We start from the raw sequence: 65,280 nt of genomic DNA, 5'->3' as shown, positions 1-65,280 counted from the left end.
CGACATCTGTCACCGGGGATTACATTGGGCTCTTGTTAACACGCTGTTTCCTTTAAATAAATCATTGTGTCTCCCCCTAAACGAGCCTTCAATTATTAAAGCAAACACTGGCACAGGAGGGCGGAGTCTCAGAGGGACTCGAGGGAGTGGCAGGAGCATCCCCAGGGAGACTCGACCCCATCCTCAACCCCTCCACAGGGGGAAATCTGGTTGTCCCACTGCATCCCAGTCTCTCATTCGACCTCCAGCTCTCACATGGGAGTTTTCCTCGTTCCTGCCTCCTCTCCCACCCCAAAATTCACTGATTGAAGTGCTGCTGTTGTAGGCTGAGCCTCCTGATGGGGAAGTACTTCCCCAGCCCAGCCCATCACCTCACGAGCTCGAGTTGTGCTTAATGTATTATTTTAATTGCTCCCAGAACAATCACAGAAGCCCAGAACTGTTGAGGCTGGGAAAAAAAACCTCCTTTAAGCTCATCAAGGCAAAGCATTCCCACAGCACTGCCCAACCCAGCGCTGACCCACAGCACTCAGCACCTCAGCACCTCAGCACTACGGCTTTGGGATCCCTCCAGGGCTGGGAACTCGCCCAGCTCCCTGGGCAGCCTGGCACAGGGGCTCACAACCCTGTCTTCTGCAGGTACAGCACAGCAACACCTTCCCTGCTCTGTGTGAAAGTTTGCACAAAAATCTTAGAATCACAGAATCATTTGGGTTGGAAAAGAGCTTGAAGGGCATCAAATCCAAGCCTCACCCTGCCAAGCCCAGCACCTCAGCTATGTGTCTCAATATCTGCAGGGCTGGGCACTCCCCCAGCTCCCTGGGCAGCCTGGCACAGGGGCTCACACCCCTCTCAGGGAAACAGTTCTGCCTCAGCTCCAACCTCAACCTCCCCTGAGGCAACTGGAGCCCCTTTCCTCTTGTCCCATCACTTGGGAGCAGAGATTTACTCCCCTCCAGCCACAGGCTCCTGTCAGAGAGTGTCAGAGAGTGCTGCTGTCTCCCCTCAGCCTCCTCTTCTCCAGGCTCAACACCCCCATTCCCTCAGCCCCTCCCCAGCCCCTTGTGCTCCAGCCCCTTCCCCAGCTCTGTGCCCATCTCTGGCCATGCTGCAGCCCCTCAGTGTCCCTGTGGCAGTGAGTGAGGGGCCCAGCACTGACACAGCCCTGGAGCTGCAGCCTCCCCAGGGCTCAGCACAGGGGACAATCCCTGCCCTGCTCCTGCTGCCACGCTGCTGCTGAGCCCAGCCAGGATGCCCTTGGCCTTCTTGCTTCCCTGGGCACACTGCTGGCTCCTGCTCAGCCACTCTCCATCAACACTTCTCAAGTAGCACTTTAATTACACCCAGGACCTGGTAGAAATATGGTCCTTGGTGCTCTGGAGACATGGAGAGCAAGCCTAGGCTGCTACCAGGGAGGATTTAGGTTCGCTGGGGGAAATGGCAACGTGTGCTCACTGGGTGATGAGTGTAATGGCAATAAAACACAGGGCCAGCGCAGTGTGCTGGAGCCTGCAGGTAATAAAGCACAGGGAAAGAGTCCAGGGCTGCTGTGACATGCTGGAGCGGATCTAAAGCTCTAGGGGAACACCGGTGGATTGGGGAGAGCTCCTCAGATACCCCCCTGCAGTGGGGAATAGTGAAGAGGGGATGGGAGAGGGTGCTGACTCCAGGATCGCTGGTGGGCAACAAACTAAATATGAGCATCAATGTGGTCTCATGGGCAAGAAGCCAATGACAGCCTGGGGGCAGCAAGAGAGTGCCCTGCCCTGGGGAGGCCTCAGCTGGAGTCCTGTGGCCAGGGCTGGGCTCCCCAGCTGCAGAGAGACAGGGCAGTGCTGGAGAGAGGCCAGTGCAGGGACACCAAGATGCTGAGGGGCTGCAACATGTGTGTGAGGAGGAAAGGCTGCAGCCCTGGGGCTGTTGAGCCTGGGGAACAGAAGCTTGAGCTCAGGGGAGGTCTTATTGATCAACCCCTAAAGGGTGGGTGTCAGGGGGATGGGGTGACACTTTCTTCTGTGGATACCAGTGACAGGACAAGGGGTGATGGACACAAGTTAGAACACAAAAGGTTCCTTTTAAACCCAAGGAGCAAGTCCTTTGGTGCTGAGGTGAGGGACCCCTGGCCCAGGCTGCCCAGGGAGGGTGTGGAAGCTCCTTCTCAGGAGCTTTCCCAACCCCCCTGGACACGTTCCTGTGCCCCTGAGCCAGGGGAACCTACTTTAGCAGGGGTTGGGCTGGTTGATCCCTAGAGCTCCCTTCCCACGCCCACCATCCTGATCCTGGTAGCAGGATCCATCCCTCCTGGTACCCAGAGGCTGTTGGATGGGGCAGCACCAGGGATGCTCTTGGGATGAAACGTCACAGTGAAGCAAAAACCTTGGGTGTCCTGGCAGGGTTTCTCCTTCCTAATCATCCTTATTTGCCCAGACCTCATTCATAAATCAGCAGGCAGGAGTAATTTCCCCAGGAGAGCATTTAGAAGGGAGATTGAATGAGTAATTTACTGGGAACATTAAGACAGCACCAGATAACTTATTTATGAGAACTTTTTGACAGATCTGCCACTCAATAATTGATGCCACACAGCATTTAGTCAGGGTCACCAGTAAATAATTCACTTCTTATAAACTAGAGAAGGTTTTAGGAGATGTTGAGTTATGATCTCACACCAGCTTCAGAGCTGGAAATAGGAATCTGGGGGTGTCCTGGTATTGAAGGTGTCCCTGGGTTAAATGTGATGAGAACTGATGCTGAGGTGGTTGCAGGGGCTGTGTTGGAATTTGTTTCAGTCCCACTAGGTGCTGAGAGGCTGCTGAGCCTGGGGTTGGGGTTGCCTCTGGGAGGAAGAGATGGTGCCATGTTTTGGGGCAGCTGCTTCACAGGATCCCAGGATGGATGTGGGGTGGGAAGGGAGCTCAACGGATTACATAGCCCCAGCCCCTGCTAAAGCAGGTTCCCCTCACTCAGGGAGCACAGGAATGTGTCCAGATGGATTTGGGAAGCTCCTGAGAAGTAGCCTCCACACCCTCCCTGGGCAGCCTGGGCCAGGGCTCTCTCACCTCAGCACCAAAGGAGTTTCTCCTTGAGTTTAAATAGAACTGTTTGTGTTCCAGCTGATGTCCATCAGCCCTTGTCCTGGCACTGAGCACCACAGAAGAAAGTTTCACCCCATCCTCCTGACACCCACCCCTTAGGGATTGATCAACATAGTCCCCCTGAGCTCAGGCTTCTCTTCCCCAGGCTGAACAGCCCCAGGGCCCGCAGCCCTGTTGCCCACACATGTTGCAGCCCCTCAGCATCTTGGCAGCCCTTTGCAGCCCAAGCCCTCTGTGGCCCAAGCCCTTTGTGGCTCAGGCAGATGTAACCATCTGCTTGTGCAACAGATGAGGAAACTGGGTTTCACTTTGCATCTTTCAGGCACTTTTATTAGAGCAATCTTGGCTTTCCCAGGCTGGGTAAACTGAGGCAAGGGAACCACTGCTCCCAGAGACCTGAATCTGGGCTTATTGCTGCTATGGGGATGGTCTCTGTGGGGTGCTGATCCTGGGGAGCTCAGCCTCCAATCTCAGTCCCACTGACACCTCATTCTGTGTCTCTCTGCCTTTGTCCCGGGTCACCAGCTGAACAGCAACCACCAGCACCAGCAACGGCCCAAAGACAGCAGCCACGAGACACCCCCTCAGCACACAGTAATTGTCCCACAGCCCACATCCCCCCTGCCCCCCACTGTGCCCAGGGGACTCTCCCCTCCTTGTGTCCTCTGTCCCAGTGTCCCTGGCAGGAGGCTCTGTCACTCCTGGAGGTCCCACGGTGCTCACTTTGTGTCCTGCATCTCTGATCCCTCCTGACGGCTTCTCTGTGGGTGGGGGGCACAGTGTGAACCAGCAGCTCATTTGGAGATGGGAGATTCACCCTTACTTTGGAGAGGGGAGGGGGGTTGGGTGCCAGCAGGACTGGGTGCAGTGAGTGCAGCTGGTGAGCACAGACACCACAAGAGGAAGAGGAATTTCTCCAGTGCCCACATGCTCATGCACAAGGTCAGGGAGGGCATGCAATGGGTGGGATTTGGGGCTGTGAGCTCATGCAGTAGCATCCCCACCCAAGCCTGGTGCCATCAGCCTTGGACTCACCATTAACCATCAGCAAGTAGGAAAATCTCTTTGGGTTGGTGGGTGCAGACCTGGTGTCCACAACCACCTCATAGATCCCACTGTCTGACCTCTTCAGTGGTCTGATCCCCAGCGAGAGGTGGATGGGGTGGATGAACAGGCGGCCACGGAAGTAAGGCAGGTAGCCAGTGGTGAACATCATCTCCCTGGGCTTGGCCTCAGCTATGTGGGTATTTTCTGTGCTCCAAGTGACCCTCACAATGTCCATAGCCACAGAGTCCAAGGTTGGGAAGATCAGAGACTCTCCCTCCACCCCTGTCAGGATCTGGAAGCTGCAGCAGAGGCACAGATCTGCGAGGAGACACTTGGAATGATCATCTCCATCTCCTCCACTTCCTCCCCCCCAAAACTCCCACTCTGGAGCATCCCTTGGGATGGATGCTGGTGCAGTCAAGAGGTTGAACCCACTTGCCTTTGCATCCCAGTCCTGCATATGGCAAACTGCCCTCCCCAAGCGCCAGCAGCATCCTTACCCCTGGCAGCCACCAGCAACATGCAGTGGAGAAACGTGCTCCAAGCTCTGGCCATGTCCCCTCCTTGTGTGGGGTTGGTTAAGGGGCTGAGTAGATGATCCAGTCTCTGACCTGTTGTGCTGAGCTCCAAAGGGGAAGGAAACTCCTCTGGGGGTGGTTGGTAACACTTATCAGAGACAGATTGCATACAACTCACTGCAGGGAAGGACACAGATGTTCGTGGGTAACTTACTTGGTGGGTGGGATGGGCTTGGTGGAGGAAGAGGTGGCAGCTGGTGTTTGTCAGGATATGACAGGGCTTGACTCTGCCCCCAGGATGAGCAGGATGAAGAGGAAGCTCCCACTTCACCCAGTATCTTGTGGGAATGACAAAGGCAATGGGATAATGGCAGAATGGCAGATAATGGGATGGATGGCAGAAAGGAAACGGGTTTAAGGTCCCAGGGATGCTTCCCAGGTGCATTCCGTCTCTTTCCCCAACGGATTCAGCTGGGAATGGGGACATGGCTGCAGGTGTTGCCCCCTCAGCACAGGGGAATTTCAACCCAGGGGCTCAGACATGGGATAAGATCATTCCCTCTGGCTGCTTGTGACCCATCCTCCTTCCCAGACCCGCTCCAAAGCGAAGCTTCCCACCCGGTTATCCCTTCCCCGAGTGGTTTATAGTCAGTATCCAGAGCCGGAGCTGGGTTCCTGAGGGATGGATGCTGAGGGAAGGTATTCGGGGGAGGTCCAGCCGAGGCCAACCCCGGCTCCGAGGGGACGAGCCCAGCGCGGCTGCCCCGGAGCGCGGTCCCGTGCTGCCACCTCCCGGGCAGAGCCACGGCCCGGCACGGCGTTTCCCTTCCAAAAACACAACGAAAGTGGCTTTTCCTCCCTCCACGGATGAAAAGGAGGGAGCAAGTGGAATGCTGTGAGGCCATCCAACCAGGAATGCCTTTTGAAAAGCTTTCTGTCTGAGTGGGACTGTGAAGGTGCCCAGCGGCAGCATCCACGGGTGGGACACCCACCAGCATCCTCCTCCCAGCCTGCAGTATCAGCAGCCCCACGCAGCTGCTTCGGCCTCAGCAAACGAACCTAAACACGGCGGAGATGGAGCAGAGAGGAAACCAACCACACACCGGCGCTGGTGAGGCTGCAGCTCCAGGGTTGTGCTCAGAGGGACACTGAGGGGCTGGAGCTGGAGAAGGGGCTGGAGCACAAGGGTGCCTGGGAGGGGCTGAGGGAATGGGGGTGTTGAGCCTGGAGAAGAGGAGGCTGAGGGGAAACAGCAGCACTCTCTGACACTCCCTGACAGGAGGCTGTGACTGGAGAGGAGTAAATCTTTGCTCCCAAGTGATGGAACAAGAGGAAAGGGGCTGGAGTTGGCCCAGGGGAGGTTGAGGCTGGAACTGAGGCAGAATTGTTTCCCTGAGAGGGGTGTGAGCCCCTGTGCCAGGCTTCCCAGGGAGCTGGGGGAGTGCCCAGCCCTGGAGGGATCCCAAAGCCGTGAAGCTGAGGTGCTGAGGGCTGTGGGTCAGTGCCGGGCTGGGACTCCAGCAGCTTTAAGGGCTTTTCCAAGCCAAACAACTCCCTGATCCCTGAACCATCACAGCTGCGCGAGCAGCTCCAAATCTCTCCTCTCCCTCTCCCTCTCCCTCTCCCTCTCCCTCTCCCTCTCCCGGGCCAAATTTAGCTGGAAGGGAACTGAGAACCAGCGGCTGATGCGCTGAATGAGAACAGCCTCTGCAATGCGGCTCTTCCAGGACGCAGCATCTTGCCGCGCTCCCTGAAACGTGCTAAACGTTTCCTTTTCATTCCCTTCCCGTTTGCTTTCCTCCTCCCCACCCCCTTTTTTTTTTGTACACTCCCTGGGCAAAGCTCCTCCAGCCCGTGGAAGGTTTTCCCTTGATGTAAATCGTTCCCTACATGTTGAATGGAGATGCAGACAAAAGCTCTAATGAATCGGCTCAGCCCCTTCTCTGCAGCCGAGGTTTTCAACCTCTGCAAACGTCGGGTTTCCCTTTGTAGGGTTTTAATTAGGGTTGGGGTTGCTTTGCTTCTCTGCCTGTGAGGGGGAGGAAAGGGCCGTGGGAGCCGGTGTAAAGGGGAGGGAAAGCAGCCAGAGCTTCTCCAGCCAGCTCTGTCTGGGCTTGTGGGACCAGGTGGTGCCTCAGTTTCCCTTCATTTTGCAGGGTTGAAGCTGTGGTGGGTGATGGAGCAGGAACCCATCAGCTTGTGCAGCCTTAGGCGGAAACCAGCTCAGGTTACTGGTGAGGCTGAGCTTATCCCATCTCTCTCTGCTCCCTGTGCCACAGCCTTTTCCCAAGAGTTTTGCTGGGAACAGGGAGCTGCCGAGATGCTGAGAGGCTGCAACATGTGTGTGAGGAGGAAAGGCTGCAGGACCTGGGGCTGTTCAGCCTGGGGAAGAGAAGCCTGAGCTCAGGGGCGCCTTATTGACCAATCCCTAAAGGGTGGGTGTCAGGAGGATGGGGTGACACTTTCTTCTGTAGAGCCCAAGGACAGGACAAGGGGTGATGGACACAAGCAGTGACCCTGGCCCAGGAGGAGAAAGTCCTTTGGTGCTGAGGTGAGGGAGCCCTGGCCCAGGCTGCCCAGGGAGGGTGTGGAGGCTCCTTCTCAGGAGCTTCCCAAATCCATCTGGACACATTCCTGTGCTCCCTGAGCGAGGGGAATCTGCTTCAGCAGGGGCTGGGGCTGCAGCAGCTCTGCACAATCCTTCCCACCCCCACCATTCTATGATCCCCACCATGGGTAGCACCCACAGTCCTTCTCCCACAGCCTGATTGAAGGGAACTTGGGGCTTGAGTTGAATGATCCCTGGAGCTCCCTTCCCACCCCACCATTCTATGAATCTGCCCCTTTCCCACCCATCTGCCCCATTTCCAGGAGAACCAACCCACAGCCCCTGCTCATTCTTAGCCCCCAACTCCCTCCCCTGCAACCCTCCAGTTCCCAGGCAAGGTGGTTTCCTTGCTGGCAGGGCTGGAGAAGGGCTCAGGGCTGCCATGGAGGCAATGAGCTTAGCATAAGGTGATTAGCAGTGGATCAGAGGGCAGAAGCAGACGGTGGAGGGATTGGATTAGGGGCTCTTGCTCTCTTGCAGCAGCATCGTGGCTGCCACAGACCCAGCAGCCCTGGATGGTGCTGCCAGGCAGGGGATGGCATGGGCAAGGGGGGATGCCCAGCCTCAGAGGGGCTGTGCTGGGCTTGGGTATCCCTGATATGCCAGGAAAAGCTGAGAGTGCTGCTGGATTGGAATAAACTCACTCTTAGGACAAGCTCATTAATACCTACCAGTGATTTAACGAGGTGGTATCTGCCAGACAGGGGTAGATAAGGCACCAAGAAACTGCTGCTGTGTCCAGATAACACTTTACTCCTTCCACATGGCCCTCATATCCTCAGTTGATGTAGCTAGGGCAGATCTGGAGTTAAAATGGTTGGGAGAGGGACTAAATCTGTGGCAATGAGGGGGTGACACAGAGTTGCTGCAGTAAAGGATGGAGAGGAGAGTTAAGGCTGGGGTGATGCTCCTCAGTCCCCACAGCCTGATGCCATCAGGATGGCTCCAACCCAGAGCAAGGGCAAGATACCAGGCAGGGAAATGTGTCCTTGTTTACTCAAAACCTGAGCAAGAAGCTCATCCTGAGAGAGAGCTCTCCTGGGGTGAGGGGAAGCTTTGCTCTGGGCTGTTGGAAGGGAGTGACAGCAGCTGAATATGATCCCAGGGGGGCAAGAAGGCAAAGGACATCCTGGCTGGGCTCAGCAGCAGCATGGCAGCAGGAGCAGGGCAGGGATTGTCCCCTGTGCTGGGCCCTGGGGAGGCTGCAGCTCCAGGGCTGTGTCAGTGCTGGGCCCCTCACTCACTGCCACAGGGACACTGAGGGGCTGCAGCGTGGCCAGAGCCGGGCACAGAGCTGGGGAAGGGGCTGGAGCACAAGTGTCTCTGCTCCCAAGGGCCGGGACAAGAGGAAACAGCCTCAAGTTGCCTCAGGGGAGATTGAGGTTGGAGCTGAGGCAGAACTGTTTCCCTGAGAGGGGTGTCAGCCCCTGTGCCAGGCTGCCCAAGGAGCTGGGGGAGTGCCCAGCCCTTTAAGGATCCCAAAACCCTGGAGCTGAGCTGCTCATTTCCTCCTCTTTCATCCTCCACCTCCACTTACCTTGAGAAAACAGAGAACTTCCAACCATGACCCATGGGGGTTATTTGCTCCCAATATAACTTTCTTACCTAAGGCTAATAGAAAGGGAATCCCATTTTCCAAAGGCAGGGGAAGCTCTGCCAGAGCTCTCACTCCCTGTCTTCCCCTGTGCCTCCTCCAGCAAGTTAAACCCTCACAACCAGACTATTTTCCTCTTAGTCGAGCAGCCTTTTCCTTAAAAAAAAAGGACAATTCTTCACAATAACTCCTTCTAATGACCCAATTTAAGTGACACCTCCACTGCTGAGGCATTTCTGACCCTCCAAATAAGTGCCTCTTGCTCTCAGCTTCAGTTTGTGGCTTGATTTTCTCACCCTGAGCCTGCTGCCATCTCACACTGAGCTGTTTGCTTGCTAAGAGGAGAGAAAATACAACCCCCAACCTCCATCCCAGCTCTGGTTGTGCTCATAAAAGTAGTTTCCCAAGGAACTCACCAGCCCCAGGTGAGTACCTGGAGCAGAGGCTGCACACAGCTCATTGCAGCTCGTGAGGCAGAGCTGACCTGCAACCCACCCCGGGCTGGGCAGAGGAAGAAGAGGAGGAGGAAGATGATTGTAAAGCTGTCCCAGGGAAAGATAAGAACTGGGGTGGGAGATCAGGGCAGGTGTGGAGGAGAAGATCAGCTCTGTGTGTGAATCTTCTGCCCACCTACATCTCCTGGGAGCTCCCTTCGCAGCTCCCTGACCCCAAGGCACAGAGGGAGGTGTTGGAGCTCGTTGCTGCTTTCCCATGAGCGAAATCCTGCTGCTCAGGGTGCTGGATACATCTCCACAGTACAAACCACTGCTGGGCAGCACCTGAAAACGGGCTGCAAAGGGAAAGCAACACCCTCCATCCCCTCTTATCCCCATCCCTCCCCCCTAAAACTCAACCACCCCACGCTTGTGCTCATTACAATGAAGTTTCCTCTGAGGTTTGCAGCTCGCCCAGCCCCGAGTGGCTCCTTCCTCACCGCACTCTACCTCACAGGGACCTGAATTCGGGCAGGGTAGGAGGGAGGACACACAAAAGGGAAAAGCCCAGCCCCTCCCGGCGAGGGGGAGAGTGAAGAGACTGCAGACGGGAGAGGAAATCGCTGCCAGACGGTCGCTGCTGCCGAGGGGTTTCACATCTCCCTGGCTGCAGGGAGCTCGTCCAGCTGCCCTCCCGGGGATGCTCTGCTCCAGGGCTCCCCGGTGCCCCCTGGCACGGTTGGTGCTGCTGTGCCAGGCGCTGCTGGCAGTGGTGAGCAGCCGAGGTGAGGAAGGGATGAGCTGGAGGGTTTTAAGCGGGGGGAAGATGCTGTGGGAGGGATGAAGGAAGGAGGGGAAAGGCTGATGGGGTATCCCCGGGTGCTCTGTAGGTCTCTGGGGAGATGGAACAGGGCTGGAGGCACTTTTTGGGGGCTTTGCTCTAGCTCTTCGTGTGGGCTCCTGGCTGGATTTGGTGCAGAGACACTTCCTCTTTGCAGCACAAGGGATTTGTCCTTTTGAAAGGAGTCACTTCCCTTACCAGAGCTGCACCAACGCCCTGAGCCCTGTCCTGACCTTGCCTGCACCCAGAAATGTGGCTTTGCAAGGCCAGGGCTCTCTGCTGAGCAAACACAGCACCTTTCCCCCTTGATTTCAGTGGAGCTGGGGATAGCTGAGGGGCTTCTTCCTAAAACCAGCAAGTTCTGGGCAACAGGAGTGGAGAAGTGCCCAGGGTTGGGGTCACCTCAGTGCCTGGAGCATCCTGACAGGAGGCTCTGCTCCATCTCTGCTCCCAAGTGATGGGACAAGAGGGAACAGACGCAAGTTGTGCCAGCAGAGGTTGAGGTTGGAGCTGAGGCAGAACTATTTCCCTGAGAGGGTTGTTAGCCCCTGTGCCAGGCTGCCCAGGGAGCTGGGGGAGTGCCCAGCACTGGAGGGATCCCAAAGCCCTGGATCTGAGGTGCTGAGGGTTAGTGCTGGGCTGGGCAAGGGGAGGTTCATGGTTGGACTCCATGAGCTCTAAGGGCTTTAACAACCACTCAATCCTCTGATTCTATGCTCTCCCAGCCCCATATCTGTACCCCCACCCTACCACCCCTCCCTGCTGTCAGGGTGACCAGGCAGCATCACCTTCACCTTCTCTCTCTTGCCACCCTGAGACTCATCTCCTGGCCCCATTGCTCACCCCAACAGCAGAGGGATGGGGGGGGGGGGGGGGGGGGCAGGCCTTTACTCCTCAGGGGTGCAGAAGCTGGGGACGTTGTTTGCTTGAAGCAGCAGAGCCTGCAGCAAGCCTGGCCTCAGCTGAGCTGCAAAACCTCCCTGCAGGTGCCGGTGTGGTGAAGCTGTGAGGGCTAGAGGTGTTGGGTTACCATCACAGCTCCAGGCTGGGGAGAGGTGAACTCTGCACACTCACCTTCTCTCTGGGGCAGCTCCAGGAGGCAGGGATGAGTGAGTTCAGGTGCTGTAACATATTTCTTGCAGCATGAGCTGCCTCCAGTGCAGTAGTTAAACTGGAAACTTCCTGTTTCTTACAGGCCAGGAAGGGTGGGAAAAGCCCCATTTATAATAAGCTGCAGGTCCCAGGATGTGGCATCAGGGGTGGGAATGGATAAATGGTACCTGCTCCCTCCCTTTATCTCAGGGGAGGTTGCTCCTAGTCCTAGAGTTGCTGGCTGGAGGGATGTTCCCCTCTGCATTCCAGGGCCTGGTTAAGGGTGAGCATCCTTTGCAAAGGTTGGAGCTGGATGGCAAAGCCTGTGGGCTCTGCAGTTGGTCCCCAACAATGTCTTGGTGCCATTGCAAAGTGGCAAAAGCCACTTAGGAGCTGTGAGATGGGTGAACTAAAGCTAAGCTGAGCTCCTGGGAGCTGCTGCTTGCCCTGATGGCTTTGCTGAGAGCTACAAGACTGAGAAGAGTCCACCCACAGCTCCAGCAGCCCCCTCAGTGCTGCCCTGACCACAAAGAGCCAGGAGGAAGCCACAAGACTGTGTGCTCAGCCCCAGCAACCATCTTTCTTCTTAGGGGCATTGTTATCTCACCTCTGCCAGAGCCCTCGGCATCCGGGGCTGCACTGAAAGGAGCGAAGCGAGCCCAGAAACTCAAAAGGGTCCAGTGGGCAAAACTCCTACTGTTTGTTTGGGTTGGGTGGGTGAGGGAGGAGCTGGGGCACAAATGAGCAAGCAGATGCTGTGATCATCCTTCCTCAGGGCAGGGCACAGGATATTGCATGAGCATCTTCCCCCCTCAAAGCATTGGAACAGGCTGCTCAGGGAGGTGGTAGAGTCCCCAACCCTGGAGATAATGAAAAGCTGAGGTGCTGAGGGCCATGGGTTGGTGGTGGGCTTGGCAGGGTGAGGGGGGGGAGTTGGATTCCAGGAGCTAAAAGCTCTTTTCCAACCAAAATGATTCTGGGATCTGCAGCCAAAGCAGCTGGTGTGGGCAGAGACACAACCATGGGATGATGCAGGGAGAAGGGGACCCCCAAAATGAAGATGGCCATGGGGAACCAGGCTGGGTTTGCTGTTGATCAGGTGAGCTCATGGAGCATCTCCCAGGGCCTTGGTGCCTCACTGACCTCTCTCTACTTTAGGAACCCTCAAGTGCCAGGAACAATCTGTTTCTGTCAATGGGACGCTGTGGCTGCAGCCAGAGGAACCCCCCAAGGAGTGGGTGAGGGTTGAGTGGAGGGTGATGCTGGATTCAAGACCCCAACGTATCCTGACAGCTGAGAATGGCATAGTCAAGAGCCCAAATAATTCCTTCCATCAACGAGTCTCATTTGAGGAGAAGACCCTCTCCTTGCAGATCAGCCCAGTTGGCACCAATGACAGTGGGGTCTACAAGGCAGAATTTGAGAACAGAGAGGGTGTTTTTACAGCCCTGTGCTTCAATGTGTGGGTGTGGGGTGAGTATCACACAATCCCAGCATGGTGGGGATGGGCAGGGCCCTGCAGAGCTCATCCAACCCAACCCCTTTGCTCAGGCAGGTTCCCCTTGCTCAGGGGGCACAGGAACGTGTCCAGGGGGTTTGGGAAGCTCCTGAAAAGGAGCCTCCACACCCTCCCTGGGCAGCCTGGGCCAGGGCTCCCTCACCTCAGCACCAAAGCACTTTCTCCTCCTGTGTCCATCACCCTTTGTCCTGTCACTAGCCACCATACAGCAAACACTGGCCCCATCCTCCTGACACCCATTGCTGAGGTGCCCCTGAGCTCAGGCTTCTCTTCCCCTGGCTGAACAGCCCCAGGGCCCACAGACTTTCCTCCTCACACACACGTTGCAGCCCCTCAGCATCTTGGCAGCCCTGCACTGGCCTCTCTCCAGCACTTCCCTGTCTCTCCTGAGCTGGGCAGCCCAGCCCTGGCCACAGGGCTCCAGCTGAGGCCTCCCCAGGGCAGAGCAGAGGGGCAGCACCTCCCTGGCCCTGCTGCCCACACTCTCCTCATGCCCCCAGGCTGCCATTGGCTCTCTTGGGCACGTTGCTGCTCATGGTCAGTTTGTTCTCCCCCAGCACTGCCAGGTCTCTCTCCTGGAGCTGCTCTCCAGCAGCTCACCCCCAGCCTGGGCTGGTGCTGGGCTTGTTATCTCCCCAGTTGCAGGACTCTGCCCTTGGTGCCCCTCAGCAGATTCCTCTCTGCCCAGCTTTCAAGCTGGTCAAGACCTCACTGACTGGCAGCACAGAGTAGCTGAGTCCCCATTCCCTTGGCCCTTCTCACCCCTCTCTCCATGCAGCTCCTGTCCAACCTCCACACCTGGAGAAACAAATCCTGCTCCAGGACCAGGGCTGGTGCAACCTCTCCCTGATCTGCTCTGTGCTTGGTGCTGGTAACATCTCCTACAACTGGTCCTGCCCTGGGGATGTCCCAGAGCCTCATCCTCAGCTGTTCCTGAGGGTCCATAAGGATTCTGAACCCTCCATCTGTGGCTGCAATGCCAGCAACCCAGTGAGCTGGAGCATGGCCAGCACCGATGTCGTGGCCGAATGCCGTGCTGCAGCCTCAGGTAATTCCCCTTCAACTTCATCCAAGTGATATTTAAGGGGTTGTACAACCCAAATCCCTTCCAGTCCTTTGTTGGGGCTCTTCACATCTCTGCCTAGACCAGTGAAACTGCAGAGGACATCACACTGATGCCAATATACTTCCCCTCCTGGGAAAGGCAACCGTGGCTGAGGTGTCCTTGGCAGCTCTGTCCTCTGCAGGTTGTGCTGGAGACTTATAGCTCAAGGGTTTGCTCTGCCTCATAGGTTTCCCTGTTTCTTCTTCCTCCCCAGGGCTTTCCAGTATCATTACATGGTGGGCAGTAGCTGTGTCCTTGGGGTTGGCACTTGCCATCTCCACAGCCCTCGTTGTCACCTGCTACTGCAGAAGGACACAAAGACAGGACTCCCCAGGTTTGTCCCTGGGGTTGGGGCAATGGCTTTTGGGATGGGCAGCTGTGGGGTTTTGGCTCTGCAGCTCCTGCCTTCTTCCTGACTGCTGTCATGCTCCTGGTGCTCTCTGTGCTTGCCCTGGCCTTCCTTCTCCTCCTCCTCCTGGGGTTCATGTGGGATAAGCCACTGGACACTGTCAAGCCTTTGCCCATCCAGGTTGATGAGCTGAAAGAAGCATCCCAGCAGCCCAAGACTGAAGGACTCATGCCGTGGGATCCTGAGGACTGTTTGGGTTTGGATATTGACTTGATGCTGAGCTGGAGAATCCTTCCCCAGCTCCTGCCAGCTGCAAAGCAAAACCTCCCAGTTGCCAAGGAACCTCTTTCTCCCTCTGCTTTGCTTTGCTTGAAGGCTGAGCCCCCACCCCAACCAGTCTGGGAGCTCTGACACATCACCTGTGTGACACAGACCCTTCAAACCCCCCCAGGACACGTTGAGCAGACACTGACTGTCTACGAGGAAGTTGGCAAAGCTCAACCCACCCAAGACCCTGTGAGTGCTGGGGATGTCCCCTCGACGTGCTGTCAGAAGGGATGGGACATCTGTTTGGTACCTCTGGCTTGTTGAGAAAGACACTGAGGTGCTGGAGGGTGTCCAGAGATGGACAACAGAGCTGAGGAAGGGGCTGGAGCACAAGGGTGCTGGGGAGGGGCTGAGGGAATGGGGATGTTGAGCCTGGAGAAGAGGAGGCTGGGGGGAGACAGGAGCCCTCTCTGACATTCCCTGACAGGAGGCTGAAGCTGGGGTTCATTCTCTACTTGAGACAAGAGGAAATGGGCTGGAGTTAGTCCAGGGGAGGTTGAGGTTGGAGCTGAGGCAGAACTGTTTCCCTGTGAGGGGTGTCAGCCCCTGTGCCAGGCTGCCCAGGGAGCTGGGGGAGTGCCCATCCCTGGAGAGATCTCAAAGCCCTGGAGCTGAGGTACTGAGGGCTGTGGGTCAGTGCTGGACTTGGACTCAATGAGTTTGAAGCTCTTATCCAACCAAACAATTCTATGAAAGCCCCATCACCCCAGGTGCATCCTGTAACCATCTTGGGGTTGCTTTCTCCTCCAGAATGGGACCAGTGATGTCAACATGGGAGGAAACACCATCTATGCTGTTGTGTGCAACAGAGCACAGGTAAGGGCAGCCCAGTGCTGGCAGGGGGGTCTGGAGCTGCTCCATGGGCTTGGCTGTGCAGCCCCTGGGCTTGATGAATCCACAGCAGCTGCCAGGACTCCCCCTTGTACACAAATTGTCTTGGTTCATCTCCATCTTTTTCCCCCCAGCAGAGACCCAGACCACCTCAGGAGCCCCAGAGCTGCACCATCTACTCCACAGTTCAGGTCACCAGGAAGGTGAGGTTGCCCTGTTGTCACCCCATCCCCTCTGCAGGAGCACAACAGGTTCCCCTCAGGTCATCAGCTGGGTGCTGGGTTCACCCTCCTGCTGCTTCTTTGCCTGATGCAGCTTCTCCTCTGCTCCACAGTCTCCTTCTCTCAAGAGGAAGAGGTTGGACCCAGCTTTGGTTTCTACTGCCTATGTAGAGGTAACAGCCACGGAAGCAGTGGGGAAATGAGCTCTGGAGATCTCCAAAGCTCATCAGCTTTTGAAGGCTGTGAGGTGCTAAATCCCATCTGTTTCCTTACAGGATACCAGGGCTTCCAGACTCTGGTGCCCACCGTTTCAGACCACAGCCCCATCTCCTGCCAGCCTCTGCTAGTGCCTTGGCAAGACAGAATCACACACAATCCCAGGATGGCGGAGGTTGGAAGGGATCTGTAGGGATCACCCAGCCCAAGCCCCTGCTAAAGCAGGTTCCCCTGGCTCAGGGGGCTCAGGAACGTGTCCAGGTGGGTTTGGGAAGCTCCTGAGAAGGAGCCTCCACACCCTGCCTGGGCAGCCTGGGCCAGGGCTCCCTCACCTCAGCACCAAAGCACTTTCTCGTTCCTGTGTTCCAGCTGATGTCCATCACCCCTTGTCCTGTCCCTGGCCACCACACACCAAACACTGGCCCCATCCTCTTGCCACCCACCCTTTAAGGACTGAGCAGCATTGCTGAGCTGCCCCTGAGCTCAGGCTTCTCTTCCCCAGGCTGAGCAGCCCCAGGGCTGCAGCCTTTCCTCCTCACACACATGTTGCAGCCCCTCAGCATCTTGGCAGCCCTGCACTGGCCTCTCTGCAGCACTTCCCTGTCTCTCCTGAGCTGGGCAGCCCAGCACTGATCACAGGACTCCAGCTGAGGCCTCCCCAGGGCAGAGCAGAGGGGGCAGCTCAACCTCCCTCAACTTTTTGCCGACGCTTCTTGAATTTCCCTTCCTCCTGGAGCACCCAGAGCCCTCCAGCACCTTCTCCAGCAAAGCCAGAGGCTCGTTTGGGATGGAAATGGCCAGACACAGGATTTTACACAACTCCCAGCTGTGCCTTGGAGGCTTCCTGTGAGGCAAGGAGGAAAGGCTCAGCCATGGAAACCTGTCTGTGCAGGAGAAGTGTGTGAAATTGGACAGTTTGGGGGTTCTGGGGGCAAGAGGACACGTGTGATGTGCCCATGTTCAGTGCCAGCCTGGGGTCTTGGGGGAGTTTCTTGAAGTCCTGATGGGTTTGATACACCTCAAGTGTCATTTCAGGTGTGAATGTAAGCTGAACAGCATGAGGCAATTGTGGTGCTTGTTTAATTAGCTTAATTGGCTATTTATAGGCTGAAATGTACCTGTGGCAGAGGGAGGGATGGGGAGTTGCCTCCTTTGTGGCTCAGGAGCCTCTGGAGTGATTGAGGTCTGGTGCAGAGATGCACTTTTCAGAGTTTTAGCCATATGTGGTGGGTATGGGGACAGAGGTGACCCTTGGCCATCAATCCCAGACAGGATGGTCCCTGCCTTCACCTCATGAGCCACACTGAGACCAGAGGTGCTGCCACATCCCTTCCCACCTACATTACCTCATGGAGTGGCCCTGAGAGAAAAGAGGTGGAGAAAGAGGTGCTCTGGCTTCAAAGATCTTCCCAAAGACAAGATCAAGGGCTTTTCTTTGGGATTCAAATGAAATGTGGCACTTTGATGGCAGCAGTGGGGAGTTGTGCAACTCTTCCCTTCCCTCCCTCCCAAGTCCCCTGGATCAAAACAGCTTTGTGGCTGCTCCCTGTGAAAGGAGCATTAATTGGGATCATTAAGCAGGAGTAGAGCTGGAAAGCTGGCAACAGGGAGGGAGCGGGGGGGGGGGGGGGGGGGGGGGGGGGCGGAGGAGGGGGGACTGTGTCTGGCTGCCACAACAAGGGGATTTAGGAGGCTGGGATGGTGTGGCTGGGGACTGGGATGGTGTGACTGGGGCCTGAGGCACAGCAGCCTGGTGCTACCACTGCACCTGGGTTGGTTTTCTCATCCCAAAGTCTCATCCTCTGGGGTTTTTTTTTTGGTGATATGCAGGGATGAGTCAAATATTTCTTGTGCTACAAGAGCATCCCACTCAGCATGGATGGAAAGGCAGCAGTGAGGCCTGTGGTTGGCTGAATTCAGTGGGAAAAGCTGAGACACCATGGAGGGGATGGAAATGCTTTGCTGGAGGTGCTGGGGCTGCTTTGGTGGAGATGCTGGGGATACTTTGGTGGAGATGCTGGGGATGCTTTGGTGGACATGCTGAGGCTGCTTTGGTGCAAGTGCTGGGGATGCTGTTGCAGTCGTAGCTGGGCTGTGGCTGCTGTCTTGTGAGCAGAGTCTAAAGCTGAAGCTGCATCTTGGTACTTTTGCAGCCCAAAACACCAAGTTCCCCCCTCCTCATGCTCCTGATGAGTGGAAACATCCCAAGATGACAGCACAGAGCCTGAGGGCTGTGGCATCAGTCAGCACCACGCCATGCTGTAATTTATGCTAATGACCTGCTTTTGCATATTGGAGATAATTTGCAGCTCTCTCTCTCTCTCTTTTCTCTCACTGCAATTGCTGAGGCAGCATTTTGCTCCCTGCCAGGGAAGTTTTGCTTTCCCATCTCCACTGGTGTAAACAGGAACATGGGGAGAAGCTGATGTGTGCCACCACATTGAGGCCACAACATCACCATGTGCTGGTACCAATGTGGGATCTTCTCCCTGATGGATGGAAACTGCTGAGGGTTGGGATTAAACTGGGTCAGGGCTCAGCAGGGGCTGCAGTTGCCCATTGTTGGTGGATGGGGTCAGCCCCAGAGCTCCTCAGCAGTGTGTGGGAAGAGGCTGGTGGCTGTTTGGCCCTGAGGGTGTGCTGCTGTCACAGCCCTGAGCATCACTCTACCAGAGCGAAACAAAGGCTCTGAAACGGCATCTTTCAGGAAGGAGTCCAGGGTGTAATTACAGTCCTTCCTTTAAACTGTCTGCCCTGGCTGGAGGACACAGTGTGCTGAAGCATCCAAAAGTCATCCCTCCTAGAACCATAGAGGTCAGGGTGGGAAGGGATCTGTAGGGATCAACCAGCCCCAGCCTCTGCTAAAGCAGGTTTCCCTCACTCAGGGGGCTCAGGAACGTGTCCAGGTGGGTTTGGGAAGCTCCTGAGAAGGAGTCTCCACACCCTGCCTGGGCAGCCTGGGCCAGGGCTCCCTCACCTCAGCACCAAAGCACTTTCTCCTTGGGTTTAAGGGGAACCTTTTGTGTTCCAGCTGATGTCCATCACCCCTTGTCCTATCCCTGGCCCCAGCCTCCTGACATCCACCCTTTAGGGGTTGATCAACAAGGTCCCCCTGAGCTCAGGCTTCTCTTCTCCAGGCTGAACAGCCCCAGGGCTGCAGCCTTTCCTCCTCACACACATGTTGCAGCCCCTCAGCATCTTGGAAGCCTTTGGTATCTCCTTTTCCATTCTTACCCGCAAATTGAGGTCGCAGGGACACCCCACCCAGAGGTGATCCCTGTTCAAACTGTGGCTGCTCGATGACACGTCCAGAGGCCAAACCTTGCTGAGGACACAGCCCTGGGTTTGGAGGTGGAGACATGAGAACCTTGTGGGTTGGTTACAGCAGCTGGAAAGGGGAGATGGGACCCCTTCACTTCCCATCGGGATGGTGGGGTGATTTGGGAGGGGGTTGGAAAGCCCATGGGGTGCTGTATGTGGTGTCCTCAAGCTGACTGGTGGCTGCTGTGTCACCTGAACACGTGGGGAGTCGCTCTGTGGCTTCTTCCGCCTCAGATCTAAAGGAAGAGGAACTGAGTCTCTCTTCCTGCTCCCGGCCCACGCAGCCACCCCATCACCCCCCTTACTTCAGAGCTCCCTGGTGTATGGGACAGTGGCACGGGGCTGAAGGCTTGTGGGGGTGATCCTTGGTCAGCAGCTTCCTGCTGAGGGGGGATTTTGCACCCACAGGATTTGGGTGAGGACACCAAGAGAAGATGGGGGTGAAGCTTCCAGCGGTGATCGTCTTCATCTGCTTCACCACACCAGGTATGGTGGGGGGGTTTCCCTGGGATGAGGGTGCTGGGCTGGGGTGGGGGGGATAGTTTTGGGGACCTTGGGGATCTTGAGGATGTGCCTGTGGCTGAACCTTCCCTATCTCCCTTCTCCTCTTTTCCTATCCCAACTCGGTTCCTGAGCTGTGACCCACCATCTCCATTCCCCCCAGAGCCCCTCATCCCAGCATCCCCACCACCAAACGGGCTGAGGGGCTGCTGTGTGAGAGCTGGAAGGTTGGGAAAAGAGGATCCCCAAAATTAAAGCAAAATCGAGCAATTGAAACTGTCACTTGACTGGAGGATGTGACCAGCCCCATGCTGGGGGTGGGCAGCTCCTTCCTTCAACACCCCCTCCAAGAGCAGGAGAGTGTGAAGGTGTTGAGGAATCAGTGAGCAGCTGAGGTCCTCAAGTGGGGATGGAATGTGGGGAGGGGGCTTGAGCTGTATCTGACATGGCCAAGCAGCACCAGCCTCTGCTTTCTCAGCAGCTTGGGCACAACGCGAGCCATTAGAGGTGGTTGGAGCTGTTCATGGGGTGGCATTTCTCAGCCCCAACCTACAAAGCCACTTTTCTTACTACCAAATCCATTGGAGACGTAACAACTCCCTGAAGATTGCCAGCAGGGACAGTGGGGGGAAGGTGCAGTACCCCAGCAGCTCCTACAAGGGACGAGTGGAGCTTTTCCTCAACAACACCCTCAAAATCAGCCACCTGCACAAAAAAGACACTAGCAGCTACCAGGTGTACTTGGAGGATGAGCATGGCAAGGAGGACGTTGAACACTTCTTCTTGGTGGTGTATGGTAAGCTGGGAGGATGAGAGGGGTGGTTCCAGTGCCTGTAGGGTACTGGGGGGCTGTAACATCTCACTGGTACCTCTTGCAGATCTGGTCCCAAAGCCCACTGTGAATGTCAAAGTGATGGAGGGTGACTCAAGGTGGTGCAAAGCCACCCTGGAGTGCTCAGTGGGGCTGGAAGGGGTGACCTATGAGTGGATCTCCCCCAGCAAGCTCCAGTTGGAGGGTGCAGATACCTCTCAGCAGCAAGTCTCCTTCAACCCCTGGAGAGAAACCTACATCTGCAAAGTCAGCAACCCTGTTTCCTCCAACAATGCCTCTCTGACCTACAGGCACCCCTGCTCCTGGTCAGGTATCAGCCATTTGAGGTGGCCAAACTCAGGTGGGATGGGGTCCGAGGTGGCCTTGGCTTTGGAGGTTCCCCAAAGCAGTGGCTGTGACCATTTCCCTGCAAGGCGGGAGGTGGTCCAGGGGTCAGGAGCAATGGATCCCTTTTCCCCATGCACTGTGGGCTGGTGGGTGACAGGAGCCCATCTGGGGAGGCAGTCAGGGGACTGAGAAGCCCCCAGCCCTCCCACAGCTCAAATCTCCCTCTGTTTCCAGCTGAGACCTCCAGTGCTCCATCCTACATCACTACAAGCATCCTGGGGGTCCTGGGACACCTCCTTCTCATCTTCTTCACTCTGGCTTAAGGATGCTCTGTGACTGACATCTCATCTCATCTCATCTCATCTCATCTCATCTCATCTCATCTCATCTCATCTCATCTCATCTCATCTCATCATCTCATCCTCTTGTGGGAGCAGCACCCAGATGAAGGGACTCAGAAGGATGTGGTTCACTCAAGGGAACCATTACAGTGTCTATTACACCAGCACTCCCTGATCTCATCCACAGCCACCTCCATCCCTCTCTGCCACTGTTTCAGGGTAGCTTTATGCCTCAGTTTCTCTCCTCATCTTGTCTCTCTTGCTTTAATTGAAGGTTACCTTCTCCAGATCTGAACAAAAGAGGGATGAAGTCTCTGGAAGTCTGTTTGGAGAACCTCAGCAACTGAAATCTCTACATTCATCCTTAACTGCTTGGAGATCTTCCTCTCTGCAGCCTCAAGCTCTGTGGGGAGACCCGATCTGAGCCTTTCCCAGGGCTCTTTGTGGACTTGGGGGTTCTTGCTGTTGGTCATGCCCTTTACAGTGATCATGAGCCATGAGCCAGTGCTGCACATGTTGAGCCTGAAACCAGTGACACCAGCACGGATCCAGCTGGGTGCTGCCCACCAGCACCTCGAAGTGACAGAGATGACAGCTGGGGAGGGCCAGTGTGGTCTCTGCCTTCAGCCATGTCTGTCTGTGTATACATGAAACCTCACAGTTTTAGGTACCTTGTCTGTATTTGCCTCTGGGCTGGAGTCAGCAGGTGCTGAGGGACTGGGGGGATGATGCTCCTCTTGAGCAACTTGAGGCCAGTCCGTCCTGTCCCAAGCAGAGCCCAACCCCCAGCTCACTGCAGCCAGGGAGTGTCAGAGAGGTCTCCTGTCTCCCCTCAGCCTCCTCTTCTCCAGGCTCAACACCCCCATTCCCTCAGCCGCTCCCCAGCCCCTTGTGCTCCAGCCCCTTCCCCAGCTCTGTGCCCGGCTCTGGCCACGCTGCAGCCCCTCAGTGTCCCTGTGGCAGTGAGTGAGGGGCCCAGCACTGACACAGCCCTGGAGCTGCAGCCTCCCCAGGGCCCCGCACAGGGGACAATCCCTGCCCTGCTCCTGCTGCCACACTGCTGCTGAGCCCAGCCAAGATGCCCTTTGCTTCTTGTCCCCCTGGGCACGCTGCTGGCTCCTGCTCAGGTGCTGTTGTACTTTGTATTTCCCTTCACACTTCTCCTGGTTGATGCCAGCCCAATCTGAGGCATGCAGCTGTGCCCCATGGGTGATATTGGGATTTTATGGCTTTCCTGGAGCAGTCTGTGGTCACTGGTCCTCTCTAGCCCAGCCCAGCCTGCACCCAAGTGTGGAGCAGCATGGGACAGGAAGGAAGGGGCAATGGGTACAAGCTGGAACATCAGAGGTTCCAAAGAAGCACAGGGAGGAATTTCCTCCTGTTGAGGTGAGGGAGCACTGGAAGAGGCCCAGATGGGCTGTGGAGGCTCCTTCTTTGGTGACATCCCAAACCCACCTGGATGAGTTCCTGTGTGCTCCTGCTCTAGGGAGGTTGCACTGGATGAGCTTTCCAGGTCCCTTCCAGCAATTAAGACTCTATCTGTGTGTGATTTGAACTCATCTTGTTGAGGCTGAGCTGATGGAGCCCATCCATTCCCTGACCATCAGCTTTTCAGGTGGGATTTGTGCTGGGGCAGCTTGGTGATGTCTTTAACCCTCCATCATTCAGGACCATCCATCAGGGACCATCCCCACATTTCAGCTGAGCTGAAGCTCCTCGTGTGTGTGCAGCCAGAAAAGGAGCCAAGTTCCCTTCATCCTGCTTTTACTCATCCTTCCTTTTTCACACCTCTGCTGAGCAGTTCCCTGCTGCTTCTTGGGAACTGGCTTGGTTTGGGTTTTGCTTTGTTTTGCTTTCTTCTCAGCCAGATGCTTTCTGAGAAGGAAAGAGCAGCCTAGCAGGACCTTGGGGTAGTTTAAGGTGCTTTTAGGGTTTATTTTCTCCACATTAGAAACAATTTCCTGATCAAAGAACCCCCCAAAACCCAACCAACTCATGGAGGTCCTGCAGCTTTGCTCTGCTGAAAAGCAGTGGGATCTAAGTTAACCCTTTATTTCCTTGTGGCACTCAAACGGGGTTTAAAACAGCAGAGAGATTCCTGCTTCATGCTGTGGCCTCTGCCCTCCTCTGAAGCAACAGAAACTAGAAGGAAGCAATAGGAAAAAAGAACCAAACAGCCCCCTTCTGAAGTGAATAATTCCTTCCACTGTTTTTACACCAAAACAACTGTTTCCTCAGCCCTTTTCCAGCAGTGGGACAAGCAAGTGGTGTTTTCCCTATGCTCCCCATCCCCAGCTGGGTCCATCCCCACCCCAGGGGGAGGCCTGCAGAAGTGGGGGGGTTATCCCCATCTCTCAGCAATAAGGATGGCCCACTGAAGTCTAAATGTCCTCCTTGAGCCTGGGAATAAGGATTGAGCTTTTCCTCAATGGGTTTTTAAAGACCATCCCTCCTCCTCCTTCTTTTCCTCCTATTTCTCCTCCTTCTTTTCCTCCTATTCCTCCTCCTTCTCCTTCTCCTCCTCCTCCTCCTCCTTCTCCTTCTCCTTCTCCTTCTCTTCTTCTTCCTCCTCCTCCTCCATCTTCTTCTCCTCCTTCTCCTCCTCCATCTTCTTCTCCTCCTTCTCCTCCTTCTTCTCCATCTTCTTCTCCTCCTCCTCCTTCTCCGTCTTTTCCTCCTCCTCCTCCTTCTTTTCCTCCTCTTCCTACTTTTCCTCCTACTTCTCCTCCTCCTTCTTGCTGTAAATCCAATGCAGCTCAAAGCAGAGCTGTGGGTTAATCCTAGAATATTTGGGGCATTAAAGGTGGGTTTCCTCCTGAGGTGGAGCAGCAAGCACTGCTTGGTTTGGTTGTCCTCAGCCAGATGCTTTCTGAGTGGGAAGAAGCAGCCCAGCAGGACACTGAGGTGGTTTGGGGTGGTTTTAAGGTGGGGTTTTTTTAATCATTAGAAAGAATTTCTTGGCAGCAAAACCTCACAGAGATCCCAGAGCTGAAAGGCAGGGGGATCTAAGTAGGATGCTCTGATGTGGGGCAAGCTCTTGCCCACCTCCACCCCCACTGTGATAATAGGGTTGAAAAGCTCTGTACAGCCCCCAGCAAGCTGTTACTGTACAATGAAATGGTTTTGATCTGGCTGCTCAGTTCCTCTTCTTTCAGCCTGAGTTTAAACCCCCGTGGCAGGATGATGCAGTTCTGCTACCAACTCTAAATGGATGCTCTACTTCCTTCTGCAGCTCTCTTGGGCTGTGTCGGACAGAGCCTCCACAGCTCAGTGCTTTGAATACTTTCCACTCAAGGGAACAACAACAAAAAAAGCACACCCCAGAAAGAAAGAAAAAAAGAGTCATTCAGCTTAAAAAAAACAACAGGAAACACATGGCCCAGGGCAGCATCTCAGATCTGAGCACACCTGCTCTTAGAGTGAGCTAAGCAGCAGAGATTCAGTCCCCAGCAGCAGAAGCTCCATGAAGCGAGGCATGGGCTGCAGCGTGTGTCTCTGGCTGCTCATCTCCCTCAGCTGTGTTTGGGGTATGTATGTTTTTCCTCTCTCTCTCTCTCCCTTTGAAACATTCCATTTGGATTGTTTGGGGCTATTGTTTTTTGATTGGATGTTAAAGACCTTTAGAAAGAGTGAGCTGGGCAGAGCCAGGGTAAATATTCATATAGAAGAGAGATGGCTCCCAACTCTGACCTGGGAATGTGGTGCATCCTTAATCTGCTCCTACCAGTCAGGCTTGAGGGAGGAGAGGGTGAAAAGAGAATGAATGGACAAAGATGGTGATGGAGCTGCAGTTGTGAAGCCCTCTGCTGTGGGTTTTAATGAGGGGGTCAGTTAATAGCCCTGAGCAAATAGTTTCGTGGCAGGGGTGAATTAGGGTGCTTGAGATGAAGGTCCTTGGTGGATTGTCTTAGGTCAAGGGGGGTTGGTGGGCTGGGACATAGTAGCCAAGGAAAAAGATGTGGATAAAGTGAGTGGAGAAGGACTGGCAGAGCCCTGGCCAGCTGTGGGGAGTGTCCTGGGGATGAGGGTGTCCTAGATGAGCTGAGATGTCCCCAGTGCTCCCATGTCCTCCTCTCTCAGCCCGTTGGCAGTTACAGGAGGATGTTGCAAAGCCAGTTTTAGTGAGGCCAAGCCTATGCAAAAGGGCTGGAGTGAGTCAGAGCCCCTTGAGCAGAGCAAAGGGAGCTGTGTCTACTCCAGACCCTCTTCTTGATGCCAGCCTGCTGCCTGTTCCCCTTCCCTTGGGCTCACTGTCTGTTCCTGCAGCCCCATGAGCTCTCTGCTGTCTTACATCCAAAGACTTGGCCAGGACACCACAGACCTTGGCAGACCTGGGATTTCTCCTTGGCTCTGCTGACTCCCTATTACTAGAACACCTGCTTTTAAAATCCCCCTGGGATTTTCTGCCTTGTCAGGGCACCAAAAGTCCCACAAGCCCAAGAGCTGATGTGAGGGCTGCTCTGAACTCGGATCCGTATGATCATTTGCCTTCCTCCAGCCCCTTCCCTTCAGCACAGATGGCTTCAGACCTCTTTCCATCCTTCCTCCTGCAGCTTTACTCCAACCAAATCAGCTTTCCCAACAAAAGAGATGCCTTTGCTTGGGGCAGAGGGTTTTTCTGACGTGACGTAAAAAGGGCTTTTCTATTTGGTAGCGAATGAGGAACTTGAATCTCTGTGGGGCAAAAAACACACAGTGCTGAGAAAATGCAGCTTTACTGTAAATGCATGAGCAAAAAAAAACCCATGTGAGGCACTGGATCAGGCGTGTCTGTGACTGCTTCAAGGCTGAGGGGCTGTGGTCTGCAGGGAGAGCTCAGAAACTGCCGTGTTTTGAGCCACAGAGGGGTCAGAAACCCGTGACGGCACCCGCTGGGGATGAGCGCGAGGAGAGCGTTTGCTTTGTGGTTTTTACTGGAATTAAGGATAGATACTGGGCTTATCTGGACCTCTTCAGACCCATCCTTTTGGGGTAGCTTCTCCTCTTTCCTTTTCCCCTCTGGGGCAAGGTCTTGGTGGAAAGAAGTTGGTGGGAAGTGTGGGGGTGAGCTAACAGGGACCCTTCCCCAGCGCTGAGCTGGCAACTTCTCCCCACGCTGTTTCCTACAACAACACATTTGTTTACCCCGGGCTGGTGGGCAAATATGAATCATTGTCATGAAGCCAAAGTCAGGCAAAGGTTTGGGGGAAGCTCCTCCTGATGATCCTTGGGACATGTGAGACATTCTTGCACCCTTCTGCTTTAAGAGCAGTTTTCTGTGGCCACCAAGAAACACGCCTAGGACGACCTGGGTGAGGAGGAAAAGAGCAACTTGGGATTGAGGGTGCAAACTCCTCCAGGAGGTTGCACCTTGTGACACTTCAAGGAGAAAAGTCCCTCTGGACTCCCTTGAGGTGATGGTGCTTGAAGGGTGCTATGACATACAACCCAACTGCAGGCCAGAGCCACTGAGCACCAGCAGCCTGGACACTGGGACTTCTCCATGTTGCTCCCACCATCACCAGCACCTTCTGCCAGGACCAGCATCCCCACAGGACTGGGACCACAAGCACCTTTTTCTACTTGAGGCAGCCTCACTCCATGGGGTGATGTTTCACTGCCAACACACAACCCTTAAATGAAGATCTGGCCATTGCTTGTTGTGGTGCCCAGCGTGAGAGAACCCTGAGGCTGATGCAAGTGAAAGTTCTCTCAGGCTCAGACCCAGGAAGGTCAGAGTGGGGAGGAAGAGCGAAGGAAGGCAAAGCTTCTCTTGCAGCTCCTGAGCAGAGCATTTGACCCTCATCCTTCACGGCTGAGGATGTGAGGCTGAAGGCTGGGGGATTTTCGTCACCAAGAGGGTTATGAAGCATTGGAATGGGCTGCCCAGGGAGGTGATGGAGTCCCCAGCCCTGGAGGTATTTAATAGAGGCACAGCTGAGGTGCTGAGGGTCAGTGGTGGGTTTGGCAAGGTGAGGTGAAGGGCTGGACTCCATCAGCTTGAAGGGTTTCTCCAACCAAGATGATGACCCCACGATTTTTTGACTCTACAGTTGTGTTCTCTGCATTGGGTAACCCAGAGCTCTCCAAGCACACTGACATAATCTGATCAATTTATCTCACTCAACCCAACCTGTCCCAAATTTCTTCACTGAGGCTGCCCAGATGGGCTGTGGAGGGTCCTTCTCTGGGGACATCCCAAACCCAGCTGGATGAGTTCCTATTTGCCCTGCTCTAGGTGCTCCTGCTCTGGCAGGGGGGTTGCACTGGATGAGCTTTCCAGGTCCCTTCCAACCTTCAGATTCTATGATCTGTGGATTACCAGGGTGGATCCAACGTCATTTCTGGCTGCCACAGCTCTGTGAGCACTCACCCTCCACCTCTGAGGGATGAGGGATGGAGGGGCTCTGACCCTCCCTGTACCTCCTTCAGCCCTTCTCTCCACTCTTCCCCCAGGCATGGGCCGTGGGGTGAGACAGACAGTGCTGGGCACTCTGGGGAAAGCGACCACCTTACAGGTACCCCCTGAACTCCAGAACCTCACCCTGCGCTTCGGGGAGGCCGTTTGGAAGCGGTACACGGAGGACCCTCAGAGTAAGCTCATCCTGCTCAAGTACTCTGATGGCAACTACACCAACTACATGGAGCCAAGAACCCGCTTCCACAAGCTGGATTTCTCCCTGGAGATCCTGAACACCAGCAGGCAGGACAGGCAGCTCTACGAGTACATCGTCAGCAAAGGGTCAGAGGAGAAAGTCTGGCAAATGCTGCTGGAGGTTTATGGTGAGCCAAAAACCCAGTGCTGGATGCTCCCAACGTCTTGTGATGCTTGGAGAGGGTCTGGGAGGTGGGTGGTGGTCAAAAGGGAGGTGGGAGATGCTCACTCTGATGTTAAGGCACTGCAGTGAGTCCCTCCTGGGTGCCCTCAGGAGCCTCATCTCCCTCTTTAATGCCACATGCAGACTGGTTCCTCTCCATCACCTGGGGATTTGACACCAGCAGGATTTCCCAGGCATGGGCTATGGCAATGGTGACATTCCATCCCCAGGCACAAACCTTTGTCCCCTCCCTCCCTCCTTCCAGAGCCAGTGTCTGATCCCAGCATCCAGATCCTCAACTGGGCATCGGCCAACGGCAGCTGCAGCATCATCCTCAACTGCACAGCAGAACGAGGGGATAAAGTCTCCTACAGCTGGGGCAGTAGGGACAGCAGCACCCCAGGGCTTTGCTCCCACAATGGCAGCCTCCTGTACCTCTCCTACCCCCTGCAGAACTCCAGCATTGCCTGCTCCTGCGTGGCCAGCAACCCCGTCAGCACCCAGGTCATCACTTTCAACTCCTCTGAGTGCAGCTATGAGCAAGGGGGTAAGTCCCCAGTTGCCAACCAGGTTCTCCTCACCCTCCAGATCCTGTTCTTGCTTTGCAGGGGACTTTAAGCAGCTTCTAAGGAGTCTTTTGCAAGAAAAGCTGCTGCTGTGTCACCCTGAGGGTCCCACCTGCCTCCTCAGCCCCTGCTCTCACTGCACCTCAGTGCTCGAGGCTCATGTGAAGTGCATGAGGATAAAAACTTTGCTGACAACTTCCCCTTTTGGAGGCTCTCGGGGCAAAAGTCACACTCTGCCTCAGTGGGATTTTCTAGCCCTCCCTTGTGACATGGAGGACTTTCACCAGAGATGGGTGAGGTGGTGATTGCCCCTTTCCCTGAGGATCCCAAGAAGAAGTCACAGCTCTGCTGGGGCTCTCACAGTGCCCTGTGCTGGGAAAAAAAACATCGAGGATTAGGGAAAAAAGATGGTGAAATGAGATGCTACAAAGAGGTTTTGGGGCTTGTTTCTCACCTCCTTGCCCCAAACTCCCTTTCAGCATGTGGGGACAACCCCTTCACAGTGTCACAGGAGCTCCCCAACCCCTCTGTCCCAGGGCCCTCTCCTCCTCCATCAGCAATGCAAGAGTGTTATACAAAGGGGTTGCCTCCCCACAGACCTCCTTCAACCCACTAGAGCCCTTTTTAGGGTTTTATCTGGCTCTGATCTTGCCTCCACCAAGTTTACTGCTGACTCTTGCAGCCTGGGGGTGATTCGAGTGAGCTCTGCTCAAGTGAAGCATTTCCTGCCCTTGTTTCCTGTTCTACCAAAATCATCAGCTCAAAAACAGATGACAAAATGTAAGAAAGACTTTGAGTAGCCCATTCTGCTCCCACTGATCCCTTCTCCTGTCTGATTCCCCATCCCAGGTAGCACCAAGCTGAGGATGGAGCATCTTGTGCTGTTGGTGGTGTTGCCCATCGTTGTGCTGATGATGTTCATTGGGGTCTTCACTGCTGCACATTCAGCCAAGCCCACTGGTGAGAGATGCAAAGGAGGGGTGCTGGGGTGGCTGGTGGTCCATGGCAGCAGTGAGCCTTCCAGGGAAGGGTCCTGCAGAACTGCTCCAGCCCAACCCCTCTGCTGAAGCAGGTTCCCCTCGCTCAGGGGGCTCAGGGACGTGTCCAGGGGGGTTTGGGAAGCTCCCGAGAAGGAGCCTCCACACCCTGCCTGGGCAGCCTGGGCCAGGGCTCCCTCACCTCAGCACCAAAGCACTTTCTCCTTGGGTTTAAGTGGCATCCTTTAGGGACTGAGCAGCATTGCTGAGGTGCCCCTGAGCTCAGGCTGCTGTTCCCCAGGCTCAACAGCCCCAGGGCTGCAGCCTTTCCTCCTCACACACGTGTTGCAGCCCCTCAGCATCTTGGCAGCCCTGCACTGGCCTCTCTCCAGCACTGCCCTGTCTCTCCTGAGCTGGGCAGCTCAGCACTGGCCCTAGGACTCCAGCTGAGGCCTCTCCAGGGCAGAGCAGAGGGCTAGCAGCACCTCCCTGGCCCTGCTGCCCACACTCTCCTCATGCCCCCAGGCTGCCATTGGCCCCCAGGTCCTTGTCCTGCAGCTGGGCTTGTTCCCTCCCAGGAAGAACAAGGGAAGGAGCGCAACCTGCTGCTCTTGCAGCATAGAGTGAAAGACAGGAAAGAAACCAGCACAAAGAAAATCCAACTGAAAGAAGATCTCCATGATCTCCAGCCAGATGAGGGATTTGTGATACCGTGTCACACGGTCTCAAGAGGAACTGAATGATCACAGCCCAAATTAGAGATCATCACCCCTGGGCTGTGCTCAGCTGAGGGCACCAGAGCAGGATGTGGCTTTGCAAACCCCCAGCTCCCCTCATAGCTCAGTGGTTGCTTATCCCCCTGCAGCCAACCAGGAGCACTCACCTCTCACCGAGGACAACGAGGTGCTCACCATCTACTCTCAAGTGCAGCGAGTGCAGGTGAGCTCTGACCAGCATGACCCCATCCAAAGGGTCAAAAATGCTCCTTGAGGGATGGTAACACTCCTTTGGGAACCAACCCCACAGGCTGCAGCCACTGGGGAGCATGGGCACAACCCTTCTGGGGTTTCTTGGCTAGGGGGAGGGTCTCAGATAGGGACAAACTGACTTTAGGCACCTGAGTCTGGTCTGCAGCACCCTCTGAGATGAGCTTTGGACACTGGGTGCCAACAGAACCCCCTGACCGCTGAGGGAGAGGGTGAAATTGTGGCTGGGGGATCCTGAGGTGGCTGTGGGCTCCCTGGGTTCACCCATCCCTGCTGTTGCTGTAGTCAGCCTGGCTGCTAATAATGTGGGAGCAGCTGGGAATAAGGTTGGGTGCTGCAGTTTCCCCATCCCCCAGCATCCCAGGGTGGCTTTGGGGATGCTTTCCCTCAGCTCCTTGAGTCCTGCTCAGCACAAACTGGGGAGGAAATGGTGGGTCCAGGTTGGGTGGAGGGAGGGAAGGGTCCTCGTGGTGAGCTGCCTGCCACTGCTCATCCTTTGCTCTCCATGCAGAAGCAGAAAGGGGCCCTTGAGCATCCCTCCTGCACCACCATCTACGCTGCAGCCACTGGGCTGCCCTCAGACGCAGCCTTGGCCCCCAGCAGACACCCACGTCCCCCCTGCAACCCCCCAGCAGAGCTGCCCACCCTGCAGGGTGGTCACCCATCCTTCTCACAGGTAAAAGGTGGCTGTTCCCTCTGCTCCTTTTGCCTGTGCTGGGCATCAATGTGGGGCACCCCATGGCCCCCAACCCCAAAGCTCAGGCCTTTTGCCAACCTCTTTGCTTCCCTTTTCCCCCCAACAAGGAGCCCACGACAGTCTATGCCAGTGTGATGATGCCCATGGTCTGAGCCTCCCCCAGCAGCTCAGCTCAGTCTCTGCTTGCCAGGCACCAACATTCCCAGCTGGAAGAAACCCTGGGGCAAAAAACCCCACACATCTGACCTCCAGCACAGCTGAGCTGGGGCTGCAACGTTGGCTGTGGACTTGAGGGATGGCAGAAGGAAGACCAGGGCTTGAAACATGGCAAGAAATCACCCCAGCGTGGCTGAGGGTGACCCAGGAAGATGCTGAAGCACCAGGAGAAGGTAGAAAGGCTCCAAAATAACAACCCAACAGCCTGTCATGAGAGGAGAATTAAGACTCATCACCTCAGAGGGGAACATTGAGCCCATGAGCAGCAGGGTGCAGCAGTGGGAGCGTGGCTGCAGCAGGTTTGCACCCCAAGCTCATGGGGTTTCCTCCCACGGCCTCAGCTTCACTAGAGGGAGCCCCTGGCTCGTGGCAGATGCTGACACTGGTGCCACTCAGGGACCTCCATGGTTTCAGAAGGAGATACTTATTTGATGAAGTAGTTTTCCCCCTGACCTCTGCTCCTGCAACTGGTTAAGAAATACCCAAGCAGAAGTTTTGCAATGTCTTAAAAGGGGCTGAGCCCTGCCCTGGCCTGACCCCACTGCACCAGGGAAACAAACCCCCAGCTCCTGAGGAAGCAGCTGTGTTCCACCACACTCTTCCATTCCCAGGTGGACAAGTCCCAGATGAATTTTTGTCTGAGAGGAGGAGGAAGCCCTTGCTCATGGCCTGGCCATCCCCTTCCCTGACTTCCCTGAAGGAATATCCAGTGTGGGGATGCATGAGGTGGCCTGGATGAGGGAGCAGGGCTGTAAAATCTTTCCAACTCTTCCCTCTCTTCTCCAGTTGGAGCTATTTTAGAACCCCAGTGTAGCTCAGCTTGTACAGTTGGTCTGATCTCATGCATCCCTGCTTAGGGGAAGGAAAATAAAGTTACAATGAAGCCTTTTGGAAAGGTTTGCTGGAGGAGTGTGTCAGAGGCTGGATCAAGCTGCAGGAGGAAGAGAAATCAGTGGCTTTTGCACCTGCACCTCACTGGCTTCCTCCTTTTCTTACTGCAGAAAATCAGCTGAGCTGCTTCCTTGGAAAAGCTTACCCACAAACAAGTGACCACTTCCCCCAGGAACATGGGCCATGCTGGAGAAGGGCAGGGTCACATTGCCCTCGTGCCTCAAACATTGCACTTGGCACTGGGAGCAGGATGAGACCCAGTTCTACCCCAGAATCATGAGGCAGCCTGTGATGTGAGGACATAGCAGTAGCTCAAGGTGGGGGGGAAGAGCTCAAGTTCAAAAGGCTGGTAGTGCTGTGGCAAAGGAGCAACAATGCCACAGACCCCCTGGCTCCCAGGTGAAAGTCAGAGGAGGCAAAGAGGGGTTACAGGGTGGCTCATCCCTTCGGGTGTCTCTTATCTCAAGGCCCTGGCATGGTGTTGGCAGAGGGGAGATGGTTTTTTAGGAGTTCAGTCATTGAGCAATGCTGCCAAGTACTTGCAATCACATCTTTGGGCTATTTTAAAGCCCAACACACTTCCCCCATCTGAACTTCAGTTATGAGGCCAGACTTCTCAGAAGCATCTGAATTAGGGAAGCATCTGCTTTCTCTTCAGTTATCAGTTGGCTGTCTCATCTAGGGGAGGGAGGGTGCTGGGAGGGATGGAGATCTCAGCATCCCTTCTGAATGATGACCTGGGGATACTGGTCCACGGGCAGCAACATGTTCTTGGGGGTTGATCTATGATGTTCTCCACAAGACCCCTCTCTCAGGGTTGGTTCCCGTAGAGATGAGTCAACTGTAACACCCAGCCATGGTGACTTTCTTTGTCCCAGCTCAGCTTGGAAATAGAGGGTTTATTCTCTGCCTGGGAGGATTTTCCATCCTTGCCATACCCGTCTCTGGTGGCAAGGCAAATGACAGACCTGATAAGCAGCCAATGGATGCTGCAGTCAGTTATCTCCACCTACCACGAGGCAGGAAGAGAAGACTCTTGTGTCTTCCTCTTTCACCACAATCTCTAAGGGGCCATACACAGAAAGTCCCTCTCTGCACCTCACAGGTCGATGGACGGGGTTTGTTGCCTGCCACTCACCATCTTCCTCCTCCACCAAGCACGTAAGTACAAGGTGCTCCTTTTTCCCTCAGTGGTGGAAGGGAAAGAGCCCATGGTGAGCTCAGGATGGCTTTAGGGACTCTTGGGAGAGCAAGGGGCAGGGCTGCCACATGTGGGACCAGCAGTGGCTGGTGCAGATGCAGCTCCATGGGATTGGAGTTTGTCTCAAGGATGTTGGGCAAACCAGGAGGAAAGATCCATCCAAGCTGCTGCCAGATGTGCTGCTGAGGATGCCATCCTGCACCCTGCTCAGGGTCTGCTCCCTTGAGTGTCCTCTGAGTTTTATGGGGGGTGTTTAGGGCTGTTTGGAATGGGAGACGACTCCAGACTCTTCAGGCAAAAGATAATGGCTCTTCCCCAGCCTTCTCCCCACAGCCTTCAGTTGGGGTTGAGTGACCACATGAGCCCTTCATCATCCTTATCTGCCATTTCAGCAGAATTGCCTTCTTCGCATTTATCTCCCCCAACCAGTGTTTCCTTCCATCTGGCCTGTGGGGTCAGGCTGGGAGTGGGGAACCAGAGATGCAGAGCTCTGGGGAGAGGTAAAAGCCTCAGGGCTGAGCCAGGCTCAGGTTCCTTTTCAGGAACTGAGAAGAAAACTTCCAACCTCAGCACAGTACTGATTCTTTTTTAAACTTAAAAGTAGCCAAAATAAGGTGGAAACATCTCCCTCCCTCTTGGAAGAAGGGACAAGTAGCTGCACATTTCAGGAAGGATGGAAGGGTTGTGAGCCTCTGTGCCAGGCTGCCCAGAGAGCTGGGGCAGTGCCCAGCCCCAGAGGGATCCCAAAGCCGTGGGGCTGAGGTGCTGAGGGCTGTGGGTCAGTGCTGGGCTGGGCAGGGGGAGCTTGATGGTTGGACTTCATGAGCTTAAAGGGCTTTTCCAACTGAAATGACATGAAGAGGTGACCTGGTTTCTCGTGTGCATGTGTAGGTGAACTTGGCCTTTTGGTGTGGCCATGACTGGAAACTTGCCTGATCTTTCTGAGCTGCTGCAACCCCCCCCCTTTGCAGTTTCATTCTTGCACCTCGAGGCTCTGTCCTTTGCACCTCCGTGCATGTGGGGAGCAGTGTGAGTGTCCTGGAGCTACAGGGGAACCTGGTGTTGCTCACTTCACAAGCCCATGGGGGATGTGAGAACACAAGTCCTCCTGAGGGTCTTTAGCCCAGAAACCTCAGAGGCAATTAGTTTAGTTAAGATAAAAAGGGCCTTTCACTACAAGAAAGACATTTGAGGTGCTGGAGTGTGTCCAGAGATGAGCGCAGGAGCTGGGGAAGGGGCTGGAGCACAAGGGGTCTGGGGAGGGGTTGAGGGAATGGGGGTGTTGAGCCTGGAGAAGAGGAGCCTGAGGGGAGACAAGATCCCTCTCTGACACTCCCTGAAAGACAGGGACAGAGTTTTTAGTAGGGCCTGGAGTGACAGGACAAGGGGTGATGTTTTTAGACTGAAAGAGGGGACATTCAGACTAGATAGAAGGAAGATACTTTTCCCGCTGAGGATGCCCAGAGAAGTGCTCGATGCCCCATCCCTGGAGACATTTAAAGGTAGGTAGGACAGGGCTCTGAGCACCTTGGCCTAGTGGAAGGTGTCCCTGTTCATGGCATGAGGTAGATGGTCTTCAAGATGATCTTTAAGGTCCCTTCCAACTCAAACCAGTCAGTGATTCCATGACTTTACCTGCAGCTGACCAGAGGTCCCACGTGTGACAGCTCTGGCCTCTGTCCATCAGCCTCTCCCCAACATCACACTGTGTGGTGGTTTATTTTGGCCAAACACCCTTCTGTGACCCCTCCTGCCTTCTCCCTAAGCTCTCTGAGCATCCTCTCTCTCTGGCCATGCCACCTTCAGCTCTGTTTCTCTCCCCAGTGGGTACCAGCAACGTCATCAACGTGACTGGGGCTGTGGACAGATCCATCACCTTAGTTTCCCGAAGCACGGAAGGAGAAGCTGTAGCCTGGAGCTTTCAAGCTGGTGTCATAGCAACTGTGGATTTGGCGAATCCTCCTAAAGTCCAGTTCTTTGATACCAAGTATGAGCCACGCCTGGTGTTCCCCAACAGCAGTGCCCTCACCATCCCCCAGCTGAGCATGGACGATGCCGGTGACTACACGGCACAGAACAGAAGGGGGAAAACCATCTTCAGCCTCCGTGTTCACAGTGAGTACCTTTGAGTGCTGGGTTTTCTTTGGGGGAGTGGGTGGGTTTATGCCTTGTGCTAAATGAGGAGGGGTCAGGGGGTTTCCTGACAGCTCCCTATTTCCCACAGGGGAGCTGGAAGTGCCCACGGTGACCTGCGTGGCTCAGAACTGCTCGGCCGGAGGCTGCAGCTACCTTCTGCACTGTGCAGCCACCTCTGGCTCAGGCTTTGGGGAAGTTTCCTACAGCTGGAAAGTAGGGGACAGACTGGAGAGCAAAGAGCCCGTGGTGCTGGTGGAGGAACAGGCCCTGGATGAGCTGCAGCTGTTCACCTGCACGACACAAAATCCCATCAGCAGCCGCAACGTCACTGTCAGTGCTGTCGCTGCCCTCTGCACAGGTAAAGGCAAGAGGATGAGGAGGGACCTGAGGAAACGGGCTCCAGTTGCTCCAGGGGAGGTTGAGATTGGAGCTGAGGCAGAACTATTTCCCTGAGAGGGGGTGTCAGCCCCTGAGTGTTGAGCCTGGAGGAGGCTGAGGGCAGACAGGACCACTCTCTGCAGCTCCCTCACAGGAGGATGTGGTGAGGTGACAGTTGGTCACTTGTCCCCAGCAATGAATGTCAGGACAATGAGCTCAAGTTGCCCCAGGGGAGGCTGAGGTTGGAGCTGAGGCAGAACTGTTTCCCTATGAGGGGTGTCAGCCCCTGTGCCAGGCTGCCCAGGGAGCTGGGGGAGTGCCCAGCTCTGGAGGGATCCCAGAGCCGTGGGGCTGAGGTGCTGAGGGCCGTGGGTCAGTGCTGGGCTGGGCAGCGGGAGGACAGAGCTGAGACTACAGCAGCTTGAAGCTCTTTTCCAACCAAAATGATTCCATGACTCTACCAGCCATGGGTGGGTGGTGGGGATGGGCTGTATCCTGCTCCTATTGACTCCAGCCTTTCCCCTGAGCTCTGCCTCAGAGTGCAAAGAGATGATCATCACCAAGATGCTCAGGGGACTGGAGCATCTTCCTTCTGAGGAAAGGCTGCAGGACCTGGGGCTGTTTAGTCTGGAGAATGGAAGACTGAGAGGGGATCTCATTAATATTTCCAAGTATCTAACTGGTGGGTGTCAGGAGGTTGGGGCAGCACTCTTTTTCTGTTGTATCCAGCAACAGGACAAGTGGTGATGGGATGAAGCTGGAACACAAAAGGTGCCACTTAAACCCAAGGAAAAAGTGCTTTGGTGCTGAGGTGAGGGAGCCCTGGCTGCCCAGGCTGCCCAGGGAGAGTGTGGAGGCTCCTTCTCAGGAGCTTCCCAAACTCACCTGGACACGTTCCTGTGCCCCCTGAGCCAGGGGAACCTGCTTCAGCAGGGGAGTTGGACTGGATGAGCTCTAAAGGTCCCTTCCAACCCCTACCATTGTATGATTCTATGAGAGAAACGTGGACCCTTGGCAGCAGGACTCACCTCTCTCCCTTTTCTCTCCCTCTGCTGTGCCTCCAGAAAACACAACCCACCCTCCTCCTGCCACTGGTGAGCTGCCCAACTGCCTGGCCTCGCTCTTAAGTGTCTGCATGTGCCCTGCCAGTATGTGGGGTTCCCCCCCTACCAAAAAAGCCACCCTTGAAGTCCCCAGAGGGCAGAGGGATGCTGATAGGGTGTCAGGGAATGTCCCAGCCGCTGCTCTGTCTGCAAAGCCACTCATCCTCGTTGCCTCTCTTCTGTGTGGGACTCTGTTCTTGTGAAATCAGGGTCCATGTGAAGCAGGGAAGGGTGTTGAAGCAGAGATGTGCCCCTTCCCCCTGCTCTGGTCTTGGGAAGAGGCAAATACCTGTTGGGGTGTTGTTACCAGAGCTGCTTCTCTTTAAAGGCACCTCCCCCCGCAAGCAGACTGCCATCGTGGCTGTAGCCATGGCTGGAGTTGTCATCCTGTCTGCAGTGATCATCTCTGTGATCTACTGTAAACCCACAGGTGAGCTGCTTGTCCATGGGGAACCACCCCTGCAGGCAAGGAGGGGATGGGACAAGAGAGGGAAGGACACAACCAGTGCAGAGCTGAGGGTGCAACGTTGGGTTTGCTGTTGTTGATGGGAATGCCATGTTGCTTCTTCCTCAGGTGGGAGGATCTTCCATTTGCCTGTAGCCAAGACTACAAACACAGGTAGGACCTTGGGGCTCCCCTCAGCACTTGTTTCCCTTCCTCCCTTCCCCTTGTTCCTGATGGGAACAGTCTGCTTGCTTTAAGATCAGGAGGGAGATGATCCACTGCTGTGGTTCGGTCCCAGAGTGGGCCCTGACTCCAACACTTCTCTGTGCCCTCACCCTGCACACACGGAGGAGAGGGAAAGGGGATGGTCCCAGCCTGAAACTCTGCTCTCCCCCAGCCTCTTGCTGGAAAACTTGATGCTAACCCTTCAAGAAGGAGCCAGGAGCACAGCTGGGAGGTGACTGAAGCAAGAAGGAATTTGGGAGATAATAGATGACAAGAGACAACTGAGGGTGAGGGGGAGAGACAAGCAATGAGGGATCCATGTGCCCCATGGCCAGTAACAACCCTCCTGCAGCATCACACACAGCCTGAGCTACCACTGCCCCAAACTGCTGCTGCCCAAAACTGCTGCTGCTCCAAACTGCTGCTGCATGAAACTTAGGATGCCCAAAACTGCTGCTTCCTGACTTCCCTGGCTCCTGGGGACAGAGATCAAGAGCTCCTGGGAGAGGAAGAGCAGCAGGATGGTGACCTGAGAGACTAAAGCATGTCCTTGGCATCACTGTGGGATCGGTTCCCTAAACCCAAGGGTTCAGGTCAAGGAAAACAGTGGATGAAGAGCCACACTGGGCCTCATTCCCATTTCCTCTCCCTGAAATCTGGGGCTGTTTTATGATGGGCCATGTGTGCCCACCCCTGCTATAACTGAGCCAATGCCCAGCAGAGATGGCACTGACTGGTTTGGGTGTGTTTTGTTGTTTCCATAAGCTGAAATAAAGCTGACACCAATGGGATGGGGGAGTGTCTGCCTCGTGAGTTGAGCTTGAGTGTGCCCAAGTGAGATGTTGGGATGCACCCAGGAGCACAAGCTCCTCCTGGACAATCATTTGGACACAGTTCTTCCATCAGGCATCAGGGGCAAAGCCTCTCCCTCAATGAGCTCCTCTCTGCCTGGGCTTGAAGTCTGTGTGGCTGTTCCTCTGGGAGGGGTTGGTAGCAGCACTTCAAAGGAGCAGCACTGAAGTGTTGACCCAAAAATGGGATTAGGAAGGATTTAAATTCACTGTCCCTTCTTTTGTGTGACAAGCCTAAGGACAAGCTTATGCAATGGTGGCCATGGTGCATGGAGGAGTGACAAATGCATCTCACCCTCTGAAAGCAGCCAGGGATCATGAATTTAACCAATAAATAAGGGACAATTTTCACTGGCAAGACCTCTTGCCAGCTGCTCCTTGAGCTGGAGAGATGCTGTGGGGGGGAGAAATGACTCTCAACACAATCCAGACCCACAGCAAACACCTCCAGCAGCTCCCAGGGCCTGCTGTTGGACATCTTTGTCTCTGGGATTCCCTCCAGCCCCTGGTGAGGGTCACACAGGGACATCTCTTGTAGCCCCTTTCTGCCTCCCTCACTGACCATCCCATTTCTTCTCCTTGCAGAGGATGGAGAGGACTACAGAACAGTGTATGCCCAAGTTGGCCCTTCCCAGCAGGTGAGTCCTTGCAGGCTCATCCCTGATGTGGCTGGAGAGGGCTGAGACCCTGGAGATGACCTGGAGACCACTTGCTGGGGCTGGGGAGGAAGGCCAGCAACTGGACAAGCCCTGGCTTTGTCTAAGTTCCTCCTGGGAACCTGAAGGGGGAACATGTCAATGCTAAGGCTGCTTCAAGATCAGCTGCATGGCCACAGCCACCTGCTGAACTTCTCCAGTGCATCACCAGGGTCTCTGTCCCCAGTGCCACCAATGCCTCTTTGGCTCATCCAGGCTTTGAGGTCTCTTTGCAAGCTCTGAGCCTTGGAAACACTTTTAAACATCTTTTCTCAGCAGAGTTTCTCTAATGCACAAGAGAACCCAAAGAAGACACCAACCCCTAGTGAGGACACCTCCAAAAGCATCTACTCCACCGTCCAGGCTCTGCCTCAGGTGAGTTGCTCATGGCCATCTCCCCAGAAAGGAGATGAGCAAGAGCCCAGGGTGGGAGATGTAACTCCTGGAGAAAGGGCTACAGACAGGCAGGTCTTCCCTGGGCTTTCATGGAATTGTTTTGGTTGTTAAAGCCCTGGAAGCTGCTGCAGTCCCAGCCCTGCCCTCACCGTGCCCGGTCCAGCACTGACCCCTCAGCACCTCACCCCACGGCTTTGGGGTCCCTGCAGGGCTGGGCACTCCCCCAGCTCCCTGGGCAGCCTGGCACAGGGCTCACAACCCTCTCAGGGAAACGGTTCTGCCTCAGCTTCAATCTCAACCTCCCCTGGGGCAACTCCAGCCCCTTTCCTCTTGTCCCATCACTTGGGAGCAAAGATTTCCTCCCCTCCAGCTACAGGCTCCTGTCAGGGAGTGTCAGAGAGGGCTCCTGGCTCCCCTCAGCCTCCTCTTCTCCAGGCTCAACACCCCCATTCCCTCAGCCCCTCCCCAGCTCCAGTGCTCAGCTCTGGCCACTCTCCTGCCCCTCAATGTCTTTCTTGCAGGGAAGGGACCAATCCTGAACAGAGTTTTCGAGCTGCAGCCTCTCACTGCACACTCTCAGAGTCCAGATCATCAAGCCAAGCCCTGGGGTCCCCTCTCTCTCACCGTCAGTGGGTTCTGCTCCCATGAGCCCAAACAGAGACTTTGTCCCTTTGCATTTGCAGACAGATGATGAGAAGATGGGCAACAGGACACCAGGCTGCCAGGAGCAGGATGAGAAATCCCTCTACTCATCAGTCAGCTTACCAGCACAGCCCTGCTTAACAGCACATGGCCCTGCTGTCCCCATGAGCCTGCTCTGATCAGGGTGTTCCTCTCTGACCCTAGCTCAAGGGGCTGCAGCATCTCCCCATTCCCCCCTCATCTCTGCTGCCTCTGATTCACCCATTGGCAGCGAGCCCTGGCCATCATCACAAGCTTGTGAGTGTCCCAGGCTCATCTGGCACAGCTGCTCTGCCTTGGTTTGGTATGGATATGGGCTTTGGGCTCCTTTTTCTGCCTTCTCTGAGCAGATCAAGGAACATGGACAAAAAGGATGGCTGCAAATCCAGCCCCTTCCAGTGCAAGGACATGAGCTGATGCTGGTGGGATTCTCCCCACAGCACCTCATGGTGCAGAGCCTCAGGACAAGAGGGCAAGAAGACCTGAGGAGTGTCTTAAACCCCTTTTTAACTCTTTCCCCTCCTCCTTTTTGCTCTATTTTTACACTTGCCCAACCCTTTGCCTGCTATTTGGTTGCTGAAGCAGAGGAAAGTGAAAGTAGCACTTGGTGGAGAAGGAAACAGCGGGTGCCTTGGCCCAGGTGCAAACACCCCAACTGCTATTGTTTCAGTGCTCATTTCCCCACCCCTCCCTGCTCCTGGGCCTGCTGGGGACCTGCCACCCACCCACACCCCAGCACCTCAGCACCGTGCTCAGCATCGCTGCTGGCGTCAGTTTGTAGCTGCAGGACTGTGCTGGGTTCTGGGAGCAGGAGGTGATTGGTGCTCAGGGGAAACCAGGAGGAGGAACGTGGCTCGTTGCACTCTGCTGCAGGGCTCTGATGGGACTGGGTGACACGTTTTAGTTGTGGATGAAATGTGCCCTCGTGGCCAGTGGCAGCAAGAGAGTGTGGGCAGCAGGGTCAGGGAGGTGCTGCTGCCCCTCTGCTCTGCCCTGGGGAGGCCTCAGCTGGAGTCCTGTGGCCAGGGCTGGGCTGCCCAGCTCAGGAGAGACAGGGAAGTGCTGCAGAGAGGCCAGTGCAGGGCTGCCAAGATGCTGAGGGGCTGCAACACGTGTGTGAGGAGGAAAGGCTGCAGCCCTGGGGCTGTTGAGCCTGGGGAACAGCAGCTTGAGCTCAGGGGCACCTCAGCAATGCTGCTCAAGTGCAGGTGGGGAGAGGATGGGGCCAGGCTTTTTTCTGTAGTAGCCAATGATAGGACAAGGGGTAACTGACATCAGCTGGAGCACAATCAGTTCCACTGAAACCCAAGGAGAAAGTGCTTTGGTGCTGAGGTGAGGGAGCCCTGGCCCAGGCTGCCCAGGGAGGGTGTGGAGGCTCCTTCTCAGGAGCTTTCCAAACCCCCCTGGACACGTTTCTGAGCCCCCTGAGCCAGGGGAACCTGCTGTAGCAGGGGCTGGGGCTGGATGAGCTCTGCAGGGGCCTTTCCAACCATCCTGTGAACTATCTGTATGTGAAGTGCTGTGACTGTGGGGTCAGGCAGCAGCTTCCCAGCAGAGCTGTGGGGAGCACAGCAGCTCTCCAAGCCCTGAGCAACACAGGGATGCTGCATTGCACAGGAGCAGCCTCATCCCATCAGGATGCACGTCCTGCTCCAAGCTCTGCAGGGGTTCCCTGGGATCTCTGTGCCCAACAAGCAAGACAAGGGGCACATCCCCTCCCTCCCTGTTCCCCAAACCCACCCTGAGCTGCCAACTGAGCCAAACAACCACATTGGCATCAATTCCCCTGTGCTGCTGGCCAGCCAGATGCCTCTGGGAAGCTTCTTCCCTTGCCTCCTGCTTCCCTCTGCTCTTTGTCTTGTCTGGAAGGATAGTAAATTATTCAGGGATGAAACCTGAGATTTCTTTTGAAGTGCCTGGCACAGGAGAGCCCTCTAGGAGCTGCTGGAATAAAAATGCATGGTGCATCTGAGCTCAGTTGCTGTCTGCAGATGATTTGAGGTGGGGGATGAAACCAGTCCCTTATTGAGGAGTAAATCTGTTTGTTCTCTGTATTTCACAAGGTCCCTCAAATTTCCTGCTGCTCAGTCAAAAGCAGACACCTCAGTGGGCTGCTGTGTTTTCCTGAGTGCCACTGAAGCTGTCACTTCAATTCCCCCAGCCTGGCCAAAGCTTAAAACAAGGGTGGTGGCATCAGGGAACTGGTCTGCGGGAGCTGGGGCACTGCTGGAGCATCACCTCCTCCTTTCCCCACCTCAAGGGCTCCATCCCCTACCCCTCCTCACAGCAATGACCCCACCTCCAGGGATGGATTCAGCCCATTAATCACCCTAGCTCAGTGTCAACAGCTTTGAGGTTACAGAAAGCTGTTGGTTGGACAGAAAAGGGGAAGGAAAGGCAATGCAGGAGGGGAGTGGTGGGGGGAAGGCTGGGTGGGGCAGAGGGGAGATGGAGCCCAGAGGCATCGGGACAGGGTGGCTCTGCATTGCAGTGCTCTGCTCTGGAGCTGGTGAGTGGGGCTGGGGGTGGCAGTTCTGGGGCTGCTGGGAGCTCTCCTTCATCTCTGAGGCTGTGGAATGAGGGGTGGTGTGAAGGGAGGAGGGTGCAACTCTATGGTGCCTTCCCAAGGGGACTCTGGTGCAGGGCAGGATGCTCACCTGGCCCTTTCGTGGGGGTCAAGGCTCAGGCTGCTTGTTTTATAGCTTGGTTTGGGTCTGGCTCATGTGCAGGGGGAGAATCAGTGTTTCCTGAGCTCTCCCACCACTGACTTGTGCCTCAGACCTTTGCCCTGGGCTCCTTTACTCCTGCCCAGCCCTTTGCTGGCCAAGTGGCAGTGATGCTACCTGGCTGTTGGCCCCTGTCATGGCTGTGGGATGGTTTGCTTGGGGACTTTGTTTTGTCACCTCAGAGCACCCACCCACACTGCCACCACAGTTGCCCAACCTCTGGCAGCTTCCCCAGGGCTGCCTTAGCACAACATGTGGCTGTGCATGATCTCCAGGCAGCCCTAGGATTGCTTTCTCACCATGGCACTGATGTCATTAGCAGCATCTTCGTTAGTGGGGGTTTGTCTCAGTGTGGTTGTGCAGGAGCAGGATGTGGGGTGGCAGCAGCTGCTGGTGTCTGCCAGCCCCACAACCACCCTTTTCAAGCCACTCAGGGCTCTGGGGATGTGGGTTACCTGGTGTTTTGCCTCCTTTCCTTGCCTCCTTGCTGCTGTGGAAGCTGAGCTGCTGGTGCAGGACCACTAAGGGTAATGGACATCAGCTGGAACACAAAAGGTTCCACTTAAACATGAGGAGACAGTGCTTTGGTGCTGAGGTGAGGGAGCCCTGGCCCAGGCTGCCCAGGGAGGGTGTGGAGGCTCCTTCTCAGGAGCTTCCCAAACCCACCTGGACACGTTCCTGTGCTCCCTAAGTGAGGGGAACCTGCTTCAGCAGGGGCTTGGGCTGGGTGAGCTCTGCAGGGCCCTTCCCACCCCACACCATTGTGATTCTATGACCACAGTGGTTGCAGCCTCCCCAGCTCTGTCCCTGCTCCTTGGGGACACTTCTGCTTTGGGCAGGCATCATTGTGAATGAATCACCTTCATTCCCAGCTCTTGTGCTCCAAACAGAGGAGCCAACTCCTCAAAGCACCACACAACATGACACCCCAGAGCCCACAGGACCCCTCACCACAAGCTCTGGCCATGGACACCAGCTGACAACGTGGCCAACAGCCACACCAAGCCCTCCTTGGACTGAGGAGCCCATCACCATCTCCATGCCCACAGGAGAGAGGAACAAGCCTTGTGAGTCCTCATGAAGACATGTGGCTTAGGGATGTGCCACCATCCTTGGAGGGTCCTAACCCCCCCCCCCCGAGACTCCCATGGTGCCTGGCATCTTCCTCCACATCTCCTCCCTCTTCCCATAGCCACAGCATCAGCTGTTCCCATCAGATACTGGTCTCCTGCTATCTTTGTGCTGGTTGCTCTGCTCGTGCTCTTCTTCACCTACCGACGGACCAAGGGGGCAGGTGAGCTTCCTCCTCTGAGGCGCCCACGATCATCATCCTCCCTCCCTTCACTCTGTTCTCTTGCTGGGTTGGCAGGAAAAGGGTGCAGCCACCTCACAGCCATCTCCCAGCCCACATCCTCAAAAGGCAACCACAGAAATGCAGTTAATTCGAGGCAGGAAGGTGGGGGTGGGTCTGGCTTGGTGCTGGGGAAGGATCAGGCCCTTACACCAGCCAGAGCTTGGCCCCACAAACCCCTCTGACCATGGATTAACCTCATGTTGGAGTTATAACCCCTTGCTTACATCTGGCTTGAAAAGTGCAGAAGTTTAACCCACAAACTCCCTTTCCTGCTTGATTTGCCTTTCCCAGTGCCAGCTTTGCCCCTTTCCTGCTTGATTTGCCTTTCCCAGTGCCAGCTTTGCCCCTTTCCTGCCCACCCCCCTTGGGGTTTCTCCTTCTCCAACACAAATCTCAAGCTGGAGGCATTTTTCCTTCCAAACAAACAAACCCCAGAGCTCCTCAGCTCATCCCTCCCCTCTTCCCAGGAGGGTCTTGCTGGGTTTTGGGCACAGCCCCAGCAGTCCTACTGTGGTAACTCCTGTGTCTGCCCTGGTCTGCAGGGAGCAGGGACCGAGCTGCCTCCATCAGTGACTCTTCAGGTGAGCTGCAACCACCCTGAACCCCCTCCCTGAGCTCAGGGCATTTGGTTCAACCATCACTGACCGTGTCTCAGCACCCTGGGAGTCACATCCTGACTTGTTGCATTGCAGATTGGAGAGCCCTGGACCAACCTGGCCATGACATCACCCCCATCATCCCCAGTGCCCAGGTGAGGCTGGATGATTGGGATCCTCTCACCAGCAAGGCCTGAGAGCTGCTCTGCAGCCCCTGCATGGCTTTGGGCAAGCCCCTGCCTCGGTTTCCCCATCCATTTGCCACTCCATGGGGTGATGAGGATGCTCAGTGCAGCCCTTCAAGCAGTTGTTGCCTCTCTTGTAGGAGGAAAGGAAGGGCCCAGAGCAGCCCCCAGCCCTGGCACACACTGAAACCACCTTCTGTGAGCCAGACCCCTCCCTGCCTCAGGTATTTCTCCCTAATTGCCTGAGCCCTGGTGCCTGGGGGGTGCTGCCAGCTGAGCCCCAGCCCATGGGGGTCCCTGGGGAGGATTTGTACCCCCTCCAGCACCTGATTTTGCTTCTCTCCAGCCTGGTACTCCCCCAGCTGCTGGTGATCCTCATTGTTCTGAGGAGCCCAGTGCTGACTGAGAGCTCCCAGTGGAACCCAGGGGCTTCCAGACACCCCCAGGGAGCACAAAGTCACCCTGAGAGATAATGTGGCAACCAAGCTGGATGATGCTCCTGACCAGGGCCTATGAGCATCAAATGCCACCTCATCCCTTCCTATGGACACTTGACTGTGTGCCCAAAGCCCAGTGGGACTGGGGACCAGCGTGGGACAGGGGCCAGTGTGGGCTGTGGCTGTTACTGCTGTGCCCTGAGTGCAGGGATGGGGCTCAAGGCATCGCCAAGACAATAAAGCAGGATTTCAGAGAATCATTTGGGCTGGAAAAGAGCTTGAAGGGCATCAAGTCCAAGCCCTGGCCTCACCCTGCCAAGCCCACCACTAACCCGTGGCCCTCTGCTATGTGTCTTCTCAGTCCCCCCAGGGCTGGGCACTGCCCCAGCTCCCTGGGCAGCCTGGCACAGGGCTCACACCCCTCTCAGGGAAACAGTTCTGCCTCAGCTCCAGCCTCAACCTCCCCTGGGGCAACCAGAGCCCCTTTCCTCTTGTTCTGTCAATTAGGAGCAGAGATGAACCCCCAGCTCACTGCAGCCTCCTGCCAGGGAGCAGCAGAGAGTGCTCCTGTCTCCCCTCAGCCTCCTCTTCTTGGGCAACCTCATCCCATTGCCCTCAGCCCATGCACCAGCCTGCCCAGGACCCTCTGAAGAGCCCTCCTGCCCTCCAGCAGACCCACACTCTCACCCAGCTTCTCAGTCCCTGGCTGCTCAATGTCAGGACAGTCACCACCCCTCAACTCCAACCCAAGTGTCACTTTTTCCCTGTGTCTCAGGATGGTTCCATGATGAGGTGGCTGTTGGGTTATTTTCCTGCTGCTCTTACTCACAAAGTGATAACTCCCCCCCCTCAAAACCCACATAGGACTGAAATGAGCAGCAGCTCATCAGATGACAGTTGAACTCATCACAGGGGGGGGAAAACAGGGGGGAGACCTGGAAATAAACACCCCAGAGGGCAAAATACCCTGAGAGAAGCAACAATATCCTCAGGGAAATGGAGAACCTGAGTTGGGGGAGGGTCCCTGAACCCTAAAAACAAGGTGGGAGGAAACTCCTCGAACCCCATCCACGCAGGTGATGCTGCCAAGCACTGCAGTTGTGCTGAGCTGCCTCAATTTCCCCTCTCTCTGTCACCCCACCCCCGGTGTGGGGAGGTTTAGCTGGGGAAGGGGGAGCCCCAAAGGCTGAGGGGGGGGGAGGTATAAGTGGGTGACAAAACCCCGTGAAAAGGTGCAAAGAAAAGCCAAAGGAAAGGCTGATGCTGAGGCCCAGGGAAGCAGCTGAATCTGCTGTGGGGGTGGGAGCTGGGGAGAGGCCACAAAGCAAGTTTAGGGGGTCCCAGGCTGCTTGGGGGGGTGCATGTGGGTGCCAGTACGGATGTGACTCTGTAGACCATTCCCAGAAGGGGTTGGGGACTGTCCTCTGCTCATCCCAAGCCCTTCGCCCTCAAACTCAAATCCTTGTCCCCTCACCCTGAAACCTTTGGCCCTCACAAACTCCAAACCTTTGGGCCTCTAAACACCAAAGCATTGGTCCCCATAACCCCCCAAGTCCCTGTCCCTTCACCCCCAAACCCTTGGACCCCATAAACTCCAAGCCCTTAGTTCCACAAACACCAAACCCTGAGGCTCCAGAAACCCCAAACCCTTGGCCCCTCAAACCCCACAACACTTGGCCCCAAAGACCCTGAATCCCTCCCACACCCCAAACCTCTGTCCTGCAGCGATTATCCCAAAGGGCAGGGCCCTAAAACTGCTGCCTCACCCCAAAGCACCAGCTGCAGGAAGATGAGGAGAGGGAAGAGGGGGGAAAAAAGTCCAAAAGGGTTTATTTTATATATATATAAAAAAAATTTGTACAATTTTAGTTCTTCTATGAAAAAACAAGAAAAACCAACAAAAAACAACCAAACTTCCTACCACTGCCTTAATGCTTCAATCCACTGCAAACTGTCCAAAAAGGAGCTTTTTTCTTATATATTAAAACCCAATTTTACACTTTACAACTTTCTACAGGCATGCACAAGGTTTTGGCTCTGCAGGGAAAACAAAACCATTCCCCAAACCCTCAACAAACCCCTCAAAAACAACCCAAAAAGGGTTTATTCTTCTTCAATTCCAAGTGGAAACTCCCCCCTCCCTGGCTGAGCTCACTGGGTGGGAGGTTTTTTGCAGTAAAACACCCCAAAATGGGTTCCCCAGGGCAGCAGCACTGGTTGGGGTGTTGGGGATGGGGGGGTCTTTCAGCCTGGAGAGGTTGGAAGATGAGGGGAGCAGCAGGGAGGGGTTAAAAACTCCCCCCAAATAGGGACTTCCTTGGAAATCAGGGAAGCCATCCCCCAGTTGGTGCCTGGATGAGGATGGAACCCTCCAGAATCTTACTGGTACTTACTGGGGAAGCTCTCAGCAGCTCCTTTGGGGTGGTACATGTGGCATCATTGCCCTCTCCCTAAAACAAACCCTCCAACCTCATTAGTGCTTAGGCCAAAATGAACCCAAATCAAATCCAAACCACCTCCAGCTTCCCTGGGATGGAATTTGGCAGCTCTATGACTGAACCAACCCCCTTCCCTCAGTAATCACCACCCCCATCCTCTTTGAGACCCCTCCCCAACCTGGCATAGCTGGACAACAGGATCCAGAGGGGAAACAACAAACAACTTCAAGAAGAACGAGCAGAAATCTGTCCATGAGGTATTTGTGACCTTAAATGAAACCAAAGGAAGGCAAAAAAAGAGCTTTTGTGTCCCTGATGGTGAAAGCACAGGGGAACCACCATGAGACATGAATTAAGGACCTCACTCAGCCTTGTTTCATTCACCCCTGTTGCCGCTGGGGTCAAGGATTGCGCCCCAAAGAGACATTTGCAGCTGCTCTTCCTGCAACCACAAGCTCCAACCAGTGTAGGGGGGGGAAACCCCCTGGAGATGCTGCCTGAGACCTGATGGGGTCACCTGAGGAGCAGGGAAACTACTTCAACCAAACCAAAACCCATTCTGCTTGTCTTCCAAGGCAGATTTTCACTTGTTTTGTTAAGAGCTGAGGGTGGAAACCACCAGCAGAGAGGGAAGGAGGATGTTCCTGCAGCCAGGAGCATCCCAGCTCGTGTCTTGGATGCTAGGGGAGGTTTTCATAGCAGCCACAGAGGTGTTTGGAAAAGACATATCCCCCCCCCCCATCCCAAAAAGAAGTCTGTAGGATTAAAAACCAGCCCCTAGATGCTGGGCAGTGGTTTAAGGCCAGGGCCAGGATAGTTGCCAGGTACAAAAAGAGGCAGAAGGTCCTTGGGACCCGATGGTGCTGGTGAAGAACACGTTAGCCCTTGAGTTATGGCACTGAAACACCGACTCCTTCCCGGCTGGGCCACTGTCCTCTGCTGGCTGCACCTTCTGGGGGGATGCTACAAGGACCTGGGTTTCAGGGAGAAGGAGGAGGAGGAAGAAGCCCACCTCAATGAGGGCTAAGCCAAGGCAGAAGGCCAGTGGGAGCTGATGGAGCCAGGGTCTGACGCTGCTTCCCGGCGCCTGCTGCAGTTCTGCCCTGGAGCTGTGGCCTCCCTGAACCCCAGTGGAGACAGGGAGGATGAGGCAGAGAGGTGTGGGAGAAGCTCTTCCCCTCCTTTCCCCCCCCCTCTCCAAACCCTCTTCACCTCACACTGAGGTCTCTGACTGCAGCCTCATGACGAACTTGTGCGACTTGGGGTCCACAAACTCCTCGGAGAGCTTGAAGAACGGGATCTTCTTGGTGCTCACCACGAGGCTGAAGTCCTGGCGCTTCAGCACAAACACAAGCCCATCTTTGAGGCCGTTGGTCACAGGCTCCTCACTCACCAGTGTCCATTGCTTGGCCAGCCAACGGTCCTTGTGGTACTGGATGGTGGGTCCAGCAGTCAGGTACCGCTCAAGGAAAGCCTTGGAGGAGATAAAAAGACATGGGAAGGTTCATCTTTGGATGGTTCAATCTCTTTGCTTTGCAGCCTCAAGCTGCTCAACAGGTCCTACAGGTAAAACATCCCCAAGCAACTGTTTCCCATAGGGTTCCACTTGCATTTCTCCAAGCCTTTGTCCTCCCAGGGAGCTCATAGATGGTGAAGGGAAAGTAAACCATCTCAACCCAAGTCCTTAATTCTGGACTAAGCCCTCAGGCAAAGCTGTGGCTCTGTCCCACCTCAGCCCTCACCTTGGGAGTCATGTCGTGGGTGATGCAGAACTCGAGGTGCTGCAGGATGCTCTCCATGGTGTGGTAGGGCTGTTGCTTGGTGGTACGAAGGTATTTCTGCATGGCCCTGGCCATGGAGGCAAAGATGGCCTGAGCTGCCTCCCGAGGGTCCATGATCTCCCTGGGGTTCTTCTGATCCTCCTCTTGTAGCCGTTTGATGTGAGTGAAGGCTTCTTCCACTGCCACCACCAGCCTGGCAGGAGGAAAAGCCAAAGCCCAGGGAACTGGGGGAGTGCCCAGCCCTGGAGATACATCTTCTGCCCCACTACAGCCACCTCATAGAATCATTTAAGTTGTTAAAGCCCTTGAAGATCCCGCAGTTCACCCCCTGCCCTCACCCTGCCCAGCCCAGCACTAACCCACAGCCCTCAGCACCTCAGCTTTGCGATATCTCCAGGGATAGGAGGCTGAATCTGACCCCAGCAGCCCTTAGCAGCAAACCCCAATGTCCTCACGGGTGTTGAGCTCAGGGAACCCCCCCAAGGGGAGCCAGCCTGGGCGTGCTGGGTGCTGCAGGGGGCCCGTTACCTGGCGCGGCGTTTCCGCACCCTGCGCTCGTGTTCTGCCTCCTCGTAGTAATACTCATTGTGGCTGTTGTCCCTCCTCCTGGCAGCTGCTGCAATCACAGCCCTGGACTGGCTGGTGGAGTTGTTGGTTGTGTTTTCTGCAGGGGAAACAAAAAATGAGGTTAGAAAAGGGTTTAAGGGTTGTGAGGCACATGATAAACCCTTTGCCCCACAACCATCCTGACTCTGGGCTCACCAGAGTGAAAGGAGCTTCCAGAAAGGGGAGAACACAGGGATGGAGAAGGGAAAGAGAACAAGAGGAGAAGCGAAAGGGAGCAAGGGAAGGGGAGCTCACCCTCTCCAAGGGAATAGACTTTAAAGCCCGACATTTTCTTGGACAGGACGGATTTTGGCAGGTTGAGGAGGGCAGGGTTGTAGACTGGGAAATCGTGGTAATAGTTCTCCAGGATCCAGACAGCTGCTCGTTGGATGCTGTGGGGAAACACAGCCCAAGGGAGGTTGGGGTGGGCACAGAGAGCTTGTTAGCACCACACTGAAGATATGGGGTAGCCACAGCCACAGGATGGGGAGGGATGGATGGGTACATAGGATGTGGCGTTGAGGGGGATGATGCCTCACCCCATGGAGAGAGACACACTTATCACAGAAACCATGAATGGAGGAGGTGGGAAGGGAGCTTCAGGGATCATCCAGCCCAAGCCCCCTGCTACAGCAGGTTCCCCTCGCTCAGGGGGCTCAGGAACGTGTCCAGGGGGCTTTGGGAACCTCCTGAGAAGGAGCCTCCACACCCTCCCTGGGCAGCCTGGGCCAGGGCTCCCTCCCTTCAGCACCAAAGCACTTTCTCCTTGGGTTTCAGTGGAACTGTTTATGCTCCAGCTGATGTCAGCTATCCCTTGTCCTGTCACTGGCCACTATAGAGAAAAGCCTGGCCACATCCTCTCCCCACCTGCACTTGAGCAGCATTGCTGAGGTCCCCCTGAGCTCAGGCTTCTCTTCCCCTGGCTGAACAGCCCCAGGGCTGCAGCCTTTCCTCCTCACACACGTGTTGCAGCCCCTCAGCACCTTGGCAGCCCTGCACTGGCCTCTCTGCAGCACTTTCCTCTCTCTCCTGAGCTGGGCAGCCCAGCACTGGCCACAGCACTGGCTCCAGCTGAGGCCTCCCCAGCTCTGGCAGAGCAGAGGGGCAGCACAAGCTCCCTGGCCCTGCTGCCCACACTCTCTTGCTGCCAGGCTGCCATTGGTTTCTTGCCCATGAGGCCACGTTGCTGCTCATGGTCAGTTTGTTCTCCCCCAGCACTGCCAGGTCCCTCTCCTGGAGCTGCTCTCCAGCAGGTCACCCCCAGCCTGGGCTGGTGCTGGGCTTGTTCCTCCCCAGCTGCAGGACTCTGCCCTTGCTTCAACCATCTGCCAGGTCACCAGATCTAGGAGCTCCTCACCCTCCCATCCCACAGCCACTGCAGTGCTGGTGCACCCACCCAGGAGCACTCACACCTCATCCATCCCCTCCCAAAAACACCCCAAACCCACACCATTAACCCCTTCCTCACCCCTCATACCTGAGATGCCCAACATTGTAGAAGCGGCTGGTGCCATCGGCCGAGCGAACGGCTTTGAGGGTGAACTGGGGCTGGAGCTGCCTCAGCTCCAGTAACACCACAGCAAGGTAATGAACGAAGAGCAGAGCATCCACTAGCGAGACAGAGTATTGAACCACCCCCTGGTAGTTCCTGTCTCTGGAATCCAAGATCCTCACCCCATAGAAAAGCCAATAAGAGACAACAAGGAGGAAAACGAGCACCATGAGCAAAGCCCTGAAGACGAAGATCCGAGGGAAGAAAGCTTTGGGGCGCCTGAAGAACAAAGCCCAGCTGCCCAGCAGGAGGATGAGGAGCTTAAAGGCCACTGAGATGAAAAGCCCCTCACAGGGAGTCCCACAAGGTTCTAATTCCTCTCTCCAAAGGAGCTGAGGCAGGAGCATGAAGGTGAGAGGGGTGAGGAAGGCGAGGAGAGCCAGGGCTCCCGCCAGCGAGACGCCCAAATGCCGGGAGCAGTCCAGGTGGGCACTGTCCTCCATGTCCTTGGTGATCCTGCTGATGTCATCGTGGGAGATGCTGTGCTCTGATGTCCCAGTCACCACCGTGGTGGTTTCACCCCAGTTGTCATCCTAAAGGAGGGATGATGGGTTATAAAGGGCTAGGGGGTGACTCTTCTACCTTCTCCTCGTCTCCAGCGCCTCAGGGGGCTGCTGGATCCCCCATCACACCCCATCTCGCGTCCACCAAACCCCAAAGCCTCCATCATCAGTGGGTGGGGGTTTGAGTGGAGGGAGCTCAAAGCACCACCCCAGCACAGCCATGGGTCTGTCCATCTGTGGCCTCTCACTTCAGACTTTCACCTTCTGTTTTGCAGCATTTGGACATCCCTGAACCTTGAGGTTTCAGCTTTTGCCATCTCTGAACTTTGGGCTTTAGCTTATGGTGGTGCCCAGCACCATCATCATTTAGACATCACAGACTCCAGTTGGGGCTCAGGAGGATTCATCAGTTTGGCTGAGACTCTCCAGGAAAGCCTTGTCAGCAGCTCTGTGCCCTCCTCCACCTCTCCAGCAGCAGCAAGAGAAGTTTGTTGGAAGTGGGAAGCATCCTCCTTCCAGGTAAAGCCTCTCATTAATGGGGCCAGAAGGAACATGCCCAACTGCTGCCCCAACACACCCTCACTGCTGCATGGCCTGGTGCTGCCTCCCCCCAACACTGGGATGGAGTGTCTGGCCATCCAACACCTCACAGCACGAGCCACATCTCCCGTTCTTCCAAAGAATCCTCCTCCTCCAGCCAGAGGAGTGAGGAAACAACCCATCTCGATTCCTTCCCAGCTATAAACATGGAGTTTGAGTGGAAGGAGCTGAAATCCCCACCCCAGCACAGCCCTGGGTCTGTCCATCTGTCTGGCCTCTCACTTAAGACTTTCACCTTCTGTTCTGCAGCACTCTGGCAGTCCTGAAACTTGGGGGTTTAGTCTTTTGGCATCCATGAGACTCCAGGCTTTATCTTACTCTGACTTTCCCCTCCCTTGAATTTCTGCAGCAAAGGCAGTGGTTTCACTCCAAACACCTCAACTAAAGCTACAGCCTGGGGGCTTTCTGGAAGGATGGGAAGCAGAGAAGGTCTGGGAGGACCAGTCCATCCTCCAGCCTGTCCTCAGGTTGCCCCACACTGCCAGGGGTTTGCTCTGGCCATGACTGGACCAGGTGGGTTCACTCACTGGTATTCTGGCTACCACAAACCCTGGCACCAACTGCTTGGTGGGGGAAGATGAAAAAGAAGCTGGAGCAGCCTGTGTAGGTGGCTGGGAGATGATTAAAGGCAGGGACTGGCTTGTGAGGGGCAAGTGTACCAGTGTGGAGGGCATGGCAGTGCTGGTACCCAGTGTGGGCAGCTCAGCAGCACTGCCCTTGTTGCCCCTCATGCCAAAGGACACCCCCAGGACCCTCATGGGACGGCTGCAGCACAGGAGCCTCCCTCACACCAACCTGCTCACGGGTGTGACGGTGCCAGGGGCCAGGCTGGCACGGCTCAGGCGGCATCGCCCGTGGGTGCTGAGCAAGGAGCTGGAGCTAATCCCTAAGCTGTACATCCCTGGGGAGTGGATCCCTTAAGGATTGGAGCCTCAAGGGTGTTTCTCACTCTGTGCCAGCCTGTGCCCACCCCAGGGGGAGCTCCAGGACAGCGGCGGGTCCCCCTTTTGATTTGCACCCACGCACCCTCCCCGCCGGCAGCCAAGCACCAGCACCGGCTCAACCAGCTCAACCACAGCTCCCACCCTCAGGGGTGGTGGCAGAGATGCCAACCTTGTCCTTTCCCTTTGCCCAACTCACCCTCTCATCCCCTCGAGTGGACTCATTGTCCAACAAGGGCTCTCCAGGTGCTTGGATGGTCACTGACTTGTCCCCACGGCTCCCTTCGCGGCTCTTGGAGCGATGCCGGTCCCGCCGGTCCCTGGCGAAGCAACACAAGGTGTTTATTGCAAGGTGCTTGGCTCAGGGATGGCAACACCAAGGGCAAACCCTCAAACACACACTTGGCACCTCACCTGTGCTTCCTGGAGCTTCGGGAGTGCCCAGATTTGTAGGAATAACCCGAGTACTGGGACTCATTGTCCATGGTGTCAGAGCGCCGGGGCTTGTGCCGCTCGGCGCCCAAAGCCTTGGCTCTCCCTGGCCCTGGGATAGAGGCCAGGGCCTCCTTCAGAGGGGGCTTCTTCAGGCCCAAGGGCACCTTCAAGAAGTCGACTGTCACCTTGAGGGACTCTATTTTGATCACCTTCGTTGGGCTCTTCTCAGGAGAAAAGGGCTCGTGAGCCTGCAGAGGGCAAAGGGGAAAAAGGATCATCCCTGGGATCAGCCACCCCCAGCCCTGCCCCATGGATGAGGCTTCAGCAAAGAGCAGCGATTTGGGTCACTTTGGGGTATTATCTCTTTTATCCCGTGTCCAAGCTGGCTCCAGGACAGCTGCCTTCCCCTTTATAACAACACCACACCATCAGCTTCTGTTTCAGTGTCGAGTTCAAGCCTTTCATTAAAACCCCAACTGCCAAGACTGTGCCTGGGGTGGGGGCCAAGGCAAAACAACATAAAATAAAAGCATGAATAATTGGGTGCAGGCAATATTTTGCCTCTGCCTGGACATGTTGCTCAGCACAGAGCCAGGATCTCACACCCAGGAGATCAGCAGGGGAGTCCCAGTTCCTCGAGGAGCAGCATCGCTCCAGCTCAGCCTTTGGGGAGGGGGATGGAGGAAGGTGCCAAGTTGCCAGAAGCCACTGTGGTGGCTCTGAGGATGGCAGCCTGAGCCACCTCAGGGTGTGATGGACCATGGCAAGATTGGTTGGGTGCAGATACCATCACCCCAGGTGCTGACTCAGTGCTGCCACGTCATTATTAGCCAACCCCAGGCTCCCATCACAGCCCTTGGCAGGAGCAGATGGATATAAATACACACACACAGGCTGAGAAGCAACTTCTGGCAGCTCCTGGTGTCAGGTCTCTGCTGGGCTGGGAAGAAAATGGCCTGTGAGGATCCCAACATGGCACCAATACCTTGGGCAAAGGCTTAGGGGGCTGCTGGGGTCCCAGCTTGGGTCACCTCGATGACTCTGGGGACTCTCAAGGTGGGTTCAGTGCTGGGTTCGGGATCCCAGAATCTGTCTCGCCAAGGACATGGGGGATGCTGGAGCCTCTGCTAAATCCTGTCCTCACCCTAAGGGTGCTGTGGGGGTGGGGGTTTGGGCATGAAGCATCCCCCAGAGCCCCAATCCTCCCTGCCCAGTGGGTTGTGTTTGGGGCTGGGTCCATGCTGGGTTACCACAGAAATGCCATTTGGACCAAAATAAAACCCAAATGTCTTTTGGCCTCTTTTCCAAAGGCCTCGAGCAGGGGGGAGACAGAGTCCAGGAGGCAAAAATGAGAAGGGGAGGTGGTGGGGGGGGATCCTTTTGTCCTAGAGGCTGGATGCTCACACATTTATCACTATGGAAACAAAAGCCACCCCCTCCCAACTTCCCCCCCTTCCTCCCCCATGGTTGTCTAGGAGATGGCAACAGGGCCAGGAGCTCGTCCCAGACATCCCCAGTGAGTGATGGGGGAAGGGGCTGGGAGAGAAAAGACTCCCCTGTGTCCCCCCCCACCCCCAACCTCCTGCCAACCCCCCTTTTACTGGGCTTTGTTTGCAGAGATCGAGTTTCTGCTGGGAACAATGGCCTGGGCTGCTGCCTCCACCAGCTCAGGGGGAGGCTGAGGACTGGTTTGTCCCCAGTCTGATCCATTACCACGATGAGAAGGTTGATCCTGGGGCTGGACTCACCGGTGAGGTGCCGCAGGAGCTCAGGGTGAGCTGGTTGTGGGCAAGTGCTGGCCCCTGAGCCCGTGGTCACCGAGGCACTTGGGGCATCCTGAGCCTGCAGTGGGGATGGCATCCAGCTGGTGGGGGCTGGGGGGGAGCTGGGCATGGGGGGACTGCTCACAGGGTGGGCAGGTACCTCAGGGCTCTGTGGTTGAGCTGGTGGGAAGCAAGAGAGAAGGAGATGAGGTGGTTGTGTGCACAGGGATGGTTGGTGGCATCTGCCCTCCCCATGTGGTTTTGGGGACAGCAAAGTCTTGGGGGGGTCACCCAACCCTGTTCCCTCTGGGGATATTCACCCCATGAGAGCTCCTGGCTCAGCCTCAGCCCTGTGGTGAGAGTTCAGCTGAGTGCTGGGCAGAGGAGGAATGAAAGGGTGGGTTGAGCACCCCTTCCAGCCCACAACCTGTCCCAGCAGCACCTCCATGTGGCATCAGCACCCTGCCTGGTACCACAGAGCCAGCCCAAGCACTGCTGCTGTGCTCCAGCCAGAGCCAGGCACTGCTGGGGAGACAAAGCCCAGTTACCAGCTGAAACCAAGATGGGCCTTTCCAACACCAGCCCGTGGATTTAATGGTTCTCACCCACCCCAACCAACAGACACAGTCCTGGTGAGACCCCCTTGAGCTCAAGCTTCTCTTCCCCAGGCTCAACAGCCCCAGGGCTGCAGCCTTTCCTCCTCACACATGTGTTGCAGCCCCTCAGCATCTTGGCAGCCCTGCACTGGCCTCTCTGCAGCACTTCCCTGTCTCTCCTGAGCTGGGCAGCCCAGCCCTGGCCACAGGACTCCAGCTGAGGCCTCCCCAGGGCAGAGCAGAGGGGCAGCAGACCCTCCCTGGCCCTGCTGCCCACACTGTCTTGCTGCCCCCAGGTTGCCACTGGCTTCTTGCTCACGAGGCCACGTTGCTGCTCATGATCAGATCTGGGAGCTCCTCACCCTCCCATCCCACAGCCTCCCTCGTGCTGCTGGAGCAGCTCTTGGCCATTCCAGTGGAGAAGAAAGGGATTGGGTTTTGTTTTGATGGTTTTTCCTTGCAAAGGCTTGGGGGGGGTGGGGATGGGAAGCTGGTTGGGCAGCATAAAGTGCTCAGGTGGAGAGGCTGGAAATGGATTCCTCATCTCCAGGAGGAGAGGAGCAGCTTCAGCTCACTGAGCCCATGGAGACGCCGAGGGCTGGGAGGGAGAAGCCAGACACATGCAAATGAGGAGGGAAAAAGCTCCCATTTTTAATAGCAAGGTGATTAACCATCAGAACAAACTCCCCAGGGGAGAAAAGGCAGAGGATTTGCCATCTCTTGACATCTTCAAGTCCAGACTGGATGGTTTCTCGGGCTTGATGCTGGAGCACATCACAGGGTTCAAAGTAGAGAGAGCTGGGATGAGGCTGCTGCTGTCTCCCCTGCCTCTGAGTCCACGAACCTCAAACACAAACCACCTTTTGCATTCAAATGTTTGAAAAGAGAAACAGATCCAAGTGTTTTCTGAATGAGAAAGCTGCCTTATTTCAGCTCCAGGGTAAATCCTGAGAGGGAAATCCTCTGCTCCCATCCCTACCCAGGCAGCGTGCCCCTGGGAGTGGGGTAGCACAGCTCTCACCCCACTCACAGCTCCCAACACCCAAACAACGTTGGCTGGAGAGAAAACAACCCCCTTTGAGCAAAGGGCAGAGGGAGAAATCAGTGGCCAAACAACTCCTGTCCTAGTCAAGAGGATTGGAATTGAATCAGTGAGTCCTCATCTGCTCCCAAGCCAAAGCTCAGCCATTGACACCACTGAGGCTCCTCTTAACCCCCATCTGCAGACCTGGATCCATTGAGAAACACCAGCATGGAATCACGATGCTCTCATGTGGTCAGGAGAGGGGTGGAAGGTGGCTCTTCACACACTGGTCACAGCTGCCTCCCCACTGAGGAGGAGGAGAAGGAAACATCTGGGCAGGTGTTTTGCTGCTGGACCCAACCAGCATTGTGGTGAGTGGGGAAAGTGAGGCACAGAGAGTGCCAAGAGGCCCCTGGAGTCCTGGATTCCCAACATATGACTCCACCACTTGTTTGTATTCCCAAGAAAGCTTGGAAGCACTGCTTTGGCCATGTCAGGCACACTGCAAGCCTCAGTCTGCAGCTGGCTATGGATGGGCAGAAAACCCAATGTGAGCTTCAGCCCTGCCTCATTTTTGTGGCTGTGTTCCCTCAGCACCTTTGGAGAAGTGAAGATGCCACTGACACAGCTCCAAAGCCAGCCTGGGAATGGGAAGCACCTCCCAGCCCCAGCACATTTGCTTGCTTGGCTACACAAACATGCCCTGCTGCCTCCACACAATAGGCACCTTCCCTGGCTGCCTACCACTGTGCTGCCATGCCAGCCCCTGCCCCCCTCCCCAGTCTGCCAGGGGGCATGAGGCGGGTAGAGCAAGGGCTATATGTCACCAGATATATAGGATATGCAGGGGAGAGGGAGGAGGCAGCTGGCAGCAGGAGCCCATGGGTGACCCACAAAGGTGGGTGTATGGCCAAAGGAAAAGCCCATGGGTGCTCCTGCTTGGGTGGGGAGGGAGGAGAAATGGGTTGTCCATCAGCTGGGGGTGGGAGGTCAAAGCTGATCCCCCCCCTACTACACCTCTTCAAGCCCTCAGCACTGTGCATCATCTCCTGAGGAATTGGGGACAGGCCACTGAGGCAATTCAAGGCACTTCCTCCCCTCCCCATTTGCACCCCCCACCCCCAGAAGCACAGTCACCACCAGTTTCCCTTCCCTTCTCCCCAGGCAGCACCCAGTTGAGGTTCCACAGCCAGGCTGCTCCACTCCCTTCCACAGCTGAGTCCCTTGGGCTAGCACAGTGGCTCCCTCAGCCCCTCTGCCACTGCTCCAGCCTCAGCCTTGGCTGGGGGGAACCCCCAAACTTCCAACTCTTTTGTCCATTGGCACAACTGAGCACTTCAGAGGGATGTGGGAAAGGCCCAGGGGAACCCTGAGGAGCTTAATCCAACTCTTCCCCCCACTATGGGGACTCATTCTGCTCTCCAATTGCTCAGAGTCAGCTTGGATGCAGAAGGTTTAATATCCCTTCCAACCTGCCACCTTCAATTACCATCACTTGGGACTGTTACAAACATCCCCAGCAACATCCAGTCCCTCCAGTGTTGGGTCCCCACTGAGTTTCCTCCCACTGGGGGCCTGCGGGACAAAACTCAGCCTTCCTGAGCATCCAGGAGAGATGGAGGTCACAGGGGGAGGGGGATGCACTGTGTGCCTCCACTCAGGTAAAACCGAGACCAGACTGAGATCTAGAACAAGAGGGAGAGAAAAAAACAATCCACTCCCCCCAAAATGGACAAAACCCTCAGGGATTTGCATGACAAAAGGGATGTGATGCAAAGAGAAAAGTATTTGCATTGCAAAAGGAGCTGGGAGCAAAGGATCCTAACTGCAGCCTTGCAGGGGGCTCCCAGGAGCCCACCACCCTCTGCCCTGCTCCAGCTCCCCCTCCCCAGAGCTCAGCCCTCACCCTGTGTCCTCAACCCCCCTCCTCAGCTCATGGGGAGCACACAGGGCTCCCCAGAAACACCAGCAGCAGCTTCACCCTGGTGATTCCTGGTTGCAGAGGTGGGATGGCACTGAGACACCTCAGCCCATCACCAGCCCCACAGCGAGAATCTGATGCTGCCATGTCTCCCTCCTGCTGCCCACATCACATCTCTCTGGCACCTGCTCTCACCAGCCCCGGGGCACCTCCAAGTGGGATGTGGGCATGAAGTGGCAAATCTATGGTCACCCTTGAGGCACAGGAGGGTGGAAACAGCAGCCTGGCGTCAGGAGCAGCTGAGTGGTGCCACAGAAGGTGAGGTGAGCTGAGCAAGCACAGGGAGCTCAATTTCCCTTCCCCATCCCTGGAGAGCTGAGGTGCTGAGGACTCTGGGCTAGTGGTGGGCTTGGCAGTGAGGTGAAGGGTTGGATTTAATGACCTTCAAGGTCTTTTCCAACTGGGGATAAGGCACCCGCTACCTTCAGCCCTGTGTCCATCTCCAGGGCCCTGCCTCCAGGCTGGGGGCTGCCCATGAGCCCTCCAAGCCCTAAACCAACCCCTTTCCCAGTCCAAGAGGCACAGCCAGCTCCAGTGAAGTCGTCTGCTAATTAAATCAGCCTCTCTCATCCTGAGCTTCCCTCTCTCTTCTTCCCCTCCCCAGCACCAAGACAGACAAGCCCCAGATCCCATCTGACTCAGGCTGCCTTGGAGCCCAGCTCAGTCCCATCACAATCCCAACTGCTGTGATTAAGCAACAGCCATCCCCAGAGGCTCCATGAAGAGACTATTTCATTCTTTCTTGCTCTCTATTTTTTTTAACCTCCTCCTTGGTTATTACACCAAAGCCTGGGGGGGGGTTGGGGGGGGAGGATGGAACCAGACTCTGCACCTTCTCCTCTGCCTCTGAGCCTCAGACAGAGAAACAGGGTCGATGGCTGAGCTGGAGCAGAGGGAACTCCCTGTTGGCTCAGGGCATTGTGCCAGGCCAGGACCGAGATAAACCGGCTCAGGATCCGGCTGGGGCTCTGGCAGAAGCCGGTGGGAGAGCTTTGGCAGGACCTGGTGCCGCGGGCAGACCCTGGGCTTGGCACCAGCATCGTCCATTTGCACATTCCCTCTTCCCCTGCCTGAGCAACCACCCAGCCCTGGTGCGGGGTAGCAGGGTGGGCATTCCACAGGTGCCCACCCCATGGCTGCCCATCCCACAGGTGCCCACCCCATAGGTGCCCACTCATCCCATAGCTGCCCATCCCATAAATGCCCACCCCATAGTTGCTCATCCCATAGCTGCCCATCCCATAGATACTCACCCCATACATGCCCACCCCGTAGGTGCCCACCCTCGTCGCTGTTGCTCACAGGGGCTGGAGGCAGTGGGGAAGCTCTGTGCTGGGCACAAAGGAGGCCAAGGGCTTGTTGACCACACAGCAGGGCAGCTTGGCCAGTAAACTCCAGTATAAGCATGCCCTCAGTGCGGCTGGGAAGCCACAAGCACTGGTGCAAACTGGGGAGGGGAAGGGAGGAGGAGGGGGGTGGGATGCACCCGGCCTTGCTGCATCACCCACCCTAGGGCCCCGGCTGCATCCTCAGCAGCCCCTCGCCCAAGAGACCACCCGCATTACCCCATCTCCACGCTGAGGGGGTAGAGAGGAGCCTGTCAGCCCCTCCTCACCCCCATCGCCCCCCGCCAAGCCCCGGCAGCCGGGCTCGCCGAGCGGCCGCTCCCCGCCTGGCCGCTGGCCCAGGAAAGTCCCCGGCTTCCCAGGCCCTGGCTGCGGCTCCTCCGAGCCCGGCCCCGCTCCCCAGTGCCCTCATCATCCTCATCCCCATGCCCGCACCCCGCTGTGCGTGTCCCCTCCAACCCCCCCATCCCGCACTCACCATCGCGGCCGCCACCTTTGTGCGCGTCCCGCCCCCCCGCACCGAAATCCCGGGGCTGCTGCTGCTGCTGCGGCGGCAGAGGAGGAGGAGGAGGAGGAGGAGGAGGAAGAGGAGGAGGAGGAGGCGGAGGAAAGCCCGATTCCCGGCGGAGCGGCCGGTCCCGGCCCCCCCAGCCCCAGCCCGGCCCCCCCAGCCCCGCCGCCGCTGTTCCCGGTCGCTCCCCCCCCCCGCGGCCGCCCATTGTCTCCGCTCCCAGCTCCCGGCGCCCCTCCGGGGCCATTGTCTGGGGCGGGGGCCGGGGGGAGCGACCCCCGCCTGCATCCCCCCTCCTTCATCCTCCCTGGAGCCGGGGCTTTGGGGATAAGGGAGGGGGGCTCAGGGGTAAGCGAGGGGGTCACACAGAGCCCACGAAGCCCTCGTGGAGAGAAATGACCCCCCCCTCGGTCACATAGGGAGGCTGGGGAGGGGGTGGGGGATGAGCTTTCACCCCCCTCGAGGTGACCCCAAGGGGTAACACGGCTCATTGGGGTGCTGCTGCCACCTTTGTGCCAGGTCGAGCTGGTTTGGGGGGGGGGGGGGGTGAGGATGTGCCTGTGCACAAGTGATTTCCCACGGCACTTAGGTGCCCCCCATCCATGAAAACTGGGTCTGTCACCCACGTCTGGCTCTGTCCCCTCCGTGTGTTTGGGTGCAGAGGCCACCCGTGACCCTCGGGGTAAAGGTGTCCTGGGTCGCAGCAAGGGGAGGTCACAGCCCCCCTGTACCGGGCTGGAAGGAGGGGAGGGTGGTCTGGAAGAGCCCTCCCCCCCCGTGCCAACTCCCAGCCCCGCTCCCCAGGGACCCGAAGGGAGCAAGAAGGGATAGGGGTGGGGGCAAAGGAGGCATCAGCTCAGCAGGAACCCACAGACCACGCTCTTGAGGGGGCGGGCAGGAAGGTGGGGGGCTGGTAGAGGATGAAGCTGTGTCCCAGTAGAGCCTCTGCACCAGGTGTGTGTGTGTGGGGGGAGGGTGTTTCTTATCGGGGAGGGGGTAGATCGTGGATGTGGGCTCAGCACTTTAGAGGAGTCCCATCCCCTCAGCCACCAGGACCCGTGGGAAGGAGCCTGGGGGAGGGGGGTCTCCTGGGCCCCTCGCAACATCCCCCCCCCGCAGTCAGAGGAGTGCTGAGGAGGGGGGATACACACTATGACTCTATGAAACACCTGCTCCACATTTAGGGAACCCCCGCACTCCTGGGACCCCTTCCCTTCTTCCGCAGGAGGCCCCTGCAGCGGCAGCCCCGGCGCCAAGGGGGTGTCGGGAGCCACGGGACTCCCCCCGCCCTAAGCATGGAGGGGGGAACGCCACCTGCCCGGAACAGCCAAACGGGGCCGCCGGGCGGTTTCTATCAATGGGCGAAGGTGGGAACTGGCTGGCCACGCCCCCTTCCCTACGATAACCAATAGCGTGCGGCGCTCCCCTGCCGGCACCACGCCATTGGTCGGATTTAAATGGCTTGTTTTGCCTGAATGGGGAGGAGGGTTTGGGGCGGGAGCGATGGGGCAAGGGCAGGGTGATGGTAATTAACGCCAATTAATATTAATAAGGCTTAGTCTTCATTAAGCTGGAGAAATGAGTTAATATTGAGCTAGGCCAGGCTTGTCCTGCTCCAAGCTGGAGGGGTCCTGCCCTGTCTCAGCCCATGTGTTTTGGGTCCCTCTGGGGCACTTTCCCCATAATGTATGTCCCAAAAGTTGAGTCACAGGGCAGTTGGTGGCCAGCAACATCCCCCCTGTAGCATCCACAAACACATAGTCCAGGCTGAGCTGGGGGAGAGCTGCTGGGTCAGAGGGAATCAGCCCTTTAAGCTCCTGGAGTCCAAGCCCTGCCCTCACCCTGCCAAGCCCACCACTAACTGTGGGGCCTTAAGAGAGGTGAATCCCAACCTATGCTGGTCCCCTGGCTCCTGGCACAGAGCCAGGGAGTCAGTGTGTCCATTTTTCACTTGGCTCACTGGGCTGTGTGAGTCACTGGAGCAGCCTTCAGGTGTAACCTTGGGGGTGCAGGATCTGTGGCCAAGTTTGGATTCTCATGACCCAGCAGGGCTTGGGGATCACTGCTGAGTGGGAGCCCCAACTGCTCTCCCTTCCCCCTGCAGCCAGCTGCCCTGGGCTGTCTTCTCACTCCCACTCTGGGAGTGATTAATGGGCCCTCAGAGCTCATTCCTGGCCAGCTGGGTTTGCTGGAGCCTCTCTGCCATCTGGGAAGGGCTGCTTTGCTCCACTTTGTGATTTACAGGGACAGTCCCCTCCCTCTGCACCCTGCTCTCAGGACAGAGGAGCCTGCCTAGCTCTGCAAAGTGCCCAGACCCTTTTGCTTGCCCAAGAGCTGCCCTACCACCCTACAAACTGGACCCCAGACACCTCCAATACCCATCCATCATCCAAAGGCATCAGGGACGGGCTTCATGCTCTGCAGGGAAGGGAGTAAAGGCTCCAGGCAGATGACTCTGGAGATGACGAATCCTAGAAAGCAGGGTGAGAGGTGAGCAGCCTCTCCCTGCCCTGGGGCAAGAGCAGCAGCATCTAACCTAGCCCCACAGAGATCTGTCTGACCTATCTGCAAGCCCTGGGGCTACACAGGTTGCTGCTGACCCCACCAGACCCTCCTGGGCTGATGGCCTTCCTCTCCCAGCACCCCATGCTGAGGACCCTGCTTGTGGGGAGGACACAGGGGTCCCATTGCTCACCCTCATGCCCAGCTCTCACCATGCTGCTGCCTCTGGTCTCTGCCAGGCTCCTTATCACTGGTGTGAGGAGTCCAGTGGCTCCTGGGCTCCAGCCCCATGGCTTGAAGGAAGAGATCGAATATTCTCTTTATCTAGTGAGACCATTGGCCCTTTTGGGCCCTGGCTCTCCCAGCCCACCCATCTCTGATCATCATTGTGGCCTCAGGGAACCCCTGTGCTCCAAACCAAGCATGAAATGAGCATTTAAAACCTTTGAGAAGGTCCCTTGTCTGTACACAGACACCGTTTGTCTTTGTCCCTTGCACCAGTCCCAGTCCCAGCCCTACCTGGCTGCTGCAGTGTGTCCATTCACACAGGACAGGGATGCTCCAGGGCTTGGCTGACAGCGATGGGGGCGTCCCCTGCCTTGGGGAAGGAGGGGTGCCAGGGGTGTGCTGTGAGTGTGCAGGGCCCCGTGTTGGGCAGTCAGCAGATGGCACTGCCGCCTCACACAGCCACGCAGGGACACAGCTGCTGCCCACCCTGACATCCCCCGGGGGAGGGGAGGGGGTGGGCACAGGCAGGCAGTAGCCTGAAACGAGGAGTGTTTCTCTCCCTTACCCATCCCAAACTCTCACATCGTGCCCTGGCTACTTCTTTTTGGGATGTGACAGGGTGTCAACAGTCATCCCCTCCCTGGGCATCCCCTGGGGCGGGGCCACCGAAATGCCTCTGGGCAGAAGCAGCTGAGCAGTTTCATGCCAGTCTGTTTGTCTGCACCTTTGGGGGCATTTTCCAACTGAAAAGCCAGTGGGAAACATTCCTCGTGTACACAAACCCTCCCTCCCCTACCTGAGCTCTGGGACCAGTG

At 56.2% G+C, this 65,280-nt stretch overlaps 6 protein-coding genes across 18 annotated transcripts; 5 read left to right on the top strand and 1 right to left on the bottom strand.

Annotated features, from left to right (window-relative positions):
* Positions 1–9,884: 9,884 nt before the first annotated feature.
* On the top strand, positions 9,885–17,267 carry CD244 (CD244 molecule). Of its 5 annotated transcripts, none has more exons than XR_009820667.1 (10): positions 9,900–10,081; positions 12,388–12,702; positions 13,527–13,796; positions 14,068–14,179; positions 14,646–14,718; positions 15,280–15,345; positions 15,495–15,563; positions 15,695–15,754; positions 15,857–16,058; positions 16,300–17,267. XR_009820667.1 is itself a non-coding variant. In XM_062016429.1 (9 exons), exons 1-9 carry the CDS (start codon positions 9,997–9,999, stop codon positions 15,926–15,928), a joined length of 1,122 nt encoding a protein of 373 aa, XP_061872413.1. In that variant the 5' UTR covers positions 9,885–9,996; the 3' UTR covers positions 15,929–17,267. The 5 variants fall into 5 exon arrangements, 3 of the variants coding, with proteins under 3 accessions (XP_061872413.1, XP_061872412.1, XP_061872410.1); XR_009820666.1 differs by having other exon boundaries at positions 16,167–17,267; XM_062016429.1 differs by having other exon boundaries at positions 9,885–10,081; positions 15,857–17,267.
* Positions 17,268–19,405: 2,138 nt separating this feature from the next.
* CD48 (CD48 molecule) lies at positions 19,406–21,783 on the top strand. 2 transcript variants are annotated; one of them, XM_010205855.2, is made up of 4 exons: positions 19,406–19,604; positions 20,101–20,415; positions 20,498–20,761; positions 21,013–21,783. In XM_010205855.2, the coding sequence occupies exons 1-4, from the start codon at positions 19,553–19,555 to the stop codon at positions 21,099–21,101; spliced, it is 720 nt and encodes a 239-aa protein (XP_010204157.1). In that variant the 5' UTR covers positions 19,406–19,552; the 3' UTR covers positions 21,102–21,783. The 2 variants fall into 2 exon arrangements, with proteins under 2 accessions (XP_010204157.1, XP_061872355.1); XM_062016371.1 differs by having other exon boundaries at positions 20,098–20,415.
* Positions 21,784–23,887: 2,104 nt separating this feature from the next.
* Positions 23,888–32,197, top strand: LOC104560496 (signaling lymphocytic activation molecule). The gene is made up of 7 exons (XM_062016369.1): positions 23,888–24,646; positions 27,555–27,881; positions 28,182–28,463; positions 29,332–29,442; positions 30,325–30,398; positions 30,957–31,121; positions 31,250–32,197. Exons 1-7 carry the CDS (start codon positions 24,583–24,585, stop codon positions 31,292–31,294), a joined length of 1,068 nt encoding a protein of 355 aa, XP_061872353.1. The 5' UTR covers positions 23,888–24,582; the 3' UTR covers positions 31,295–32,197.
* Positions 32,198–33,310: 1,113 nt separating this feature from the next.
* LOC104560497 (SLAM family member 6-like) lies at positions 33,311–42,337 on the top strand. Of its 4 annotated transcripts, none has more exons than XM_062016407.1 (9): positions 33,311–33,410; positions 35,275–35,565; positions 35,675–35,944; positions 37,029–37,058; positions 37,396–37,497; positions 37,642–37,686; positions 39,174–39,226; positions 39,563–39,658; positions 40,363–42,337. In XM_062016407.1, the coding sequence occupies exons 1-9, from the start codon at positions 33,359–33,361 to the stop codon at positions 40,498–40,500; spliced, it is 1,077 nt and encodes a 358-aa protein (XP_061872391.1). In that variant the 5' UTR covers positions 33,311–33,358; the 3' UTR covers positions 40,501–42,337. The 4 variants fall into 4 exon arrangements, with proteins under 4 accessions (XP_061872391.1, XP_061872390.1, XP_061872393.1 ...); XM_062016406.1 differs by having other exon boundaries at positions 39,560–39,658; XM_062016409.1 differs by lacking the exon at positions 40,363–42,337 and adding an exon at positions 40,201–40,315 and having other exon boundaries at positions 39,560–39,658.
* A 469-nt stretch (positions 42,338–42,806) lies between these two features.
* LOC133628362 (uncharacterized) lies at positions 42,807–47,642 on the top strand. Of its 3 annotated transcripts, none has more exons than XM_062016368.1 (7): positions 42,807–42,869; positions 43,959–44,153; positions 44,279–44,380; positions 44,983–45,021; positions 45,133–45,191; positions 45,362–45,445; positions 47,384–47,642. In XM_062016368.1, exons 1-7 carry the CDS (start codon positions 42,809–42,811, stop codon positions 47,408–47,410), a joined length of 567 nt encoding a protein of 188 aa, XP_061872352.1. In that variant the 5' UTR covers positions 42,807–42,808; the 3' UTR covers positions 47,411–47,642. The 3 variants fall into 3 exon arrangements, with proteins under 3 accessions (XP_061872352.1, XP_061872351.1, XP_061872350.1); XM_062016367.1 differs by lacking the exon at positions 47,384–47,642 and adding an exon at positions 45,568–46,786; XM_062016366.1 differs by lacking the exon at positions 47,384–47,642 and having other exon boundaries at positions 45,362–46,786.
* Positions 47,472–61,773, bottom strand: VANGL2 (VANGL planar cell polarity protein 2). Of its 3 annotated transcripts, none has more exons than XM_062016363.1 (10): positions 61,703–61,772; positions 61,132–61,210; positions 56,263–56,457; positions 54,494–54,762; positions 54,279–54,399; positions 51,961–52,568; positions 50,739–50,875; positions 50,406–50,541; positions 49,839–50,070; positions 47,472–49,570 (listed from the first exon to the last, which is right to left on the bottom strand). In XM_062016363.1, the coding sequence occupies exons 4-10, from the start codon at positions 54,562–54,564 to the stop codon at positions 49,310–49,312; spliced, it is 1,566 nt and encodes a 521-aa protein (XP_061872347.1). In that variant the 5' UTR covers positions 54,565–54,762; positions 56,263–56,457; positions 61,132–61,210; positions 61,703–61,772; the 3' UTR covers positions 47,472–49,309. The 3 variants fall into 3 exon arrangements, with proteins under 3 accessions (XP_061872347.1, XP_061872349.1, XP_061872348.1); XM_062016365.1 differs by having other exon boundaries at positions 61,132–61,205; positions 61,703–61,761; XM_062016364.1 differs by lacking the exon at positions 61,132–61,210 and having other exon boundaries at positions 61,703–61,773.
* Positions 61,774–65,280: the final 3,507 nt, after the last annotated feature.

Source organism: Colius striatus, chromosome 29 (genome assembly GCF_028858725.1).
Source record: "Colius striatus isolate bColStr4 chromosome 29, bColStr4.1.hap1, whole genome shotgun sequence".
Lineage (NCBI taxonomy): Eukaryota > Metazoa > Chordata > Aves > Coliiformes > Coliidae > Colius > Colius striatus.
This window is presented reverse-complemented; position numbering and strand designations above follow the sequence as displayed.

Excerpts from the sequence above, each read along its gene's own strand:
- CD244 (XM_062016429.1), top strand. The coding sequence starts at position 9,997 with ATGCTCTGCTCCAGGGCTCCCCGGTGCCCCCTGGCACGGTTGGTGCTG. Across the intron at positions 10,082-12,387 it reads GGCAGTGGTGAGCAGCCGAG|GAACCCTCAAGTGCCAGGAA; the intron begins GTGAGGAAGGGA and ends TCTCTACTTTAG. Across the intron at positions 15,346-15,494 it reads TTGTGTGCAACAGAGCACAG|CAGAGACCCAGACCACCTCA; the intron begins GTAAGGGCAGCC and ends TTTTCCCCCCAG.
- CD48 (XM_062016371.1), top strand. The coding sequence starts at position 19,553 with ATGGGGGTGAAGCTTCCAGCGGTGATCGTCTTCATCTGCTTCACCACA. Across the intron at positions 19,605-20,097 it reads CATCTGCTTCACCACACCAG|CAGCTTGGGCACAACGCGAG; the intron begins GTATGGTGGGGG and ends CTGCTTTCTCAG. Across the intron at positions 20,762-21,012 it reads GCACCCCTGCTCCTGGTCAG|CTGAGACCTCCAGTGCTCCA; the intron begins GTATCAGCCATT and ends CTCTGTTTCCAG.
- LOC133628362 (XM_062016366.1), top strand. The coding sequence starts at position 42,809 with ATGGAGCCCAGAGGCATCGGGACAGGGTGGCTCTGCATTGCAGTGCTC. Across the intron at positions 42,870-43,958 it reads AGTGCTCTGCTCTGGAGCTG|CTCTTGTGCTCCAAACAGAG; the intron begins GTGAGTGGGGCT and ends CTTCATTCCCAG. Across the intron at positions 45,022-45,132 it reads CTCCATCAGTGACTCTTCAG|ATTGGAGAGCCCTGGACCAA; the intron begins GTGAGCTGCAAC and ends GTTGCATTGCAG.
- VANGL2 (XM_062016364.1), bottom strand. The coding sequence starts at position 54,564 with ATGGACAATGAGTCCCAGTACTCGGGTTATTCCTACAAATCTGGGCAC. Across the intron at positions 50,876-51,960 it reads TACAATGTTGGGCATCTCAG|CATCCAACGAGCAGCTGTCT; the intron begins GTATGAGGGGTG and ends GTTTCCCCACAG. Across the intron at positions 50,542-50,738 it reads AGTCTATTCCCTTGGAGAGG|AAAACACAACCAACAACTCC; the intron begins GTGAGCTCCCCT and ends TTTCCCCTGCAG.
- LOC104560497 (XM_062016406.1), top strand. The coding sequence starts at position 33,359 with ATGGACGGGGTTTGTTGCCTGCCACTCACCATCTTCCTCCTCCACCAA. Across the intron at positions 39,227-39,559 it reads AAGTTGGCCCTTCCCAGCAG|CAGAGTTTCTCTAATGCACA; the intron begins GTGAGTCCTTGC and ends ATCTTTTCTCAG. Across the intron at positions 39,659-40,362 it reads CCGTCCAGGCTCTGCCTCAG|ACAGATGATGAGAAGATGGG; the intron begins GTGAGTTGCTCA and ends TTGCATTTGCAG.
- LOC104560496 (XM_062016369.1), top strand. The coding sequence starts at position 24,583 with ATGAAGCGAGGCATGGGCTGCAGCGTGTGTCTCTGGCTGCTCATCTCC. Across the intron at positions 27,882-28,181 it reads AATGCTGCTGGAGGTTTATG|AGCCAGTGTCTGATCCCAGC; the intron begins GTGAGCCAAAAA and ends CCCTCCTTCCAG. Across the intron at positions 30,399-30,956 it reads CTCAAGTGCAGCGAGTGCAG|AAGCAGAAAGGGGCCCTTGA; the intron begins GTGAGCTCTGAC and ends CTCTCCATGCAG.